Raw genomic sequence first — 72,089 nt, 5'->3', positions numbered from 1 at the left:
AAAGCATGTCCAAAGCCTTGTTTTGAAGCAAGTGTAAACTAGCCCTTAAAGTGTTGCTAAATCCACAACAGTAAAATCGGTCTGTAAATGCAGCAAAGCATGCTTATTATACTCATTGTGGAACCTAAGGGGTTAATCTTCCGCATTGTGTAAAAAGGTTGTTTGATCCTGTCTTCTCTGATCCTCCCCTTATTCCAAAGTCCCCAGTCCACCTGCTGATAGAACAGAGTCTTGGGGGCGCTCTGCATATGCTCAGTTTGATGTGTATTGCTAGAGAGTTTTTTATTTTGGAGGTGGGGGGGTGGGCATTCAGCACTGTCTAGACCAGTGGTTCTCAACCTTACTAGTGCCATGACCCCTGGATAAAATTTCCCAAGTTGTGGGGACCCCTAACAGTAAAATTATTTTCGTAGCGTGGGTGTCAGCACCCAAGGCAAGACAAGTAATTTGCGCCCCTAACCCACGGATATTTAGAGTTCCCTGATTCCCTACCACTCGTACAGTATTAAAACCCCTTATGATACATTTTAGGATGTACCACTCTTTCTCTTTGTTCTCTCCCCCCCCCCCATCTCTCACTCTAGCCTTCTTTCTTGTTCTTTCTCTCCCTTTTTCTTTGTTCCTCACCCTCTTTTCCGCTCCCTTCCATGTATTCTCTATTTTTATTTTTTATTCCTTCTCTTACTCCATGGTGGGGGGAGTTGGGATGAGTAGCAGTGCTGGTGGGCAGTTGGGATGAGTGGCAGTGCTGGTGGGCAGTTGGGATGAGTGGCAGTGCTGGTGGGCAGTTGGGATGAGTGGCAGTGCTGGTGGGCAGTTGGGATGAGTGGCAGTGCTGGTGTGGAGTTGGGATGAGTGGCAGTGCTGGTGGGGGTCGGGATGAGTGGCATTGCTGGTGGGGAATTGGGATGAGTGGCAGTGCTGGTGGGGGTCGGGATGAGTGGCAGTGCTCGGGGGAGTTCTGATCATCCAACTTAGGTGCTCTTGATCAAGGTCATCTACTGATCTGAGAACTGTAGTGGGGACTTTTAATGGCAACTATAATCACAGGTAGTGTTACTCACTGTGTCTCCGACTCTGTGGTGTCTCGCAGCAGTGACAGCTATGCCGAAATCAGGAGATAGGGTCTCCTCCAGCCCCTCTCACTTCACATTCTTCACCAGTCAGCTGACTTCTAGTCTCTGGCCCCCAGCCATGCCGTGAACTGAATGGGTGGCTGTCAAGAGGCTGGGTGGGCGACCACAGGCTCGAGGAACAGCCCAGCTGGGCGGCCGCGAAAAGTCTGGAAGAGTGGTGCAAGCTTCAGGAACAGCCCAGGATTTGGTGACCCCTGGAAAAAAGTGATTCGACCCCCAGGTTGAGAACCACTGGTCTAGACAGAGGGTCAGCAGTCATGCAGCCTCATAGGACAGTCAGAGGAGAAGGAAAACTCCTCCTACAAGCTTTAACCAGTGCTTAGCCAGACACTAATAGAAATCACAAGACTGCTATATACTGCTGATGAGAAAATGTATTTTTCAGTTTCTATTTATTAAAATAATTGCATTTCCATGTTCTGTGTACTGTGGGAGACTAGATATAGTGAATTCAGGATCCTGGATTCAGTAACACTTTAATACTCCAAATATATCTGGATGTCCATTCATTCAAAATTGAGCAACACATTCAGACAAGTTCAGAACAACAAAGCCATTAACATATGTGTAAAATATTTTGGATGTTTGTCACATTAGCGTCATCCACTGAAACATAATGCCCATTCATGAGGAATCATATCTATTATAGCCTAGTGAATTAAGCCAATTATACATATGCAGGAAATGACACTAGATCTAAAGCATATTTGGTTATATGCTAAAAAAAACTAACATTTTGTGAGGTCAGGGTATGCTATCACCAACTGCTCAGGGCAGCACTTCCTAGGCACATAGATAAGATACAAAATGCTAATTTGGCCAAATGCCCAGAATAGGCTGAGGCATATTGCAGCCTAAACACAACTTACAAGGAATATAATTAATATAAATAATATCTCTAAATGCTGAAAATAACACTTTTGAGCATTTCAAGCAAAATGCACCCTAAGTTGCCTAGGATTTATGATTAAATCCAATATCAAATCTGTTATCCCCCATCTGGCTACTGCATAAAGTGAGGAGTACATTGAAGGTGACACATATGGTCTCCCATCCCTACAGAGCCAAATTTTAGAAGTATCATCAAAGTTTTTGTTGTTTCTATCCCATCTTTCAATGACCTCCCGAGAAAACAGAAAATTGTATCAAATACTTACCGTAAATTTCCTTTCCTGACGCTAATCCACGGCAGCATACAAAGTCACATGTATGCTGCCATTTTGGCGTCAGGAAAATGGAAAATTGTATTAAATACTTACCGTAATTTTCTTTTCCGGACGCCAATCCATGGCAGCATAAATGTAACTTTTGGTGTCAGGAAACAGGTCATCTCAGGCTAGTATCACATCTGTGTGTTTCAGAAATGTGTTCAAAATTGCATGCTTTCCTGCAACAAAGAAAATTGTGACGCCCTTTGTTCGTTGGTGTCATTAATTCAAAATGCATGGTAACAAATGCCAAATTGAATATTTACTTTTTTTTTGCTTTTGTTCATGTTCCCCAGAACACTGCCCAGCCCCTATATCATTTGTTGACAATCACTTGCATATTAGCCCGAAAATAGCCAGAAAATATTTTCAACCTTTGGCTCCTATTGACTTGAATGGGGTTTGGATTTGGCACTTGACCTTCTGTTATGTTTACTGAATCTGCATCAAATCCAACTCAGGTACATTTGGCTCATCCCTAATTATTAAAATTAATTACTTCATAAAAATGAATTACTTCATATTCATTCAATCATAAAATAGTATTATACCAATGTCCATGTCCATGAAATATGTTCTCCAATATAAGGCTGATAGGGTGTTGGTCCATCTGGTAACACTTGATGCCTGAAAATATCCATGCTGATGCGCCTTAAGTCTTGAGGTAATGACTTAGCAAAACTCCCCTCATAAATATGTTTACTGAGTTTTAGATTTGTCCAGACTTGTTTCTTACAATATACTGTATGTATTGTCCTAAAATGTAGACATCCTCTAAGACCCCTATCACACTGGGGTGCTTTTCAGGCATTTTAGCTCTAAAAATAGCGCCTGTAAAGTGCCTGAAAAGCACCTCTCATGCCTCCCCAGTGTGAAAGCCCGAGTGCTTTTACACGGGGGCGGTGCACTTGCAGGACAGGAAAAAAAGTCCTACAAGCAGCATCTTTGGGGCGGTGCAGGAGCCATGTATACATCGCTGCCAAGACTCCCTGCCCATTGAAATGAATGGGAAGCACTGCCGAAGCACCTGCAAAGCGCTTCGGCAGCGCCGCAACATGGGGGGTTTTAACCCTTTCTTAATGCTAGCGGGGGTTAAAAGTGCCCCGCTAGCGGCTGAAAAGCACTGCTATAACAGCGGTAAAGCGCCGCTAAAACTAGCGGCGCTTTACCAGACCAGCTAGCTTCTCTGTCCCCCTCCCCCGTCCAGCCCGTGCATGACAAGTGGCATCCAATGCAGAACCTTCCATACCCTCTGCCCGCCCTACCAGAACCGCGAGCACCGGGAGATGCAACCGAAAAGAGTCCCCTGCTCTGCTAGAAGGAAAATTGGAAGCAACACGAATGCCCTGTGAACCCGGAAATGACGTCAGCTGTAACCACAAAGATGAGCCAACACGGAATAGACAGAGGAGGAGGAATAAATACCCCCAGACTCTAAAACTAGCGGCGCTTTACCGCTAACGGTAAAACTACTCTAAAACTAGCGGCGCTTTACCGCTAACGCCGGCACCGCCCCACTGTGAAAGGGGTCTATGGTGGGGAACCTATTATGTGGAATCCAATGAGGTAGCAGTTGACAGAGGAGCAATGCAAGGAGGAGGGTTGGGGTGCAGGTGGTGAGGAGAAAAAGAAGTTTGGGCAAGAGAGGAAACCTACAAATGGAGAGGGGGATTTCTACAGCCAAGTGATGGACAGGCAGTAGCAAAACACGCCCTTCCTTATCTTCCTTCAATGCTCAAACATATCAGGAAAGCAGTTTGGAGAACATCGACTGACTGGAAACTGTTTGTATTCAGTTTGTGGTAGGTATATACAATTTCTTATTTTTAAATTTAAAAATATTTTAAACTTTTATTTAAGTTTTTATTTGTTTTCCTGGTGTGCCTATCCTTGCCCTGGTTGATTGGTCACAGCTGATCACGTTCTAAAGAGCCTCCGTCAGAGGCTCCTTACCATGATCGGAGATGCGGTGTGTCAGAGTGATACACCACTCAAAGTGACGTAACTTAGAAATTATCATTTGTGCATGCATGAGGTGAAGGATTGACAACCCCCCCCCCCCCCCACCCTTGAGCTGGGGGTAACCGGACCTAAGCAATGCGCCCCTATTTCCTCGTGACTATGACCGGCTTGATGAGCAGTACCACAGTAGTATGGAGTTGTGAGCAGCCATGCCCTGAGGAACTACAAGTCCTAGTGCATCACTTTGCAGCTGAGAGGCTATAAGCAACCATGCCCCGTGGAACTATCAGTCCCAGCATAACCTCTCCTGGGCAAAAGGAACTGCAGCCTGCAACCCCCCCCCCCCCCCCCAAAAAAAAACAATGAGGCCTTTAACTGAGCAGAGGTCCTGACAACCCTCAGAGCTACCGATGACACCAGATGCCACCCCAGCATGACAGAAATGACATGACCGCAATGCCATGACCGCATGACATGACAGAGAAACCATAACCGCAATGCCATGACCGCATGACATGACAGAACTGTGATGTAAAGCAGGAATACACCTGTGTATATGGAACTATATCCAAATAGAAAATGGTATAACAACATTATAGAAATATAGAGAAATCACTTATGTTGCGTAGCAAACAATCATGAATAACTTGACCAGTGACTCCCTCCCCCACCCCACACACTATGGATGGTGTGGACAACAGGTGATGGCCCAGCATGGTACCAGCTGAGAGGACCCTGTAGTGCTGCTACAACAGAAGACTTATGAATGATGGATGAGAATGAGGAGTTGTGCAGCCATGCTGTGGAACTACAAGTCCCAGCCCAGCTTTTTGTTTTTCACTCTTTCTTTCAGCCCCTGACAGAATAGAGCCCGACTGCGCTGAGACGCAGTGACCCCAACTTGCTGCTTCCACCCCTGAAACTGCTGCACCCCCTGACATGCGCTTAGTACAGCGCAGGGTGCACAGCATCTGATCTGGGAGCTGAGAAACCACCAGCTGAACCTGGCTACCCCCTGCCTGGGGGCATACAACATCCTCCAGATCCCCTGACTGGAACACCCCATGAACATCGACTGCCAGTATGCGTCTCCCCTCCCCCAGACCTCCAGCGACAGACCAGCTAGCTTCTCTGTCCCCCTCCCCCGTCCAGCCCGTGCATGACAAGTGGCATCCAATGCAGAACCTTCCATACCCTCTGCCCGCCCTACCAGAACCGCGAGCACCGGGAGATGCAACCGAAAAGAGTCCCCTGCTCTGCTAGAAGGAAAATTGGAAGCAACACGAATGCCCTGTGAACCCGGAAATGACGTCAGCTGTAACCACAAAGATGAGCCAACACGGAATAGACAGAGGAGGAGGAATATATACCCCCAGACTCCTCCTACAAATGCAGGCTAGCCTCCGGCTAGCCTTCTAACTTATCTGTAGTGATGGTGACCTTGTACCTTCTTAATTAACCACTTGGCATCCGCGCTATAGCCGAATTATGGCTACAGCACGGACCTGAATTTCCGGGAGGCCGTCATATGATGGCCTCCCCTTTGCACGCTCCCCGCACGCCCCCTGCAGGGCGCGCGTGGCACGCGCTGTGATCACCAAGTCACAGAGTAAGCTATTACACACGTCAGCCAATGATGACGTGTGTAAACAAAAGCTTGGTAATCGTTTTTTTTTCTCCTCACACTGACAGCGTGAGGATAAAAAAAAAGCCAATCACCGGCTTATGTGCAAGGCACATCGGTCCCGAAGAGGAAGGAGGCACATCTGCCTCACCTGTGCCAATCAGTACCCCCTGCCAGTGCCACCTGCCAGTGCCCACCAGTGCCACCTACCAATGCCCATGAGTGCCACCTATCAATGGCCACAAGTGCTATCTATCAATGCCCACCAGTGGTGCCAATCAGTGCCTCATCAGTACCACATAACAGTGCTGCCTATCAGTGTAACCTACCAGTGCCGATCAGTACCCATTATTGCCACCCATCAGTGCCCATCATTGCCACCTATCAGTGTCCATCACTGCCAGCTATCAGTGCCACCTATCAGTGCCACCCAACAGTGCCACCTCTCAGTGCCCACCAGTGCCGCCTATCAGTGCCGCCTATCAGTGCCCACCAGTGCAGCCTTATCGGTGCCCATCAGTGCAGCCCATCGGTGCCCATCAGTGAAGCCCATCAGTGGAGCCTATTGGTGCCCATCAGTGCAGCCTCATCAGTGTACATCAATGAAGGAGAAAAATTACCTGTTTGCTAAATTTTATAACAAAATATAAATATATATATATCTATATATAGATATATATATATCTATCTATATATAGATAGATATATATCTATCTATATATCTATATATAGATATATAGATAGATATATATATATTTTTTTTTTTTTAATTTGGTCTTTTTAAATTTTTGTAACAAAAAATAAAAACCGCAGAGGTGATCAAATACCACCAAATCTATTTGTGTGAACAAAATGATAAAAATTTCATTTGGGTACAGTGTTGAATGACTGCGCAATTGTCATTCAAAGTGTGACAGCGCTGAAAGCTGAAAATTGGTCTGGACAGGAGGGGGGTTTAAGTGCCCAGTAAGCAAGGGGAAGTACAGCCAAGGCTTGTTTGGCTGTACTTCTCCTGTGGATCATAGGAGTCCACTTTCAGCAGACGGCGGGCTGAAGTCACAGAGGCTCAGGCAAGATCACAACACTGGAGTTGGAATCCGCCCACATGTCTGCTGAACTGGCACCCGGCTCAGGCTCTCAGCAAGCCACTGAGAGCCTGAGTCACCCACCCCCTCCTCCACAGCCCAGCGCTCCAGTGAATGAGGAGGGGCAGAGCGGAGGGCTGTGATTGACAATCATCGGGAGCTGTGACAACTGAGTGATCTGTGGTTTTAGATCACACAATTCTCAGTTTTAGATACAGTGGAGGGGACAGATGCAGCATGGGACTGATGCTGCGTCCACATAGTTAAGTATGAATCTGCAAAAACCCCAAACCCCATACTTCTCTCTTCATAAAATCAATGCACATGCGTTTATTTTTTATACGTTTAACTATGAAAATACCAAACACTTTGTGTGTACATGGGGCTATGACAGAAGGTTGCAGTGTTTTGGATGCACAGTGTTTTTTTTTTTTTTTGAAAGCTGCAGTAAGATGCTGTAAAAAAAAAAAAAAAAAAAAAGCTAGCTCTTGAATGGACTGTTAGCAACAACTACTTGATGCGTTCTAATCACCTGAAGCTAAAAAATATAATCCAAAAAAAGGGAAATTGCCTAAATTATTGAGAAAAAAGTAGTTGTGTTGACAATTGAAGAACTAACTTTCAATCAGTTGTTGCAGACAGATCTTGGTCCTAAAGAGATTTTGGAGTTTACAGATCTGTGCATGCAGGCAGGGTGCATACATAAATGTATCCAGCATTGCAATTAAAAACCTAAAGCGGAGTTCCACCCAAAAGTGGAACTTTCGCTTATACGCATCCTTCCCCCCCCCCCCCCCGCCCCGCCAGTGTTTTTGACAGGTCCCCTTCCCCACTTCCAGAGACGGTGCCACGGCCCGATCTCCCGGAAGTTCGCCCCTCCTCCTCCTTCCCCCGATGACAGGCCAATTAGAAAGAGCATGCGCAGTAGGGAACCAGGGAAAAAGTTTCACTACCGGGTTCCCTTACCAGGAATGGCGGGGGCAGCACCCAGGAGTCGATCCAAAGATCAGCTGGGGTGCCGACATCGTGGGCTCTCTAGACAAGTAAGTGCCCTAATAATAAACGCCAGCAGCTACAGGCTGGACCTCCTCTTTAAAGTGTAAGTTCACCTTTACAGAAAAATCTGTAAGGTGAACTTACATAGAACCCCTTGCCTAACCCCCAACCCCCCCGGTCCTGCTGACCTGGACCGTGGCAATCTCCCGTTCTGAGCCCCCGTATATCCGTGTTAGGAGTCCTCAGCTGAATGTCCAAAACGTACCTCGTCAGGAGGGAAGTTTCGGAGCGTTCTAATTGGTCAGCGCCGTCACATGGGCGGCGCCAACTAATCAGAAGCTGCATAGCCCGTCCTGTCAGCTGGGCAGAAGATGCGTGGATGCTGAGGGGATTTCTAAGCCCCGGACTCATGATGCGGACATACTGGAGCTCAGAACAGGAGAATTCCGCAGTCCAGGTCAGCGGGACGGGGGGATAGGGGGTGGTGAGGAGGGGGTCCTGTGTTAGTTCAACTTACAGATTTTTATGTAAAGGTGAACTTACCCTTTAAGCACAGTTTGTCAAAGTAGATGTAAACCAACCACTAATAATGTACTGTATACTATCATGTTCAAGCTTATACGTGATTTTATTTGAAAATAAAAATATATCACTTGGAAAGCCTTTTTTTTTTTTCATCACTAGCTTTCATGAAACTAACAGTTGGGGATACTGAAATAATGGTCTTGTTTGGGCACTTTGTGTTATTGGGTGACCGCTCTCTGCCCCGTCTCCCACAATCGTCTGATTGTAAATCACCATGTCACTTGCTTCCCAAAGGGAACAAAAGTTCCTGTTCTGATGCACATTGACATGACATGTTCCACTGTTTTCACTATTAAAAGTATGTGAAAGAAAAATGCAGCCAGCAATAAAGAGGAATTATGTTATCTGAAAAAACTGATGCAGGCCGTTATCGCTGTAATACATGTAGACAGAGACAGGCGGTAAAGAGACGACAAGCCATCAGCATTAAAGTGGAGCTTTACCCATACAACTTTTCACACACCAACTGAAAATTAGTGCGTGATGTATATCGCCTCCAGCATTGCTCCTGTTTCTTCTTTTTGTCCGGTCCAGAGCCACTGAGCAGCAGTTAATCTTTAGGCTGTCGGAAGGTCGGCCTCTAATTGCTTAGATTTTTGGCACAATGCCAATAATGGAGAGTAACGGAGCATGGTGAGGCAGTGTATTATTGGATTTATACAGTATAGGCACTTATTTTTAATCTTTTACATAGCTATACCTGCAAAATGGGCCAATATAAAGTGATCTAACAGGGCTTAATTTTCTGACTAACGTTCCACTTTAAGATGTAACAAAGAATGATAAAAGGTAAAACCCTTCCCCTCACCTACTTCCACCCCCAAATTCTCCAAGATACACAGATATTGCCACACACGGGACATTGACTAAAGGTTTACATCTACTTTAAGAGACCTACAAGTGGTTACAAGCCCTACACTAATCTCTCCCTATGTACTTTACCATTGTCAGCAACAGCACTTCCTATGCTTTCTCTATCACGGCTAAAGGACATTGTCAATATGGTTGCTGGGCACCCACCTTTTTAGAATGAGAGGGATGGCTTGTCTAAAAGCCCAATAATTGGTCCTCCCAAGCAGGATGACCTAGGTTCAAAGACCAGGCATTGCATTATGGTTACTCTGGCAAAATCTGGCATTAGCTAAAAGGGGGCAGCGAAAAATGGCAGTGTTCAACTCAAACCCATGGTAGACTCGAACCCAGATCTCATCTCCTGCTGGGCTTTCTTTCTAGAAATTTCAAAGTGCTGTGGAAATCTTGTTTTCTGTATTTAAAATATAAACAATAATAGTTTGAGACTCATTCTTGTTTTTTTTTCTCTTATTTAACAGTTTTATCACACAGAAAGGGGCTTGGCGCTGTCCCGGCTCCCTTCTCACTGGCTGTGATTGACAATCGGCAGAGAGTCGGGACAGCAACAGCTCTCATGCACATCTATCACATACCTGGTAGCAGAGCCTGATATGAGGAGGAAGACCTCTCTTACACCTCTGACTTGGGGCCCCTGATAATGTAGATAGGGGATGCAGGATTACAGAGTGACATGAGGTGCCTGTAAGTTTTGCTAGCAGCAGGTGTCCATGCTGGGCAGGAGAAGTTGTCTGATGGCTCCAGTAAGCAGGCGAGCAGGTGGGCAGCTGGTACTGGCAACAGCAGTAGCAGAGTCAGGCAGGCCGGGTCATACACAGACAGGATGGATTGGGTACAGGGCACAAGCAGCAGGAGCATGATCAGGAAACAAGCCAGATCTGGAACCAATCAGTAAAGCAGGAGCCAATGGAATAGACAGAATTGGAGATCAGGGGACAAGTCAAGGTTGGTGCAGGTGGAGTTCAGGGAATAGTCAGGACCTGGGTCAGCAACTGGAAGCAGAATATAGATTCACAGGATCACAGGTTACACAGGAGGATGAAGACAAAGCAGCACTGATCCTGAGCACTAGCCAAGTTTAACCACTAGCCTACCGCCCACTGTCATATGACGGCGTGACGGTAAGGCTCTTGTTCTCGGCGGACGTCATATGATGTGAGCCCGTTTAAACAGGGCATGCGCGTGATCGTGTGCGCGCAGCCCTGTACTGTCGGTGGCGGCGTGTCACCGAGACACCGCTCGTCACCGACAGGGGTGAACAGCCACTGGGCATGGCTGTTTACCACGTGATCGGCCGTGATGAAGTCACGGCCAATCACGAACGGTAACTCCCCGCATTGCATGGCGCATGCACGCTATCGTGAGCACGCTGCACGTGCACATCGGTGGCGGCGTGTTCCCGGGAACACTGCTCGTCACGGACGATAGTACACAGCCATTGGCCAGGGCTGTGTACCATGTGATCGGCTATGATCCATTCACAGCCGATCACTAAATGTAAACAGAGCTGTCACTAACTGTTACCAGCTCTTCTCTCCTCACACACCGTTTCCAATGTGAGGAGAGAAGAGCCAGGAGCAGTGAGTTACAGATCTATGTTTAGTAGTGTCTGCACCAACACCACACCTGTCCCATCGCCCCCCCAATTGTCATCTGTCACCCAACAGTCACCCCATAAAAGTGCACCTGTCACATAAGAGACTGCCATCTGTGACCATCAGCGGTGCAACCGTCACCCATCAGTGACCGTGCCCTGTCACCTGTCACCCATCAGTGACCGTGCCCTGTCACCCATCACCCATCAGTGACCATGCCCTGTCACCCAGCACCCATCAGTGACCATCAGAGGTGCACCCGTCACCCATCAGTGACCGTGGCCTGTCACCCATCACCCGTCACCCATCAGTGACTGTTGCCTGTCAGTGACTGTCGCCTGTCAACCATCTGTGACCATCACCCGTCACTGTTCGTGGCCTGTCACCCATCAGTGACCATCGCCTGTCACCCATCAATGACCGTGCCCCGTTACCCGTCACCCATCAGTGACCGTTGCCTGTCAACCATCTGTGACCATCACCCATCACCGTCTATGGCCTGTCACCCATCAGTGACCATCGCCTGTCACCCATCAGTGACCATCGCCCATCACACCATCATCACCTCTCAGTGAACGTCACCTGCCATCCATCGCATAGCCCATCAGTGACCGTCACCTGCCACCCATCTGTCACCCGTTGCACAGCTAGCCGCCACACAGCCATGTCCAAAAGAGTATATACTAGTGATGAGGCGTTCCAGATCCTCTCCATGACTGATGAGAGCACCGGGGAGTTCTCATTAGATTCCAATTACAATACTGATTCCGAATCAAATTCAGCATTTGAACCGATCGAGAGTAGTAATGATTCGGATGAAGAATGGGTCCCTCCTAAAAGGGCACGACATTCTGGAAACCAGGCAGCCGCCAGCAACCACGATTATATTCCCAGGCCCAGTACCAGCGCTGCCGCCAGCAATAGGCCCCAGGAACAAAGGCCCACTATCAGCGCTGCCGCCAGCAATAGGCCCCAGGAACAAAGGCCCCGTACCAGTGCTGCCGCCAGCGATAGGCCCCACGCACAAATGCCCAGGCCCAGTACCAGTGCTGCCACATCACACCTGAGTACCAGCACAGGAAATTCAACTCCCCCAACTACTGGAGTGTCACGTCCCCCAAGAGCCAGGGCTGCTACATACATGCCAGATGGTCTTGCCAACCCAACATGGCTGCCTTCCAACTCAGGATCACCAATTATTCCCCCTTTCACAGCACAGCAAGGTGTGCAGGCCAACACCCAAAATTTCACAGAGATCGATTGCTGTCACCTGTTTTTGCCTGACACTTTGCTGCAATTCATTGTGGACCAGACAAATTTGTATGCCCAGCAGTATATTGCCAGCAACCCCCAATCATCTTATGCCTGTTCGTTTGAGTGGAGAGGTTTGAATTTGGAGGAGTTCAAATTGTTTTTGGGCCTCACCCTAAACATGGGGCTTACAAAAAAAAATGAAGGACATGCCTATTGATCCACCAACCCCATCCACAATATGCCCATGTATTCTGCCGCAATGCCCAGGTCCCGATATGAGATGATTATGAGATTCTTTCATTTTAACGACAACACCCAGTGCCCTCCCCGCAATCATCCAAATTCTGATAAGTTATATAAGATTCGCCCACTGATAAATTTATTTTCCCAACGATTTGCAGAACTCTATGTCCCCGAGAAACATATATGTGTGGATGAGTCCCTGGTACCATTTTCAGGCTGGCTAGGAATAAAACAATATATTCCTAGCAAAAAGGCCAAATACGGAGTAAAATTTTACAAGCTCTGTGAGAGAGCCATGAGATATCTGTATGCATTGCGCATATATGAAGGAAGAGATTCCCAGCTCCAGCCCCCTGAGTGCCCGGCCTACATGGGCACAACTGGAAAAATCGTATGGGACCTGGCTTACCAACTGAAAAAAGGATATCATATATACCTTGACAACTTTTATACCAGCCTGCCCCTTTTTAGACACCTATATATTGAAAAAACCCTGTCCTGCGGAACCTCAAGAAAAAATAGGAAGGGCTTCCCACAATCCATAGTAAACAAAAAGCTGCAAAGGGGGGAAAGAGCAACACTGAGATGCAATGAAGTGCTGGCCTTGAGGTGGAAGGATAACAGGAACGTGCACATGATGTCCACCATTCACGATGACACTACAGTTGTAGTTCAGCGAAGACGAGGTCCCATTGAAAAACCGACATGTGTCCAAGAATATAAGAAAAATACCCCTAGATATGGGACTTTGGAGGCACTACCATAAACCAAAAATTATGTATAAATCGTTTATTTTAACAATAACATCAAATATAGAAAAATGTAAAAGTGTATGGATGCATTTAAACATGAAATACAAAATGGAAACCAGTCAGATGGTAAATAAACATATCTCCTTGAACCGACGCGTTTCAGAGAAAACAGCTCCTTCGTCAGGGTTCTTTATGGAGAGAAGATATCTGGGGGTACGTAAAGTATCAATGATTAATAATCAGTATAAGTACAAACAATTTCTATCCCAGATCGATTACATCAAAAAAGGTCACTTACATTGTATTCCTTGATAGAACAAATAAGCATCCACAGAGTTAAAAATAGGAGATATGCAGCCTTGCATCCTGCTCCCCACACGCAGTATCCCAATGGTTTAGCCCATAATATATATGTGTAACAAACGAGACATGCCAAGGGGGGACTGAAAGTAGTCCCCAAATAGCATCCAAGGGACGCCGCGTCCTGGCCTTGGCGCAGCTCCTGTATGTGAGCAGGGGTCCAAGGTGCAAACCTAAGAATAGGAACACAAGAAAGTAACAGGGCTAGACACAGGAAAGGAGCAATCTATAATGGATATAAAATGCTGTGCCGAGAATAGAGACCTACCTATAGGTAAGAAAATCTGCATATACCGGCAGGTGGGATGGTCAAAATCAATGGCATGGAAGATGTGAGGGAGACCTCCCTGACAACACTGTGATGTTCACATATTTAAGCAGGGAAGTCACATGAATGCATAAAGAAGAGGAAGGAAAAACAAAACCAAGACCAGTCTATTAGTACATTGGTCAGAAAAATGGCAATCATTGTTTGAGTAAAAAAAGGGAGAAATGTAATTATCTAGACTCCAGCCAAGATTACCTCAGACCATCTTCACCAAAGCCATAGTGGATAATGAAAGACAAGGTTATTTAATGCCCTTCTAGTAAGCCCTGGCTGATTTCACATTGAAATCAGCTGGGAGAGAGTGCGTGCATCAGAGGTTCATGACGGGCCCCCTGAGACTCGGCCACGCCCCGCCTCCACACCGCGCAGACGCCGGAAATGTCGCATGCGCGAAAACCAGATTTGGAACGCACAGGGGAAGAACGTCATCCGGCCGCGCCGCGGAGAGGTGCGCCGCCGACGAGTCCTACCGGCATGGCAACCTGCCCTGGAGACAGTCAAAGGACTGATCCATGGCTAAGGGCTAAGGGGGTGTGGATGCCAGGGAGAAAAGGCAGCCTCTCACCAAACATCCTAAAGAAGGATGTCTTTGCCGTGCCGGGCACACAGACATAAATGGATACTCCATTGGCACGTCTATAGGAGGGAAGGGGAAAAAGATTTTTTTCCTATAGAGAAAGAAAAGGGGGAAAGAATTTTTGGTTATTCAAATGAAGACAGAAATAGCACCGATATAATGCAAATGTCCTCAGAAGAAAAAAGGGGGGGGGGAATACAACAACAAATAATATCCCCCACTATTGGAAGCCCCCTGCTGGATATATATATAGCAACACCCCAATCAAAACGTTCAAAAAATTATATCTCCAAAACTGGGCAGTACATGTAGAAAACAGATGCGAGGAAGCATGTACTTATTGCAAGGCATTGCAATAAGTATGTGACAAATGGAAACACCAAACAAAAAAAGGCCTATATAAATATATGTACACAAATCATACTACCTCATATTGAAGTGAAGGTCTAAGAGAGATAAACAGAACAAAATTAGAAAAAGAAAAAACAAAAAACAAAATGGTATGAGTAGATCCAAAATGATACGAGAAATGATGGAAATTTGGCACTGACCGAACACCAACAAATAAAATAAAAGCAGAGGGGGTAAAACTATTTCTCCATACCTCCTGAATTAAAGCCCTCCAAAAATGGCTTAAAGCAGACTACATCGTTCAGCCCGGGGGATTTTGTAGCTTTTAAATTATAGATCCAAAGCAGTTCGAGCTGGAGGAGACTTTTGTTCCAGTCCCCCCCCTCGAACTCGGGTGTACCCGATCAAGGGTCAGAAATTTGATCCTTGGGAAGATCCCATGGTGTACCAGGGAGGTGTGTCTCCCCAGGGGCAGGTCGGGGTCATATGTCTTCATGCTCCGAATGTGCCAGCATGCTCTATGCCAGAATTCGAGCTTCGTCTTCCCGACATAGAAGCACCCACAGTCACATAGGAGCATGTATAACACCCCTGGGGTTTTACAATTAGCAAAGTGCTTGGCCTTGAAAACACTCCCATCTGGCAAAATAGGGTTTTTATCAGTGTGCATGAACTTGCAGTACCCACATGCTCCACACATTTAGGTACCTTTGTACTTGCAGTGTTCTATGTCTTTGTCCCCCTTAAATTCACTTCTTACTAGTCTAGAAGAGATGGACGTAGCCTTTTTAAAGGTGAAGAGTGGACTCTCAGGGAGAAATCTGCCTAGATTGGGGTCCATAGTTAGTACATGCCAGAATTTTGAAACAATTTGCCTCAACTCTGCATGTTGATTGCAATATTTAGTAACGATCCGAAGAGAGTTTTCTTGACTGGGCGTTTTTTGTGAATAAATAAGCTTGTGACGTGTGAATGATATAGCCCGTTTCAAGGCTTTTTTTAGGGATGTACGCAAGTATCCCCTAAGGAGGAGTCTCTCACGTAAATTGTTGGCCTCAATCTTGAAAGTCTCATCATTGGTACAGTTTCTTCGTACCCTCAGGTACTGACTGTACGGTATAGATCTAATTAGACTCCAGGGGTGGAAACTTGAGGCGTGTAATATGGTGTTCCCCACAGTAGCCTTACGAAAAAGGCCCCTGCAGAGAGCACCATCCCCACCCCTCGAGACCAGCACATCCAGAAAAGAGATCTCCTTGAGATAAAAGGCCATGGTGAAAGTGAGATTAAATTGATTTTTGTTGATATTGGCAAGACATTCATGTAAGAGTTCTAAGGGGCCAACCCAAATGGTGACGATATCATCGATATACCAGAACCATACTAAAAAATGGTCCGTGTAGATCGATAAAGCCTTGTCACTAAAAAGCAGATTTTCTCACTCCCCCAGGTACAGGTTGGCGTAGGATGGGGCACAGCATGTCCCCATTGCCACGCCCTGTACCTGGAGGAAGTGGGAACCATCAAATGTGAAAATATTGTGGTATAGGATATACTCCAATATCGAAAAAATAAACTCATTGTACCCCCAGTCAGCATCCCCTCTCTGATAGATGGCATGTTTTATAGCTGCCAATCCCTTGGTGTGGGGGATGGAGCTATAGAGAGCTTCTACATCTATGGTGACTAAATAAGCATTGGTTGGTATAGTTACTTTTTCAATGATCTTCAAAAAATGAATCGTATCCTTAACATAAGATCGTAGGCAGTTGACGTGAGGTTTCAAATATTCATCAATAAGTCTGCTAGCATTTTCACTAATGGAACCCTTCCCTGATATGATGGGTCTGCCTGTCAGATTAAATTTGTCTTTATGGACTTTTGGTAAGGAGTAGAAGGTTGGAACCACTGGAAATTTGGTTCTAATGTACTCCCAAATTGTATTATTAATGACCTTATTAGCATATGCTGAATCAATTAGCGAATAGTATTCTTGATTGAATCTATTTACGATATCTCTGGTAATCTTCTGATACCAATTTTTGTTTGACAAAATCTTTAAGCACATGGAGGTATATTGGGCATTGTCCATAAAGACAATGTTGCCCCCCTTATCAGCTGGCTCGATGGTTATTGATGTATTCTCGCTAAGCTTTTTCAGCGCCTGTTTTTCAGATGTATTAATATTGGTCAGCTTGGGTGATCGAATGGTGAGTTTGTCGATCTCCGTGTTGACCAATCTCAAAAAGGCAGAGATATTGGGGTCTGACCTGGTAGGTGGAAATGATACCGATTTCTTCTTTAGTTTTGAATTCTTGATAGAACCCTGTGTCTGCCCCTCAGTGACTGGGAGAGAGAGTACGGTGGGGAGATTGATGCGATCTATGATATCAGTACTGTCGCTCTCCTCCAGGAGTGACACCAAATGATCTATGGCTTGGTTTTCCTTGGGCGTAAGTTCGGTGGTCCCCTGAGGTTTCTGGTACATATTTTTCAAAATAAGTCTACGTGCAAATAATTCCAGGTCTTTAAAACCACTTCCAGACCGCTGCACGCCGATGTACGTCCAAACTTTAACGGTGGATATCATTGTTATGGTAGCAGCTAGCTGCCATAACCCCGGTATCCCCGTCTTCATGCGGCAGCCAGCTTTCTGATAAAAGTGGTCCCTGCAGCGGATTCGCCGCGAGATCACTTTTATCGGTGGCGCGAGAGGGCCCCCCTCCCGCTGCGATCCGGTGCCCTCCGCCGCTTACCAGAGCCGTCGGTAGCGGCGGAGGCGATCGCGTCCTACTCCGTGCTGTGCCTGGAGATGAGTTAGGCTAAGATGGCACCCACTTCTCTCCATGACACTGCTGGGCGGAAGCGACAGGAAAACGTCACTTCCGCCCACGCCTCTTAAAGGCATATTTTTTTCAATGTAATTTTTTTAAATGACTTTTTTTTATTGCATTTTAGTGTAAATATGAGATCTGAGGTCTTTTTGACCCCAGATCTCATATTTAAGAGGTCCCGTCATGCTTTTTTCTATGTAAACATCCCTTGTAATAGGAATAAAGGTGACACAATTTTTTTTTTTTTAAAGTGTTAAAATAAATAAAATAATGTAAAATAAATAATAAAAATAAAAAAAAATTTTAAAAACCCCCCGTCCCGACGAGCTTGCGTGCAGAAGCGAACGCATACGCGAGTAGCACCCGCATATGAAAATGGCGGTCAAACCACACATGTGAGGTATCGCCGTGACCAGTAGAGCGAGAGCAATATTTCTAGCTCTAGACCTCCTCTGTAACGTAAAACATGCAACCTGTAGAATTTTTTAAATGTCGCCTATGGAGATTTTTGAGGGTAAAAGTTTGACACCATTCCACGAGCGGGCTCAATTTTGAAGCGTGACATGTTGGGAATCAGTATACTTGACGTAACATTATATTTCATAATATAAAAAACTTGGGCTAACTTTACTGTTGTCTTATTTTTTTATTGAAAAAAGTGAATTTTTTCCAAAAAAAGTGCGCTTATAAGACCGCTGCGCAAATACGGTGCAAAAAAAAGTATTGCAATGACCGCCATTTTATTCTCTAGGGTGTTAGAAAAAAAACATATATAATGTTTGGGGGTTCTAAGTAATTTTCTAGCAAAAAAAACCTGTTTTAAACATGTAAACACCTTAAATCCAAAACGAGGCTGGTCCTTAAGTGGTTAACTATCTCAAATTTGTCCAAATTTTCATTAGGACAGAAGCCCAGGCCCTGAAGAACCCGTGTTTCAGTGTCTGTGAGTATGTAAGAGGAAAGATTAATGATGTTGAGAGATGTATCGGATCCCCCAGCTATGTCTTGAGATTGAGTTTCCCTAGCTTCACTTGGATCTTGTTGGGAGGTTTGTTTAAAATAGCTTCCACTAAAGGGACAGGTTCTAATCTATCTATCCCCTGTGTGGCTCTCGATCTCGTGACTGGAGGAGAACTGCCACAGGCTCCCTGTGATGATGAAGAAGGAGGAACAGTTAAGCCCGTCACCACAACAGGTGCTCTACCTGTAACCAAAGCAGTTGAAGAAGAACACCCCAGTGCATTATCAGTGTTGGTTTTCTGTCCCTGTGGGCGATTGTCACCTCGATTGGGACGTGGAGCCTTTTTGTTCTTAGGTGGAACCTGTGAAGAAACAGATGACAGACTGGAAGAGGAGTTAGATATGGCAGAATAGTGGTCTTTTGCGTTTACCAAAGCCTCTATTTTTTTTATATTGTTGGCCTCCACTCCATTTGTAAACACGATTCTCCTCAAAGGCACTTCTATCTCTACTAAATTTCCCATCTTTCTTAGTTAGAATGTCTCTATTATAGACCTGCAAGTGCTTTTTGAGTTTGATTTCTCTGTCCACAAAAGATTTCTGTGTTTTGAAAGTTTGTAGCCGTAAACATGTTGCCTCTACATCCACATCTAGAGCCCTAGAACGTTTTTCATATTCCACAATCAATTGCATCATGTCTTTGGAACATGTGTGTAAGATTTGTTCCCATGCAATTTTAAAATCTGAATCCAAACCCTCCAAATTAGGGAAAATCTGGACTCTAATGCCCCGTACACACGGTCGGATTTTCCGATGGAAAATGTGTGATAGGACCTTGTTGTAGGAAATTCCGACCGTGTGTAGGCTCCATCACACATTTTCCATCGGATTTTCCGACACACAAAGTTTGAGAGCAGGATATAAAATTTTCCGACAACAAAATCCGTTGTCGGAAATTCCGATCGTGTGTACACAAATCCGACGGACAAAGTGCTACGCATGCTCAGAATAAATAAAGAGATGAAAGCTATTGGCCACTGCCCCGTTTATAGTCCCGACATACGTGTTTTTCGTCACCGCGTTTAGAACGATCGGATTTTCCGACAACTTTGTGTGACCGTGTGTATGCAAGACAAGTTTAAGCCAACATCCGTCGGAAAAAATCCATGGATTTTGTTGTCAGGATGTCCAAACAAAGTCCGACCGTGTGTACGGGGCATAAGTCCCAAAGGATTAATATCCTCTTTGATATAGTCCTGGAAGGACTTGATGTGCCAAAACATGGATGATTTCTTTTCAAGGGCTTTAGTGAGTTTAAGAAACAAAATGTTGACCTCAAAATCTATTTGCTCATTGTTCCCAAAATCTTTGAGATATCCAGACATGAGAATATCCCAGTCACTGCCTGTAAAGTTAGCCATGGCAAAGAACCTGTAGTACCCCCTCGCAAAGAATATATGTGAAATTCTCAGAGGAGAAAGAAAAATGTGACAAAAGAGTAAATAATTTATAAAGTATATAAATGTGTGAATACAAAAAAAGGTTGTTGAATAACTAGATTCCTCTGTCAGAAGAAATGGGAACTAGTATTTGCTACAAAATATAAATAGAAAAAGGAATCTGACAGAGAAACCTAGATAGGGGTGTGCCATATCCCGTAATAGCTAGAACAAAAGAAAAATACCCCTAGATATGGGACTTTTGGAGGCACTTCCACAAACCAAAAATTATGTATAAATCATTTATTTTAACAATAACAATATCAAAGATAGAAAAATGTAAAAGTGTATGGATGCATTTAAACATGAAATACAAAATGGAAACCAGTCAGATGGTAAATAAACATATCTCCTTGAACCGACGCATTTCAGAGAAAACAGTTCCTTCGTCAGGGTTCTTTATGGAGAGAAGATATCTGGGGGTACGTAAAGTATCAATGATTAATAATCAATATAAGTACAATTTCTATCCCAGATCGATTACATCAAAAAAGGTCACTTACATTGTATTCCTTGATAGAACAACTAAGCATCCACAGAGTTAAAAATAGGAGATATGCATCCTCGCATCCAGCTCCCCACATGCAGTACCCCAATGGTTTAGCTCATAATATATATGAGCAACAAACGAGACATGCCAAGGGGGACTGAAGGTAGTCCCCAAATAGCATCCAAGGGACGCCGCGTCCTGGCCTGGGTGCAGCTCCTGTATGTGAGCTGGGGTCCAAGGTGCAAACCTAAGAATAGGAACACAAGAAAGTAACAGGGCTAGGCACAGGAAAGGAGCAATCTATAATGGATATAAAATGCTGTGCAGAGAATAGAGACCTACCTATAGGTAAGAAAATCTGCATATACCGGCAGGTGGGATGGTCAAAATCAATGGCATGGAGGATGTGAGGGAGACCTCCCCAACAACACTGTGATGTTCACATATTTAAGCAGGGAAGTCACATGAATGCATAAAGAAGAGGAAGGAAAAACAAAACCAAGACCAGTCTATTAGTACATTGGTCAGAAAAATGCCCATCATTGTTTGAGTAAAAAAAAAGGGAGAAATGTCATTAACTAAACTCTAGCCAAGATTACCTCAGACCATCTTCACCAAAGCCATAGTGGATAATGAAAAGACAAGGCTATTTAAAGTCCTTCTAGTAAGCCCTGGCTGATTTTACATTGAAATCAGCTGGGAGAGAGTGCCTGGATCAGAGGTTCATGACGGGCCCCCTGAGACTCGGCCTCGCCCCGCCTCCACACCGCGCAGACGCTGGCAACGTCCCACGCATGCGCGAAAACCAGATTGGAACGCACGGGGGAAGAACGTCATCCGGCCGCGCCGCGGAGAGGCGCTCCGCGGACGAGTCCCACCGTCATGGCAACCTACCCTGGAGACAATCAAAGGACTGATCCATGGCTAAGGGGGAATGGATGCCAGGGAGAAAAGGCAGCCTCTCACCAAACATCCTAAAGAAGGATGTCTTTGCCGTGCTGGGCGCACAGACATAAATGGATACTCCATTGGCACGTCTATAGGAGGGAAGGGGAAAAAGATTTTTTTCCTATAGAGAAAGAATAGGGGGAAATAATTTTTGGTTATTCAAATGAAGACATAAATAGATAAATAGCACCGATCTAATGCAAATGTCCTCAGAAGAGAAAAGGGGGGGGGGTACAACAACAAATAATATCCCCCACTATTGGAAGCCCCCTGCTGGATATATATATAGCAACACCCCAACCACGAAGTTCAAAAAATTATATCTCCAAAACTGAGCAGTACGTGTAGAAAACAGATGCGAGGAAGCATGTACAGGGGCAAGGCATGGCAATAAGTATGTGACAAATGGAAACACCAAACAAAAAAAGGCCTATATAAATATATGTACACAAATCATACTACTTCATATTGAAGTGAAGGTCTAAGAGAGATAAACAGAACAAAATTAGAAAAAGAAAAAAAAAAAACACAATGGTATGAGTAGATCCAAAATGATATGAGAAATGATGGAAATTTGGCACTGACCGAACACCAACAAATAAAATAAAAGCAGAGGGGGTAAAACTATTTCTCCATACCTCCTGAATTAAAGCCCTCCAAAAATGGCCTAAAGCAGACTGCATCGTTTAGCCCTGGGGATTTTGTAGCTTTTAAATTATAGATCCAAAGCAGTTCGAGCTGGAGGAGACTTTTGTTCCAGTCCCCCCCCTCGAACTCGGGTGTACCCAATCAAGGATCAGAAATTTGATCCTTGTGAAGATCCCATGGTGTACCAGGGAGGTGTGTCTCCCCAGGGGCAGGTCGGGGTCATATGTCTTCATGCTCCGAATGTGCTGGTATGCTCTATGCCAGAATTCGAGCTTCGTGTTCCCGACATAGAAGCACCCACAGTCACATAGGAGCATGTATAACACCCCTGGGGTTTTACAATTAGCAAAGTGCTTGGCCTTGAAAACACTCCCATCTGGCAAAATAGGGTTTTTATCAGTTTGCATGAACTTGCAGTACCCACATGCTCCACACATGTAGGTACCTTTGTACTTACAGTGTTCTATGTCTTTGTCCCCCTTAAATTCACTTCTTACTAGTCTAGAAGAGATGGACGTAGCCTTTTTAAAGGTGAAGAGTGGACTCTCAGGGAGAAATCTGCCTAGATTGGGGCCCATAGTTAGTACATGCCAGAATTTTGAAACAATTTGCCTCAACTCTGCATGTTGATTGCAATATTTAGTAACGATCTGAAGAGGGTTTTCTTGACTGGGCTGTTTTTGTGAATAAATAAGCTTGTCATATGTGAATGATGTAGCCCGTTTAAAGGCTTTTTTTAGGGATGTATGCGAGTATCCCCTAAGGAGGAGTCTCTCACGTAAAAAATTGTTGGCCTCAATCTTGAAAGTCTCATCATTGGTAGTTTCTTCGTACCCTCAGGTACTGACTGTGCGGTATAGATCTAATTAGACTCCAGGGGTGGAAACTCGAGGCGTGTAATATGGTGTTCCCCGCAGTAGCCTTACGAAAAAGGCCGCTGCAGAGAGCACCATCCCAACCCCTCGAGACCAGCACATACAAAAAGGAGATCTCATTGAGATCAAAGGCCATGGTGAAAGTGAGATTAAATTGATTTTTGTTGATATTCAGCGAAGACGAGGTCCCATTGAAAAACCGACATGTGTCCAAGAAAATAATCTCTACATGGGGGGGGTGGATTTCAATGATCAAATGATTCAGCCCTTTTTGTCAATAAGGAGGTCCCGATTCTGGTACAAGAAGGTAGCAATTTATCTCATCCATTTGGCTGTTTACACTTCCTACATAGTCTACACAAAATCCACAGAAAGCCCCGCCCCCTTCCTAAAATTCATAGAAGTAGTAGTCACGTCCCTCATCTATCAACAAAGACGCCCCTCCCCCAGAAGACCTTTGATCTGATGCTGTTAGCCGACTTCATGAATGCCACTTCCTGTACAACATTCCACCATCGGAAGCAGGCTGAAGATGGCAAAAAAGATGTTACGTGTGCAGCAGAAGAGGTTTTCGAAAAGATACCAGCTTCCATTGTCCCGAGTGTCCCTCCCAACCTGGCCTTTGCATTGGTGAATGCTTCGAACTTTATCATACATCCCTAAAATATTAGCCTATATTTTCCCCATTTTCATCATCTGTGCTGACCATTTTCCATGCTTCCCCAAATAACCATGCCACTGCCTTCCACATGAACTGACCCTGGCCTGTTTTGTGACTATGTCTCTGCCCACCGTTTGGACTTCTTGCACGTGAACTGACTCTGGCCTGTTTTGTGACTATGTCCCTGCCTACCATTTGGACTGCTTCCACTTGAACTGACCCTGGTCTGTTTTGTGACTATGCTTCTGCCTACCGCTTGGACTGCTTGCACGTGAACTGATCCTGGCCTGTTTTATGGACTATGCTTTTGCCTACTGCTTGGACTGATCTGTTGCCCTGCTACTGTAGTACACAGGGGTCTCACATATGTAAGGGGCTCCAGAATAGTTTTTCCGGATGGAGAAAACAATTTTTTTTGTTTTCTCCTGGTATTGTCATTTCCAGACTAGGGTCTGGAGTCCGGAGGCTTCATAGAGATTTGGGTGGGTTGAAGCATATACCCCCTGTGCCCCTGGGCACAGGTCTTACCCGATTGCGGCCCTCAGCCTGCTGCTGACTTACTGCCATCATGCCTTTGCCTGCCGCATGAACGGACCACACCTCTGCCTGCTACCTGGATTGTGCAAATAATTAGCTGTAGCAAGAGGCAGTATGTTTATGAAGGGCTGGAGAGCGGTACAATAATGAGTGTCTGCAGGTAACAGTGTACCAGGACCAATATTATGGCTGTGCTGGCTGTCTCTGCCTGGACAATTCCTATGGACAAATGCTTTGGCTGTGCTGACAATATCCTTGTGCTGACTATAGACAATAGTCCTGCCTGCTGCCTGGATAATTACTATTGCTGTCGCTAAGCACATCCCTGACTATTGCCTGGACCAGTGCTCTCTTCTGTGGACATTACTAAAAGCAGGTAATACTTTTTTTTTACCGTTTCCACAATAGAATTTATTTTGGATTGTAATTCTTGGTATGTACATGCTATGTGCTAGAAATATGAAGGGCCTTCAAAAATGATAGGTTGCTAGGAAATTATCTATGTAATGTATGCTCCTAGAACGCCTGATGGTGCTACTTGGATGTTGGGCCTCTGTATGTGGCCAAGAAGTGTAAAAGTCTCACACATGTGGTACCCCCATACTCAGGAGGAGTAGCAGAATGTATTTTGGGGTGTCATTTTTGCTATGTGTTGGAAATATCTTATAAATGGACAACTTTGTGTAAAAAAAAAATGCGTTATTTTATTTTATTTCCACATTTTCCAAAAACTTCTGGAAAAAAAATAAAGGTTCAAAAGACTCATTATGCCTCATAGATTATACGTTGGGGTGTTTGCTTTCCAAAATGGGGTCATTTTGTGGGCAATTCCATTGTCCTGGTGCTCCAGGGCCTTCAAAAGTGTAATAGGTGGTTGAGAAATGAGATGTGCAATTTATGCTCGTAGATCGCCTGATGGTGCTACTTCAATGTTGGGCCTCTGTATGTGGCCAGGCTGTGTAAAAGTCCCACACATGTGGTATCGCCAAACTCAGAAAGAGTAGCAGAATGTATTTTGGGATTTCATTTTTGCTATGTATTTGCTATGTGTTGGAAATATCTTATAAGTGGACAACTTTGTGTAAAAAAAATGCGTTTTTATTTTATTTCCACATTTTCCAAAAACTTCTGGAAAAAAAATAACGGTTCAAAAGACTCATTATGCCTCATAGATTATACGTTGGGGTGTTTGCTTTCCAAAATAGGGTCGTTTTGTGGCCCTGGTGCTCCAGGGCCTTCAAAATTGTAATAGGTGGTTGGGAAATGAGATGCACAATTTATGCTCGTAGATCGCCTGATGGTGCTACTTCAATGTTGGGCCTTTGTATGTGGCCAGGCTGTGTAAAAGTCCCACACATGTGGTATCCCCATACTCAGGAGGAGTAGCAGAATGTATTTTGGGGTGTAATCTGTTGTATGTACATGCTATGTGAGAGAAATAACCAGTTAATTTGACAAAAAAAAAAAAAAATCTTCCTTTTGCAGAGAAGAATTGTGGGAAAAAATTACAACTTAAAAAAGTCACCATGCTACTTACTTAATACCTTGGAATGTCTACTTTCTAAAAAGGGGTCATTTGGGGGGTATTTGTACATTTCTGACTTGTTAGTACCTCAAGAAATGAGATTCACCTGATGTACTGAAGGCCTGATCAGATGTTTTCAATTTTCAGTGATTGGCACCATAGTTTGTAGACTCTATAACTTTCACAAAGACCAAATAATATACACTAATTTTGGTTATTTTTTACCAAAGATATATAGCAGTATAAATTTTGGCCAAAATTTATGAAGAAAAATTACTAATTTGCTAAATGTTATGATAAAAACAAAGAAAAAGGCAATATTTCACAAAATGTACGTTTTTTTTTTTTATTTATAGCACAAAAAATTAAAAACCCATTAGTGATTAAATACCACCAAAAGAAAGCTCTATTTGTGTGAAAAAAAGGACACAAATTTCATTTGGGTACAGTGTTGCATGACTTTGTAATTGTCATTCAAAGTGTGAGAGCACCGAAAGCTGAAAATTGGTCTGGGCAGGAAGGGGGTTTAAGTGCCCTGTATTGAGGTGGTTAAATAGCCCGTTTGGTGCCAGCATCTGTCACAGGTGCACACAATCCCCGGCCCGCACATGGCACGTATGCGTGAGCGAGTATGCGCATGCACTTATGCATTAGCCAGGCCACTGAGCATGCTGGGAGAGAGTATATATTTGGGGGAAGTCAGGTGATTGGGGTCCTCCCATCCAAACTTTGGTCTGATGTGGATGTGTGAGGAACAGCTACGTTGGGTGAGGCCTGGAGTCTAAGGCCTGGCCATGTGCTTCAGGCTCTACCAGAGAGCGCCTTTTTTCTGCCCGGGGGCATGGGAGAGGCTCTGTCAGAGAGAGAGAGAGAGACACTTTTTTTGCCTGAAGGCATGAGGAAAGAGATGGCATTCTGAGATGAAGTACCAAAGGGTTACTCTTCATGATCCAGAGACTGTGGATAGGCTAGGAAAGTGTCAAGGGGAACTCATCCAAGGAAACCCAGCACTGTATTGTGAGTTTTTGGTTGCTATAGGAGACAGCTGTTGCTATGTAGGTACAGGACGTTGGGTGCAGGCCTAAAGCTCTTTGTCCTGTATTGCTGTCTACCTGGCTGTTTTGTTTATGGAGTCTGCTGATCTGTCTGCCTACTGTCCTAGGGTGTCCTGTGCCCTAACCCTCTCTCCCACATTTTTCTGTTGTGAACAGTAAACTCACTTTTGTTCATCCTAAAAGTGACTGGCGCCCATCTTTTCTGCTACCGTCCACACCCACCATGCCTAAGAACCAATGGGGGTCAGGGTCCAGGGGGCGCTACACATAACATACATGAAGGTAGAAAAAATCCTTTAGGCTTTACAACTACTGAACATTTTGCAACTTCTGAGTACTTTGAGTTATTTTGCAAGATGAAAGACAACAAAGTGCACCTTTCCAGTTGCTAAACCTTGCAATGAAGGCAGAAGGCAGAAGGACATCAGTGCACCTTTCCAGTTGCTAAACCTTGCAATGAAGGCAGAAGGACAATACTCTGCTTGCTTTATTTGCTCAGGAATATGAAAGACATAAAATACAATTTTTATGTTTTATAATAAACAGATTCAATAGAGGATTAGAAAATATGCATGTAAACTAATGAACTGTTTTTAAAGGGAAGGTCTTCTATGGCATTAGGTCTTCATGGTACAGGGTTGACCAATGTCAGACTGACATAGCTAAATGCATACTGCATCTAGCGATGCAAAAATGGATGTTTTTAGGGGCAGTGTACCTTAGTGATGTGGTTCTGTAACCCAGAAAAGGGTAAACACTTCTAATGTTAAATGCAGCTGAATCAAAAACCTCCCCACTTAAAACTTTGGTTCAATATAAAAAAATTATATCTGTCTATGTGAGCCATAAAATATTTTTTCTACCATTTGGTTGTCTTTCTTCTTCAAGTTTCCCAATTTTCCTCATACAAGCTGCTAACAGTTTTCTTTTCCAGTGTTGAGATATATGAAAAAAAAAAAAATTGCAGGGACATCTGGCACACTTCCTTTCCCTCCCATCAGCAAACATTCTCCTGACTGCTTTCTACAATACTTTTCTTAGCAACGCTCTCCAGAAAAGATCTGTGATCGTTCCTTCACTAAAGTTATGGAACCCAGAGATTATGACCCAGAACTTAATTTGCCACCAAGGTACAGCAAAACGGAAAATGGACAACAAGAGATGGAGTTTCTGAATATCCCCAGACAACAGATTCGGTCCACTGTGATAACGATTTCTCCAGCAGCTCCTGAAGATCCCCCTGTAAAAGACCACCTAATCTTGTCACTGTTCAATGCCATATACATGAACTGTTTCTGCCTTGGCTTTCTTGCCCTTGTGTTTTCCATCAAGGTAAGACTTATTGTGCCAGGGATTGCCATCCTGCTAGGCATTAAGGACCTCATATGCAGCTCCTAATTGCTCCACATGGCCCCTTTTTACAGAAGGGCCACGAGAGATGGTTAGGGGGAATTGTAGGTTCAATAGCAGCACTTTTACCTTGATAAAAAAAAACAATGGGAAATGCTGTTTATGGAATATGTTGGAAGAGGAATATACACTATATTGTCAAAAGTATTGGGAAGCCTGCCTTTACACACCCATGAACTTTAATGGCATCCCAGTCTTAGTCCGTAGGGTTCAATGATGATTTGGCCCACCCTTTGCATCTATAACAGCTTCAACTCTGTTTGCAGCATTGAATACCTTTTGGATGAATTAGAGCGGAGACTGCAAGCCAGGCCTTCTCGTCCAACTTCAATGCCTGACCTCACAAATGTGCTTCTGGAAGAAAGGTCAAACATTCCCATAGACACACTCCTAAACCTTGTAGACAGCCTTTCCAGAAGAGTTGAAGCTGTTGTAGCTGCAAAGGGTGGATCAGCCCAACATTGAACCCTACAGATTAAGACTGGGATGCCATTAAAGTTCATGTGCATGTAAAGGCATGCGTCCCAATACTTTTGACAATATAGTGTATTTTGATGAGGAGGCCTTTGATCTTAATGCCATCCAGTGACGCATGGGTGCAACAGGGCAGACATTAGTGGCTGTAACGGTCAGATACAGACAAAGCAGTAATAAAAATTATTTATTAATCTGGTCTTACTTGCCCATAATAGGACACAGGGAAAAGCTGTAGAGCTTTGTGAATCTAAGAGGGCAGCATGTCGTCCCTATTCTACAAAAAGAACATTGATGCTTTATGCTCACACTGTCACGAAACATAATGTATTCTGATAACTGTGATACATGGAGCAATGGTATGCAGTATATGAATTTATTTTCCTATATCACACACCTTTTTGTCTGTTTGTCTCCACATTTACATGCAGACTAGGCTGTCCAACATAAGTGATAAGACAGAGGCTGAGATAAACTACAGCACCGTCAGCTGTGATTATGAGGGTTACCCGTAATTTCCATATTTTCAATTTTCTGTTTAATTACAAAAAGCAAAAGTTACTTAAACAAAATGTCTTATTTTACTACACTTTATTCTCCATTCACACTTGTGCGAATTGTAATGCGACTTTGGACATGACAATTCTCATGACAAGCCGCATCCCATTCTTTTTAATGGCACCCGTTCAGAGCCTTAAAGTTGCAGTGATTTTGAAAAGGTGCCTGCACTTCTTTGAAGCGACTATTGATTATTATCATCATTATTATACAGGATTTATATAGTGCCAACAGTTTTCGCAGAGCTTTACAACATGATAGCAGACAGTACAGTTACAATACAATTCAATACAGGAAGAAACAGAGAGCCCTGCTCGCTAGAGCTTACAATCTAGTTGATGCGACTTAGGTCCAGAGAGTGTAAAGTAGGAACAAAGTCGTGCTGGAAATTGTGAGACTTTGGATTCGCGTACGTGTGAATAGAGCCTTAGAGAGGGTTTAAACCCAAAAGCACAAATGCATTATACTGTAGCCTATTAATTCTTAGATGTTGTGGCTGAATTAGTTCTATTTTTTTTATTTTCACCTAGTGACCCTGCCAGTAAGTCTTTAATTTTTCAATTTCCTTTAAACACCTCAATACTGGGCACTTTCACCCCCTTACTTCTCAGACCAATTTTCAGCTTTCTGTGCTCTTGCACTTTGAATGACAATTACTCAGTCATGATACACTGTACCCAAATGATGTTTTAAGAGAAATCCAATAAAATCAAATTTCATCATAAATTTAGGCCAGAATGTATTCTGCTACATGTCTTTGGTAAAAAACAAATCATAATAAGTGTATAATAGGTTTGTGTGAAAGTTATAGAGTCTACAAGCTATGCTACGTATCATTGAAAATTGATCAATGCGGATGTACTGACTGCCTATCTCATTTCTTGAGGCCCTAAAATGGCAGGACAGTACAAATAACCCCCAAATGACCCCTTTTTGTAAAGATGACAGTCCAAGGTATTTAGTGAGAGGCATAGTGAGTTTTTTGAAGTTGCAATTCTTTGCCCACAATTGTTTGGGAAATGAAAAAAAAAATGTATCCACAAAATTGTCATTTTAACAAGTTATTTCTCACACATGGCATAGATAAACTTGCAATTACACCCCAAAATGTATTCTGCTCCTCCTCCTGGTATGGCGATACCACATGTGTGAGACTTTTCCACAGCCTGGCCACATACAGAGGCCCAACATGCAGGGAGCACTGTCAGGTGTTCTAGGGACATAAATTACACATTTAGTTTTCTGAATACCTATCACATTTTTTAAGGCCCTGGAGCACCAGGACAATGGAATTACCCACAAAATGACCCCATTTTGGAAAGCAAACACAATGTATATTCTAGGAGGCATAGTGAGTGTTTTGAACATGTCATTTTTTTCCACACATTTTTGGAAAATTTTGAAAGAAAATGAAAACGTATTTTTTTTTTACACAAAGTTGTCAATTTATAAGATATTTCTAACACACAGCATGTACATAGCAAAAAGTAAGGCCCCAAAATAAATTCTGCTACTCCTCCTGAGTATGGTGATACCACATGTGTGAGACTTTTACACAGCCTAGCCACATACAGAGGCCCAACATGCAGAGAGCACCATCAGGCATTCTAAAGGCATAAATTACACATTTAACCACTTCAGCCCTGGAAGGTTTTGCCCCCTTAATGACCAGGCCATTTTTTGCGATACAGAACTGTGTCTCTTTAACTGACAATTGCGCAGGCGTGCGATACCTGTCCTTTTTTTCTCCACAAAAAGAGCTTTCTTTTGGTGGTATTTGGTCACCTCTGCGGTTATTATTTTTTGCACTATAAACAAACAGAAAAAAGACTCTATTTTGAAAAAAAAAAAACCAATATTTTTAACTTTCTGCTATAATACACATTCAAAAAAAAAATATAAAAAAACGAATGTATTCATCAGTTTAGGCCAATATGTATTCTGCTACATATTTTTGGTAAAAAAAAAAAAATCGCAATGAGCATATATTGAGTGGTTTGCGCAAAAGTTATAGTGTCTACAAAATAGGGGATAGTTTTTTGGACTTTTATTTATTTATGACGGTGATCTGTTATTTTTTAGCAGGATTGCGACATTGCGGTGGACAAATCGGACGCCAAGTGACACTTTTTGGGGACCAGTGACATTATTACATTGATCAGTGCTATAAAAATGCGCTGATCAATGTATAATTGACACTGGCAGGGAAGGGGTTAACACTAGGGGGCAATCAAGGTTAACTGTGTTCCCTGGGTGTGTTCTTTGGGCTGCCTGGGACAACAAAGAGATTGCTGTTCCTGATCACTAGGAACAGCAGATTTTAGTGCTGTCCCCTGTCAGAAGGAGGATCCGCTTTATTTACATAGGCAGATCCCGTTCTGCCTCTCCTCACCGTGATCGCGGGTGGCTGGCGGACATCGAGTCCACCCGCGGGCGCGCTCCTGCAGCGTGCAGTTTAACATGCACAGACCGACGTATGGGTACGTTGTTTTGCGCAGGAGAGCCGACCTGCCACAGTATATGTACTGTGGCTGGTCGGCAAATGGTTAATTTACTGATGACCTATCACATTTATGAAGACCCTGGAGCACCAGGAAAATGGAATTCCCCTCCAAATGACCCGATTTTATCTGGTTAGCTTCACTCAAAAGGAGGAAATACTACGCTTAGCACGCAACCATGCTTATTTGGAACACGAAGGAGCTTGCATCCAGTTGTTCCAAGACCTATCTGCTATTACCCTGCAGCACAGGAGGGATCTACGCCCACTCCTGCAAGTCCTGCGGGAAAGACATCTCCCTTATATATGGAAATTCCTGTTCTGTCTACAAGCGACTAATGGAAATCGCACAGCGTTACTGCTGACCCCGGCAGACCTCCAACATTTCTGTGACACCCTGGGCATTCCAGTAGTTCCTGTTCCAGACTGGTATGGTGCGTTCCTGCAATCGGAGCCATGGATCTCCACCCACCATGGTGACACCCAGAGGTCGCAAAGAAGCAGACAACGCCGCCGCAGGCCCTCGGCTAACTCTCCACCAAGACGTCGTGGAGATATGGAAACAGATGAAAGCCCATGAGTCTCTTCATCATCTGCTCATCATAAGACTGATCATTGAGCGCGCAGACTTCGGTATGGTGAGCTGACCCTTACACCCATTGAGTTACACTGACTTGAGATATGAATTGGAATGCTACTCCTGATTCCTAGCATGTGGCAAGTGATTGGTAAGGAACTGTTGGGGTTTGACATTTGCACATGATTTTTCCCTTACGCTGATAGGTGCCTCACATTGTGCTGTTACTGGAACTTTGGATGTCCTCCACCATGCTTTGGGGAATGCACTAGATCAGGCATTACTGCACCCTGGGTGTATGACATGTGATCTTGTGTGGAGCCTTGAACCAGTTGAGAACAGAGGTAGGTTCTCATCTCCAAAGACCCTGCAGTCTCTACGTAATGCCCCAGGCTTTTGTCAAATGAGGAAGAGAACACCTTCATACAAGGCTGCAGGTGAGCCTTGGGAAGATGCGTGTTCTCCCCACAACACTACACTGAGACGCGTGGCAACCCTTGGACAGATATTGCACAAACTGGCAAAATGTCCTGCTCTCTTTCATGTTCACGCTTGCCTTTTAATACGTCTGAGTCACTAGTCATCTCTGCAGGGAAACGGGTATGTTAAGCACTCGATAATTGCCATAGTGGCAGTAACGCTGGACATTAAGTTGTACCCCCACCCTCCCTCCACCCCCTCTTTTTTTTTATCCCCCATTGCTGATCCAGAGAAGCCCGGAGTGGGACACAGGCTTAATACAGGGCTGACATGACATGGGAGTCGAGGAAACTGGCAAGGATAGGGGGTTAATAGAATTGGAGGGTGTAGACTATAGGAAAGGGGGGTGGTTAGGTTTAGTGTACCCGGAGGGGGTAGGAGGAGCTAAGGGCCTTTGCTCAGTCTCTTGCCACTGGATGAGGAAGCAGCTGCAGCGTGTGTCTCTCTCCCTTCAGCATGGCAAGCATGGAGGAATTTCTTCTTCAACTGAGGTCCGCAGCTGCTTCTCACGGCCTGAATGGCTCCACAGACAGATCGAGGTGATTACCGAGGAGGATTCACCGGTGGCAGGTACATCTGGGGCATGGCGCGCTCGGAGGTCCAGGCCTCCGGAACGCTTTTCACCCCCCTCCTCCCCCCGAGCTTTGCGCCAATTAGGGAGCCCACCCATGGTGGACCCTCCGGGAGCATCGGCTCTGCCATCCACTCCGGCGGCCGGTGCGAGCACCGGGAGGAATCCCCGACGCCGGCGGAGCTCATCTGGCGGTGGCCGAGGTGCGGTATCTCCGCCAGTCCCGCTAGCCCGCCGCGGGAGATGGGAGCACATGGCCAGCTCACTTAATGTGGCCCCTTCTAGGGAGTTGGCCCAGCGTGGGAAAGGTTGCCATGCGGGGACCGGTCAGACGGTGCGAGCGATCGGTGTCCCCCTGTCCAACATACAAGATGGTCGGTCCCTTAGGTCGGGGAGCGGAGCTAGTCGGGCACCCTCATTATCCCCCTTGGCAGCAGGCCCCAGCAGGAGAAGCGCTGGAAGCGCGGGAGTGAGGCGCAGCGCGGGGGCGGGTTCCAGACCCGTGCCTGTGGCCTCAGCGGTTACGATCCCGGATACAGCGGGTCAACCGAATGCGACTTTCTCCCGGTCAGAGGGGGAGTTGTCTAGCTCCGAGGACGAAAGGCCGGTTCGGGTAGCAGCGGTGGAGACCGGACGCGCGGCTGTGGGACCCCTTCCTGTGCAGCCTGGTGAGTCCAATCTTAACACTCTATCTCCCTTGCAGGTGGTCTTGGGTGGTTTATTGGGTTTGAGGGAGGGGGGCAGTGGGGGGCAGGGTGCATCCCCTCCCCCGCCGGTATTGGCAAGCGCACTCCCTCCTCAGGCAGCAACCCAAGGGGCTGCAGCGTTAGGAGCGGGGTCTGATTTACAAACTCTCCTGTCGGGTTTGCGCTCGCTGGTTCAACGTTTTGATGGGGTTTCAGTTGCCTCTTCTCCTGTGCGGGGGTTCCAGTTCCGGGGACAGGCGAGGGGTTGTCTACTGTGGAGGGAGAAAAGGGTGGGGTGCAGGAGGGGTCAGTGAGTGTTGACAAGCCCGCGATGAGTAAGGAATCAGGTAAAGCAGTTGACACGGTACGTTTGGCGGACGCAGCCAAGTGTGAAGTGTATGTTTACTTCGAAGGTCCTTTGGGGGCCCATCTCAAGACGGAGGTGCGGGAAAAAATCTGGAAAGGTGAGTACGTGGAGATTTTTTCTTTACTGCCGCTTGAAAAATTTAATTTAGACAGGGTTAAGCCGGACGAGTCCAAGAAGGATGAAGAAGAAAAGCGTAGGTATCGCCTTATTCCACGATCCTTTGCCAATTGGCTCCAAGCGTTCGCTATTTTAGCAAGTGTGATTGGAGAAAAACAACCAGAGTGCTGCTCTGCACTTTTTTGTTACTTGGACGCAATTGGCGAAGCTCAAAGGGTGTATGGGGGTCAGGCTTGGCTCCGATATGACGAGCAATTTCATCAGAGGAAGGCGGTTCACCCCCCCATACGCTGGGACCATAAAGACATCAGCTTGTGGATGAAGCTGATGTCTGTGGCTCGGCCTGCTTCTACGTTATTTCCAGGCAGGGTCGGAGGTGCAGATACCCCGAGACAGCCGTCCCCAAAAGTTAAAGGGGTGTGTTGGCAATTTAATGAGGGGGCCTGTAGGTATGGAAGCGGTTGTCGTTTCAAGCATGAATGCTCAGGCTGTGAAGGTGGGAGCATGTTATCCCGATGTTTTGAAGAGGTAAAGGCAAGCTTGGGGATTCTTCAGGAAAGAGGGAGGACTCCGGTGAGGGTGGAAAAGATGCGTCCCTTTCTAAATAGATATCCAGATCGGGCGGCTGCCCGGTTGTTGGAGTCGGGTTTTTCTGAGGGTTTTCATATTCCATGTGCGTTGAAAAATATTCCTCCTGAAGCCAGGAATTTGCGGTCGGCTTTTGAACATCCTGGGGTAGTATTTGAGAAGCTAGCAGAAGAGGTGGCGTTGGGTCGGATGAGCGGCCCTTTTCCATTCCTCCGTAGGGCAGACCTGGTGGTTTCTCCCTTGGGGGTGGTACCCAAGAAGGAGCCGGGTAAATTCAGGTTGATTCATCACTTGTCTTTTCCAAAGGGGGGTCTGTCAATGACGCCATTGATCCTGACGCATGCTCTGTGTCATATACATTGTTCGATGCAGCGGTTAATTGGGTTTGGTGCTATGGCCGGGGGGCCCTCATGGCGAAGATTGATGTTGAGGCGGCTTTTCGGTTACTTCCGGTTTACCCTGACAGTTTTTACCTTTTGGGCTGCCAATGGGAGGAGGAATATTATGTCGATCGGTGCCTGCCAATGGGCTGTTCTATCTCATGCTCACTGTTTGAGACTTTCAGTTCATTTGTGAAATGGGTTGTACGCGATGTGTCGGGAATTAATTCCATCATTCACTCTCGACGATTTTTTGTGTGTCGGGCCTCCTTCGTCTAAGGTGTGCGAGAATTTGCTGGCTACCCTTCAGCACATTTTGGCGCATTTTGGAATACCATTGGCTCCGGATAAAACGGTGAGTCCAGTCACTGAACTCAGTTTCCTAGGTATTGTGATTGATTCCCGGGCCATGGAATGCCGATTACCGGAGGACAAACTGCTGGTCCTTCAGGCGGAGATTCGATGTGTGCTGGGTAAGCGCAAAATTCAGCTGCGTCAGTTGCAATCACTGTTGGGGAAGCTGAATTTTGCTTGCAGGATTTTGCCCATGGGGCGTGTGTCTTGTCGCCGCTTGTCTGCGGCGACGGCAGGTGTCTCATCCCTGATACATTACATCACGCTGAGGCGGGAGCACAGGGAGGACCTGCGCATTTGGCATGCCTTCCTGGATTCCTATAATGGCAGGGCTTTGTGGATGGAGGGCCCCGTTAGTAATTTTTTTGACCTGTAATTCTATACCGATGCGGCTGGGTCATCTGGCTTCGGGGCTTTCCTGGGGGGCTAGTGGTGTGCTGAGCGGTGGCCAGAGGAGTGGCGTAAGGCAGGTTTCCTCAGAAATTTGGTCTTGTTAGAGCTATTTCCAGTTATCGTGGCAGTGGAAATTTGGGGGAGGTTTTCCGGAAACGGAAAATAAGATTGCACTGCGATAACATGGGGGTAGTTCAGGTCATTAATCAAGTGACGGACTTTTCAATGCCAGTGGTGTGTTTGTTGCGGCACCTGGTGTTGCGTTGTTTGCAGTTTAATGTTTTTCTGCACGCCGTGCATATTCCTGGCACATCTAACACTGTTGCTGATGCTTTGTCAGTGGGACAGATTTTGGGCGGTGGCACCTGCAGCAGAGCAGCACGGGAATCCCTGTCCTCCGGAGTTGTGGCAAATACCGTTGGAATCATCACGGATTTGATCAGGAAGTCGGTTTGTGCGAGTACATGGGCAGCATACGCTAAAGTTTGGCGGGAATGGTGTGGGTTGCTGGGACGGGTGGACAGTGGAGTTGGAGTAGGAAGAGTGACAGCCTTATTGTACTTCATTGGGTTGAATTTTGAACGAGGGGTGTCAGCCTCAGCTATGGATCGCAAAGTGGCGGGGTTGGCGTTCTGGTTTAAAATGACGGAGGGACTTCCGGTTCCGGCGCCACATGAGGAGGAGGTGAGCAGCTCCAGCTCCCGCACAGCTCCTCACAAAACCGGCATTTAAGCCAGCCACAGCACCGGGGAAACTCCCCACAGCCTCCGCTCCATCCCTGGCAGGCATGGACCGCTTCGTGGAGCGATCATACGCTCGGGCGCTGTCATCGCCCCCCTCCACAGCTCCGCCGGCGGGAGACACCGCGGCCGAAACAGCCAAGATGGCGGCCGCTCCGGATTTAACAGAGCGGCCTCAGCAGCAGACACAACCTCCCCCTGCCCCAGCTGTGACAGACACCGACCCCACATCCCCTGCCAACATTGCCCAGGCTGTAGTTCAACTACTGGGGCCATCTCTTACAGCCACTGTGGTCGCAGCGGTACACAGAGGGCTGGAACAGCTACATATAGAAATCCAGGCTCAGGCCCAGCGCATCACCCAGGCGGAGGAAAGGATTTCAATATTAGAAGATGATTGCACTGCCTCATCTGCAGCTCTTGCACGCATTAATGCTTCACAGAGAGACATATGGGACAAACTCGACGATTTGGAAAATCGCTCAAGAAGAAACAATCTGCGTATCATTGGCTTACCAGAGTCGATCCCAGCCTCCCACCTTACAAATATCTGTGCGAAAACCATCCCAGAGCAACTTGGCCTCCGCATACCGTGCACGATTGAACGAGCACAACGCATGGGTCAATACTCTGACACACGCGCTAAACCTCGACATGTGATAGTGAAGTACTTAAACTACGCCGACAAAAACGCCATAATGCAAAAATTTCGTCGCACACGCTCACTGGTGGTAGATGGCGCGAAACTGCTACTTTTCGCGGACTATTCCATAGAGGTAATGAAACAACGCAAAGCATTCTCCTCGGTATGCTCCACTCTGCACCACAATCAGATCCGATTCTCCCTAGCATATCCAGCTGTCCTCCGCGTTCAAACGCTTGAAGGGGAGCAACTCACCTTTCGCACACCTGAAGAGGCGGAGACCTACCTAACCAACAGAAGCTCCGAAATGGAACACAGTGCCGCGGCGGAGGGATCACCATCGTCATCCTCACAGCGTCCATATGATCCCCCTAAGCACCCCCGAAGCCCGACTAAACCTCCATATAAACGCAGCCGCTTCACCAACCAAGAAGTTCGCTCTGGGAACCGTTGAAGAAACTGACGGAGGACTCCACAATATCACCCCTTTTCCACATCGCCATCTCAGGACGGGTAGTATCAATCCATCTTTTTTGTTTTATTATTAAGATGAGGATACTTGTGATGTCTCTATAAACCGCCTTACATGCCCGTTATAGAACACTACCCCTTCTAACCTGTAGCTGGAAGCTACGCAGTTAAGAATTCTACAGTTATAATGTTACAGTCATGTTATTAACAACAGCTATAGTCCCTCACTACCTGGGAAACCTTCCTTTTCAAGGACACTTGCAATGTTATGATTACTGGTACTTTCTGTTTTCTGGTATACTTAAAGCCTAATTTTAAGAGGGGGCTCTCCCCTGTGTTTAGCGTACCTCACCATTGATTAATTTAAACATGCACTACCTCCTCAGGGGATCCCCCCCAAACCACCCCCCCTTTCTATCCTGCACCCCCCCCTCCCTACTTCCCTTTCCTCTCCCCTACCTTCCCTATCCCCACCCCCTGTTGCTACCACCCTGCCCCTACGTGAGGAGCTGGCAATCAATGGGAGCTACGCTAACGAGATAGGTGAGACCTCATGTGGAAAAAAGAGAAGTCCACGACTCAAGTTATGTATTTCCTTATACGATATACTGTTTTATTAATGTTTATAATTTATTGTTGCTTAGAAAAGTTTAAGTTCATGTTTGCCATCCTAATTCTTGTGTCTTCAGGGGTTCTGAGGCGCTTTGGCGGCTCCCAGGAGGTAGATAACGCATTCACTCAGGGGTTTCTATGCAAATTCCTGAACCAAACCACTTTCAAACACCAAATATGTCACAGTCTGCACTTGGGAGTCACCTAAAGTTTGTCTCGTGGAATGTCAAGGGACTGCGCTCCCCTAACAAACGTATGTCCATCCTCAGACACCTGCGGCGTCTCCGGGCAGATGTGGCTCTACTTCAGGAGACGCATCTGGCTGCAGACGATATGCAACGTCTTCGCAGATTGTGGGTGGGCTCTGTCTATGGCTCCCCAGCAGTGGGTCGTAAGGCAGGTGTTGTTATCCTTCTACATAAAAATCTACAACACACAGTCAGAGAAGTTAAGGTTGATTCGGAGGGAAGAAAAATGACGCTACATCTGACTATAGATGGCAAACACATAGCACTTACTAACATATATGCTCCCAATTCTCCTGACACCTCCTTCTTCCAGGATTTAGTGAAATGGGTGCTAACTACACCAGAGACGCTACACCTCTTGGGCGGGGACTTTAACTCAGTCATGTCTCCCCTAGCTGATCGCACAGGCCCCCCTCCACATAGAACACACACCCATACCCCCTCATCATCTGCATCCACCCTATTGTCACAAGCCATCGCCTCCATGCAATTTGTGGATGTCTGGCGCTTAATGCACCCGACGGAACGGGAATACTCCTTCTTTTCACCCCCTCATAATACGTTTTCACGTATAGATTATTTTTTTGCCTCCCCAGCCCTAAGCTAACTATAACCAGTACACCAGACATACAAGAGGCAGTAATTTCAGACCACAGCCCAATCGTGATTCATCTCACCCAAACAGCTCGCTCATCTCCCTCCCCTACTTGGCGCTTCCCCTCCTATTTAGCTGATAATGAGGACTTTCAACATACACTATACTGCGCCTGGGAGGAGTACATTTCCACTAATAGAGCCCACATTACAGATCCTAACCTATTCTGGGAAGCAGGCAAGGCCTTCTTAAGAGGTAAAATAATTTCATACACAACCCAGTTTAAAAAAAAAGCCAAACAACAGTATAGTAAATGAAGCGAAACTCTACGCCTGGCTCATGAGCAGCTCACAATAAACCGCACCATAGAAAACATACAAAAATGGAGACAGGCCAAATCCACCTTCGACCTATGGGCAGAACAGCATGAAGCGGCCAAAACATCATACTCTCAGTTACATTTTCATAGATTTGGAAACAAGGCTGGTAGACTACTGGCCAAAATGTGCTCAGGCCCCAGACGTCCCACCCGTATCTCAGCTCTTAGAGCTAAGACAGGCTCTATGATCACCTCCCCAGCTGAAATTAGCAACCTACTCGTAGAATACTATACCAATTTATACAAAGCTGACCCGACTGACTTAACTACCACCGACTTACTGCTCGACAAAATACGTCTACCCAAACTCCACCACACACAATCAGAGTTAATTAACGCCCCCATCACTATTGACGATATTCTATCCACAATCAAAAACATGGCCTCGGCCAAAGCCCCGGGACCCGACGGATACACTGCTGAATTCTATAAAATGACCAAAGAATTCATCCCTGCTACTTTAAAACATGTTTACGCAGCTATGTGGGACGGAGGGCCCTATCTTCCTACGGGAACACAGGCCCACATCAAATTAATCTCTAAGAAAGGGAAAGACCCCCTACTGCCAGGCTCATACCGGCCGATATCATTAATAAATGTTGATGTCAAAATCCTATCCAAAATAATTGCTTCACGGCTAGCTCCTCTACTGACATCCCTATTACACCCAGCCCAATCTGGCTTTGTTCCGGGCAGATCGGCCACCTTAAACATTCGAAAAGTATTAATGGCTCTAGAATACGCCAAAACTCACCCTAACCAAGACATTGCCATCATGTCATTAGACGCGGAAAAGGCCTTTGACAACATCAGTTTCTCCTGGCTCTTTAGAGTGATGACACAATTTGGATTCTCAGGACCGATTATGCGATTTCTGTCCCAAATGTATGCAGCCCCTACTGCACGTCTTGTCACCCCCGATTTTATTTCGGACACGATTCCACTAACAAAAGGAACGAGACAGGGGTGCCCCCTGTCCCCACTCCTGTTCAATCTAGCAATCGAACCCCTGTCCAGAATATTAAACTCAGCTGATGGAATCAGTGGCATCACTCTGGAGAACCACACTCTTCGTTCAGCACTATTCGCAGACGACATACTGCTATTTTCCACCGACCCTATAACAGACTTTGACAGACTCAAACGACTTTTTTCAGACTTCAGACTTTGCTCGGGATTCAGAATTAATTTCGATAAGAGTGAGATCTTACCATTACAACCCCATCTCTCCAGTAAATGGAAACACCTATCCCCCCTGGCCATAGCCAACCAACATATTACATACCTGGGCATTAAAATAGGACGTGAACCATCCTCTCTATATTATTTGAACTACCCCCCTTTGATAACGAAAATTGTGAAGGAGTTGGAGGCTTGGGGATCCCTGCCTCTCTCGCTCTTTGGGAGATGCCATCTTTTCAAAATGGTGTCCTTTGCACGCCTGCTCTACCCAATGCAGACCATACCTCTCCTAATTAAACATTCAGACATCCAGAAACTCCAAAAGGCCCTAACTGTTTTTGTATGGTCTCACAAAAAACCTCGCATAGCGCTACAGAAATTATGTCTCCCGAAGGGCGAGGGTGGGGCGGGACTGCCCAATATGCGTTTTTACAACCTGGCATGTTTACTCAGACAGGGCTTAGACTGGCTAACTGGTAATTCTAAATATTCTAACATACATTTAGAAAAGGCTATGGTACACCCATATACCCTCTCGGCCATCCTCCATTCTAATCCCAATACACTACCCCCCCACCTCAAAACAAGTGTAATAATTAAGGATACGGTCGTTGCATGGAGGGAAGTAAGAAAATTGCTCAAAGTGCCATCCAACATTTCCAAACACCTCAAAATACAAGGCAACCCTATGTTCCTTCCATCTACCATCCACAAAGCTTTTGGCAAATGGAAACTTAAAGGCCTCACAGATGTCTCCTCTGTTTATCTTAATAAGCCGGGCAAATTCAAACCGTTTCATACCCTGATGCGGGAATATTCCCTACCACCAACACATGCTTTCTATTACCATCAACTCATCAATTATCTCAAATCATGCTCTGGTCATAACACTAACCCACTAGAAACATCCTGCATTGATACTCTCATCAAAACCAATAACTACTCCATCTCTAACATTTACTCCTATCTCATACAACATCAAACACAGAAATATGCCCTCAAACCCTTTCAAAAATGGTCACACGTATTAGACGACGAATCCCTGCCAGAAAAAATCCTTGAGGGGTACAAAACAGTCCGCAACCTTACTGCCTCTGAATCCTGGAGGGAAACACAATTTAAGATTATCCACAGAGCTTATTTCCCTTTCCGTTACAACGAGAAGGACCCCACCCAAACCCAATGTCCCTGGTGCAAACTACCTCGCCCCACGCTACTACACAGACTCTGGGACTGTAACAAGATTGATGCATACTGGACTAAGGTGATCTCCTACATCAACGAGGTCCACAAAATTCAGTGCACAAAGGACCGCCTACTATGCCTGTTCAGCATACCCCCTGCACCCTCATCGCCAACGAGGGTCTCACAAAATATTCCACATTGGGCTCACCTCTGCCTTCTAGTGGCTCGCAGAACTATCATGTCTCACTGGATATCAGCTGCTCCTCCTACCCTGACAACGTTTAAAAAAGCCTTGGCATCACTTTTCAATCTAGAAAGACTAGACACTATCACCCTTAATTTCCGGTCAACTTCCCGTTTTTTCAAAAGATGGAGGAAGTACATTGAAGCTACATTCACTCCGCAGTCACTAATCGAAATAATGAACCCATTCCGTTACACGAAATGGTACTTGACAAAAGATGTCACCAATTCTCTAGGCCGACTCAAAATACCCCCCACCCCAGAATCCTTTGTCTTTAACCCACCGTAGGTTATTCATAAACTCATTGTGCCCCTTGGCATTCACCCTCTCAGGTCTTAAGTTTAATCAGACGCTGCCTCCACTCCTGAAGGTATTTAGACGTGAAGATTTTGTATATGTCGAGCAAATTTTCGCCCCATAAGGTCGATGACATGGCAAACATGAACTCCCCCCCATCTTCCCTTCCCCAAATTTTTCTTTTATTTTCTTTTTGTTTATCTCTCTGTTACTTCTCCTTTGATCCAACTGATATGACAAGACTGTATTTCAACTACTTTGAGAAGTCATTCAACTGTATAGATTGTAACGATCAATACTTTGTAACTTTTGTAATACTAAATCTTATACTTTTGTATGCCATAAAACCCAATAAATATTTTTCAAAAAAAAAAAAATGACGGAGGAAGGGGATGCAACAAGAGAGTTTATGGTCAGGCAAGCCTTGGAGGGGTACAGGAGAGGGGCAAGGAGTAGAGACAGCAGGCGCCCGGTCACTTTGTCCATACTGGAGCAGCTGCTGGGGGAGGTAAGTAAAGTGTGTGCTTCAGATTATGAAGCTGTGTTGTTCAAAGTTGCATTTGTTCTGGCTTTTTATGGGGCGTTTAGGTTAGGTGAGCTGGTTAGTCCTTCTAGGCGTGCGCATGGGGGACTTCAGTTTGGGGATGTTCACTGTGGTTCTGCATCTGCTGATCTCATTCTTCGCAGGTCTAAAACAGATCGGGCGGGTAAGGGTAAGTATGTGCATGTGTATCCTAGCCCTGGTGGGGCGTCCTGCCCGGTTGCAGCTATACGGCAGTTCTTGGGTTGCCGCCCGGCGAGCGAAGGTTCCTTTTTGGTTCATCGGGATGGATCTTTGTTATCCCGGTATCAGTTCATTTCCGTTTTTCGTCGTTGTTTATAATCGGCAGGTCATGATCCTTCCGTTTACGCTTCTCACTCCTTCTGCATTGGGGCTGCCACGGAAGCAGCCAGGTGGGGTTTGGACAGTTCAGTCATTAAGCGTATAGGGCGGTGGGAATCAAAGCGGTTTAAACTTTATATACGCCCTCACTTGGTTTAGATGAACTGGGTTAGTCATTTTCCATTGTGTATAAGTTTGGGGGTTTGTTGTTTATTTGTTTCTACATGCTACATAATTTTTTGTTTCAGATGCCGGTGTTGGTCTCGTATGGATTATGGGACATTCATTTGTTTTTTGGAGAGCTCGAAGGGTGGATGTACGCCCAAATGGTCGCCAGTTGGGAGTGCCGAGAGAGGTCGGTTTGGTCGCGGTGGATCGGAGTTCCTGGCATGCTGTGGAGCAGCGTGATACCGGAAATCCACAAATACGCCCGTTTGGATCGCGCCCCGGATGTGTTAGTACTACATGTTAGGGGCAATGATTTGGGGGTTAGATCCATGCGTCACCTTATTAGGGATATAAAATTTGATGTCCTTAGGATCCGTACTGATTTTTCCCAGACTATGGTGGTGTGGTCAGACATTGTGGGCCGTACGTCCTGGCGGTTTGCTAGATCTATAGAAAAACTCAACAAAACACGGATCAAAGTGAATAAAGGAGGTGGGTCGATTTATAGTACGCAATGGAGGTTTAGTGGTTCGACACCGGGAACTGGAGGTGGAGACTTACAGGTACCTAAGGGGAGATGGGGTCCACCTTAATGTGGTAGGCATTGATTTGTGGAGTCTGGGCTTGGAGGATGGGGTACAGCGGGCTCTGCGTTGTGTGGGGCGCCCACTGGTGTGAGGTTTCACACCTGTGGTCTGTGGCGGTTGGGGATCCTTGGAGGCATTGGAAATTAAGAATAAAGTGATGGAAGTGGGAACCATTATCGGTATGGTATACTTTGTTGATGCCAGTTAACTAAGGTTTAGCTGCCATTGGGAGATGGGTATCAGCGGGTAAGTTTGAGTAATGTTGTTTGAGTCGGAGCGGCCGCGACTGGCGGCCGTGTTCGGATACGCTGATACGGTGATATGTGGTCGGTGCCTCCAGGGATCCCTGACAATGGTTTAAAATGTTTCTGATAGTATATGGTGTTTTTTACCTAAGAAAAGTTATGGTTAAAAAATGTTTAATAAAGTGGCCAAGTGTGGCCAATTTACTCCAAATGGGTGGTCTGGTTATTTTAGAGGTTAAGAACGGTATTAGGTATTTATAAGTATTAAGATAGGTTTGGTATAGGCCATACCATAGTCAAGAGAAGCCCGGAGTGGGACGCAGGCTTAATGCAGGGCTGACATGACATGGGAGCCGAGGAAAACCAGCAAGGATAGGGGTTAAAAGAATGGGAGGGGATAGACTATAGGAAAGGGGGGTGGTTAGGTTTAGTGTTCCCGGAGGGGGTAGGAGGAGCTAAGGGCCTTTGCTCAGTCTCTTGCCACTGGATGAGGAAGCAGCTCCCACCCTCCCGCCCTTTCTTTAAGTTTTTGTGTTTGGGGGTTGTTCTTTTATATATGCAATATGTGTGTATGGCGGTTGGGGATCCTTGGAGGCATTGGAAATTAAGAATAAAGTGATGGAAGTGGGAACCATTATAGGTATGGTATCCTTTGTTGATGCCAGTTAACTAAGGTTTAGCTGGCATTGGGAGATGGGTATCAGCGGGTAAGTTAGAATAACGTTGTTTGAGTCGGAGCGGCTGACGGCCGTGTTCGGATACGCTGATGCGGTGATATGTGGTCGGTGCCTCCAGGGATCCCTGACAATGGTTTAAAATGTTTCTAATAGTATATGATGTTTTTTACCTAAGAAAAGTTATGGTTAAAAAATGTTTAATAGAATGGCCAAGTGTGGCCAATTTACTCCAAATGGGTGGTCTGGTTATTTTAGAGGTTAAGTACGGTATTAGGTATTTATAAGTATTAAGATAGGTTTGGTATAGGCCATACCATAGTCAAGGAAATACGCTAGCAGTACAGAGACTCAATAATGTACTCAATAGGTTTTGGAGGGAAAGGTGTTCAGCTTAGCTTGCTGAGAATGTGTACTATTACCTTTCTTATGTTGCTTTTCAATACACTGGTCCTCTCGCTGCTAGGACATCTCAGGGTTCAATATGGGGCTATGGAGCACCAATTCGTGGCTTTCTGGTTCCCTGTGGGTACTAGAGGCTAGTGGATTGGGATAACCTGAAGTCGGACATGGTTCTTACTCTGTTCACACTGGACTGTGGAAGTTCCCCCATGGTTGTGTGGTTTATTGTTATATAATCTTCCATTTATTGTTATATAAGCTTCCTTTTATTAGGTATCTCAGGGAGTATACCCTGGAGGTGAACTGGGTGCTGGGCTCTCGCTCCTGGATATACCTTCACTTTAGGTGATCAGGGGTGCAGAGGTCCTAATCGACTAGTGTGGTACACACATTAGTAGATTCGCTCGTTTATTATTAGTGGTTAATTATTAATTAACAGCCATGCTATATATCGCTAAGTATTACTATATGATGTTATGGAGGTTATTTTTGACCCGTCAGGGAGCTTTAGCTTTGCTGGATGGTGGTTCGCCGACAGGGGCCCTACTCTCCTAATCTCGGTAGGCCTGCTCGGCGTTCCATCATCTATTATGGCCGGGGTTTTTCCTTACTGTCTATGCTTACGTTCTGAGGTTTCTGGATGGTACGATGTATATTATTGTTTTGGTGTTAGGTTTCTTCCCCACCTCAAGGAGGCAGGTTCCCTCTGAAACTAGCCGGAATAATCTTTCTTCTTACTCCATACTATCCCCTTTTAGCTGGACTGGCAGTACCTCCGGTACATTTCTCATGAACCCCATTTCGGGGTTAGATATCCCACAAAGGTGCTAGACCCCTCTTAGGTTGTTGAGGCACCTTAAATGTCTTCCCAGGTCAGATTTACCCTCTACCTCCTTCTCTTCTTATTTCATTCTTCCTTCCCTCTCTTTTTTCCGTCCCCGTTCTTCTCCCCCTTCCCCTTCAGATCTTATCCACCCAACGCCTGAGGGCAGTGCTCACACACACACTCACATCTATTGAACGTGCCTTCTACAGTGCGTTCCTCAGCTCCTCTATCCCTCAAGGTTTATTCATTAAATGCTAAACATCTCAATATTCCAGAAAAACGCAGCAGTGTTCTTGCAGAGGCACATCGACATAGAGCTCAAGTGATATTTCTGCAAGAAACCCACTTTAAACTAGGCTCCATTCCACGCTTATCCAATAGTCGGTTTCCGAAGGTGTATCATGCGACTTGTGCGGATTCCAAAACGAAAGGGGTCTCCATAGCGATAGCTAAGTCGTTTGCGTTTCACCTTACTGACAAGATTCTTGATGAGGAGGGCAGATTCCTTTTTCTGAAAGGGACCTGGAAAGATAGACAGGTGACCTTTTTGAAAGAGGTACTCCTGAAGCTCACATTCCAGGCAGGCCTTCTAATTCTGGGGGGAGACCCCAACATGGCCCTTGACCTGCTTACTGATACTTCCACGGGTACCTCCTCATTTCCATTTTCTGCTTTACTTCACTTGGCCTCTCTTACGCTCCATGACACCTGGCGCACTTTACATCCGCGAGAGAAAGATTACACATTTTTCTTGTCTCCACATAATCACTACTCGAGGCTTGATTACCTATTTATTCATCAAGCAGACTTGTCCTACCTCTATGAGGTGACTATAGAGAACATGGTACTTTCTGACCATCACCTGATCACGGTGACTTTACGCTTCCCCCAGAGGGAGATGTCTACCAGGATCTGGAGAATGGATGGCTCCCTTCTTACTGATCCTGGGGACTTAGCTGACATCCAACAGACCATTAGGGATTACTTTCGACAAAATGATGCATCAGACGTATCCCCCATGACTCAATTGGAGGCACATAAATGTGTTGTACGTGGACACCTGCTGGCTACTGCAGCCAGGAAAAAGAAAGAACACCAAACCTTGATTCGAGACTTGTCTGACAAAATAACCTTGCTGGAAGCGCAACATAAAGGCTCACTGGCAATTAAGGTAGCGAAAGATTTAGCCGACACACGGCCCTCTTACTCGAGGAACTTTTTAAAAGGGCAAGGAAGAGGCAGATGCTATCGCAGAAACTGTTCTATGAGCAAGGCAACAAACCAGGGAAGCTGCTAGCGAGATTCACGCAGAAACGCATCCTTGCATCTAATATCCATCATGTTGTAAACTCCTTCTATAGTAAACTGTATGATCTTAAATCGCACGAACACAGGCCTGTAACAGGGAACGCGTGATTGGATATCATATGGGATTTTCTTGGCAAATACAACCCTCACGCGCTTTCTGCTACAGACTGGCAAGCCTTAGAAGCCCTGCTATCTTCAGAAAAGTGGGAAAAGGCCTTGAAGGCCACAAAGCCGGGTAAGAGTCCAAGGCCGGATGCCTTCTCGGCGCAATAATATAAGCGTTTTGCAGAGCTCTTAGTGCCAGGTTTCCTCAAGACCTTCAACACCCTCTCTCACTCCCCTTGCTCTTCAGGGAACCTATTAGAGGCATATATCTCGGTAATCCACAAAGAGAATAAAGACCCCACTGATGTAGCCAATTACCGACCCATATCTCTCCTAAATGTGGACGTCAAATTGTTTTCCAAGATCTTGGCAACCCGATTGGCCTTTCATGTGCCTGCTTGGGTGGGCCTTGACCAGGTTGGCTTTGTCCCTGGCAGAGAAGCCAGGGACAACACCATCAAGGCCCTCAACCTACGTCACTGGCTCACCTCTACCCAACATAAGGGTTTCTTTCTGACAATGGATGAGGAGAAGGCATTCAACCGAGTGGCCTGGGACTATTTGGACGCAGTTTTGGAGGCTCTGGGACTAGGCAGTTGTATGCGGCCTTTATTGGAGCTTTATACGCCAACCCCAGAGCTAGGGTTTGAGTCAATGCCCACTTGTCGGACACCTTCCCCATCCATAATGGAACCAGATAGGGTTGTCCCCATTCTCCCTTATTATATTATATATCTTTACTCTGGAACCTCTTTTGCGTTGCATCCGAACAAATCTGGATATAAAAGGAATTGAGTTACACCAACTGGAATATAAAATTGCCGCCTTTGCGGATGATATGCTGCTCTTCCTCTCATCTCCGTTGACATCCTTACCCAATTTGATGCCAGTTCTAGAACAGTTCAAAATTATCTCGAACTTTAAAATTAATTTCTCAAAATCTTTTGCACTAAACGTCTCGCTACCCCCTAAACTTGTACAACTCTGCCAGACTAACTTCCCGTTCCGCTGGAAAGCAGATGCCATTACTTATCTAGGAATCCAACTCCCTAGTAAAGTTAAAGATCTCTATGAAAACAACTTCCTGTCCAAATTGAAAAGTATACAGCAAGATCTCCGCAGGTGGGAGGTCCTCACTATGTCCTGGTTTGGGCGGGCCTCAATTCTAAAGATGACGGTACTTTCCCGTCTACTGTATAAACTGCAGACTATCCCGATTCGCTTGCCACCCTCCTTCTTTGCGGTGTACAAAAGAATGTATAGAGCTTTCCTTTGGGGAAACAAAGCAGTACGAATTGGGTGGGCAAAGCTGGTACTACCAAAATCTAGAGGCGGAATTTGCCTTCCTTTCTTTCAGCGGTACTATTGGGCGGTACATCTGACTCTGGTAGTGGACTGGAGATTACACACGATGCAAGGGCTGGGTGCTATTGGAGTAATTGATCTCGGGAGCTGGGCTGAGCTTCGCTCAATCCCCTTGTTCTCGAAGAAACACATATCACCAACCATCCACTCACATCCTCTTATCGGAGCGACCCTTCATGCTTTTGAAAAGGCCTGCAAAGTACATTTGCTTTTGGCTAAAAACTGCTCGATCACACCCATTAAAGGTAACCCAGACTTCCTCCCATACATGGCTGAGGCCTATTTATCAGCAGAGTGGCCATATGCAGAAATGCAAGCTAAGAACTTCTTCTCGAGGGGGAGGTTCCTTCGGCAGGGTGAGCTTGCAGCACTATCCAACACTAAGTCTTTCCCTTTTTGGGCCTGCTTGCAACTAAAACACCACTTGGACGATCCAGCGAGCAGAGAAAACAGCCCCTACTGTGTTTAAATCGCTGTGTTCAAGTTCGACTCCCCAGAATCATTTGATCTCGGTGCTCTATGCTTCAATGTTCAGGGAACCTTATGCTTCTTTGCGCTCGGAGCATGCATTCTGGGAGACTGAGCTGGACATGGTGATAGAAGACACTAGTTGGGACCGCATCCATTTATACAGTGGGGACGGAGAATATTCAGACCCCCTTAAATTTTTCACTCTTTGTTATATTGCAGCCATTTGTTAAAATCATTTAAGTTCATTTTTTTACTCATTAATGTACACACAGCACCCCATATTGACAGAAAAACACAGAATTGTTGACATTTTTGCAGATTTATTAAAAAAGAAAAACTATAAAATATAACAAAGAGTGAAAATTTTAAGGGGGTCTGAATACTTTTTGTCCCCACTGTATATACCCAAGGCTCTTTAAATGTAAACACTCAGGAAAATGGGTATAGAACTAAAACAAGGTGGTATAAGACACCGGAATTACTCCACAAATGTATCTCAACAGTCTCAGATCAGTGCTGGATGTGCGAACAGGACTTGGGTACTCTTCTCCATGTGTGGTGGACGTGTCCACTGATTCAGCCATACTGAAGAAAGGTGCATGAAATGACGACTGAGATCTCTTCACTCCCTCTGGAATTTTCACCAGCACGGTACCTTCTTCATCTCTCCAAAATTCCCCCTAAAAGATACTATAAGTCGGCGGCTATGATTAATGCTGCTAGGTTGTGCTTACCGGTCCATTGGAGGTCCAAGTTGCCCCCTTCAATGAAGGAATGGACATCACAAAATCATGAATTAACCATATAGCAGTGATGGAGGAGCTGATATACACCACCCAGGATAGAATTTCACGTTTTTCAGCTACATGAGAAGCCTGGTTTAAATATCAAAACTCTCAACAATATCAAGAACTGATACAAAGTAACATTTCACTTGTGTCATAGGGTTCTTCACCCTTTTAGTGGTGGCGATCTGAGGGAACCGTGGACTCTATATACCATGACTCCCAATCGGAGGTGAGTGGAGAGGGTAGCAGGTGATCATCCCACCCCCTCTCCATGCACCCCCTCAGTGTTGGCCTCACCCCTCCCCCCTCTTCTCTGATCTTTCTTCTCTTTCCTTGTCCCCCTTATCACAAAAGCCTTACATAAGAAGGACATGGGGCCGTGAACTGACCTGAGTGGTTGGACTCAACTCCCATTCCTCACATATCCTGCAATATAATCAGAAACTGAATTAAGTACATCTTTGAAAGCCCTTGGCCCATAGTTATTGACTTGCTATTAATAATCTGGATTACTATTTCTCTAAACGACTGTACAATGATAACTTCTGGAAGAATCCATGTTGTTTTATGTCAGGTTTAGCCTCTGCAAACTGTACAGGGCAGAAACTGTTGGTTCCGTCATTTACTACTTTCTATGTTCTGTTTCCTCATTGGAATCTTACTCCTCTATATTGATAATGCTTATTTTGGTACTTTTTTATTGTCTGTAAAAATCTTCAATACAAATCTTTTGTGGAAAAAGCAGATTGCAGAATCTGGAAAGCTAGAATGCAAAGACAGACTAAACTACAAAAGGCCAAAAGTGTGAAGGCAGAAACAGATTTTGCTTCAGATAATGACTATGTTTCTCAATACAAAAGTTGCGCCTCATCTTTGCAGGCATGGTGTGTTGATTCAGGAGCTAAGAGTCACATGGCAAATTATAGAAATTTCTTTATTCACCTTGACCAGAGTAAAACAGAAAGAAATCACCAAAGCTAATGGGCAAATACTGGAATCAGAATTAATAGGAGATGGTTTTCTTTACTGTCCTATTTCCCAGAGTGTCACCAGAAAGATACTTGTGAAAAATGTCCTGTGGGTCCCTGCCCTTGAAACTAATCTTTTGTCAGTGAAGAAGCTTGTAAAACAAGCAATGTAGTGACCTTTCATGATGACAGTTGTCCTATCACAAATTGGGATAGCTTACTTGCAAAGGCTAAAATTACAGATTACCTGTATCAGCGGAACTGCAATGAGGTGATTAATACTGGCAAGAAGGAAAAACATTCCACTGCATTCACACATGGCACAGATGACTTGGGCACAGAAGCCCTGACATAATAAAGAAATTACCTGAGAATGACAATGTAAGTGGAATAAAAATTAATCCATGTGATCAAACAATGAATGCACCAGCTATATAAAAGGAAAAACAACAAGAAAAGCCTTTCTAAAGCAGAATAACAGCAGAGCTAGGAAATCCCTGGACTTAATTCATTCAGATCTTTGCTTTCCAATGGAAACATTGACTCCAGGAAATAAGAGGTATTTTCTCACTTTTATAGATGATCACTCCAGGTATACTACACTCTGTTGCACAACAAAGGGAAGTACCAGAGAAACTTAGCTCAAGTAAGCAACAAATTTGGCAAAATGCAGAGTGTATTGAGCACAGACAATGGAACTGAAAATACAGTAGATAACACACAGGCGATTCTCAGAAAGCATGGCATAATATTTCAAACTATTTACCATACAACCCAAAACAAAATGAGTTGCAGAAAGAATAAGCCATACTCTATGTGAGAGTGGAAGAACCATGCTGTTTGAGGTTATGACTGCATGCTATCTCCATAATCCACTACCAGGAAAATCAACTGAAAAAACTCTATATGAACTGTGGAATGGAAAAGTCCTGAATTTGAACCATCCAAAAATTTTTGGAAGCAAAGCTTATGTGCACATTTCCAAAGAAAAACATATGAAATGGATGCTTGCTGAAAGGAAGGTGTACTTGTGGGGTACAGTGAATCTGAGAAGGGATACAGAATTCTATACCAAGACACAAAAAAGGTAACCATCAGTAGAAGTGTAATTGTCGATGAAACTTCAGCGTGTTCAAAATTTCATGAACTAACACAAACATTTCAAACTGAGGGAAATTCCACATCAGTGTCACATGAAGATAAGCAACAAAGTGACACAGAAATAGAAATTAACGCAGACAATCCAAACACTGTAAAAGAAGAAACCAATTACTGGTGAAAATCATAAAAAGTGGCGCCAACCTAAATAATAAACCAAATAAATAAATATATGCACTATGGTGCAGCTGCCCCTTTAAGTGTCAACAACACTTTCAGTAGATAGATTGTAAATGGTAGGCGCTACGCCGCACAAAATAGTAAGCTGTGCAAAATTAAAAAAAAAAAAAACAAAGGTGTTCACAAAAATTCTACTTTAAATATCTGTGAGTCCATTACATAAAAAAATCTTCAGACACTGCAAAAAGTGAAATCAACAAATCAGAAAAACAGCAAATGAAAATATAAATCATGCATCAGGTGACAATAAGTTCATTACATGGTAGGTCCTCCAAACACTGTGCCTTTGAAGAGTACTGTGAGAGGACTTTTCATAAAAATGCTCCACCACCATATGTGGAAAGAATGCTTACTCCCCAAATAAAAGTGACTACTTAAGGTCTCAATCACTCTTCATATGGTTATATGAGGTCTATATTGCACCTAAATTTTTTAAGGTGCTTTGAAAGCACCAACACAAACAGCCTTATGGTATTCTAGTACCGCCGCTCATCTGCAGAACCGGCGTGTGTTCCAAAGAACCGGAAGTGACGTAGGATGTTTACCCGGAAGAAATGTCAGTGGTGGCAGCAGCGCGGCCTCAATGCATTTCACACTCTGTGCGTCCTCTCCTGAATAAGTGGAGGAAGTAGGAAGGAGCCACAGGGAGCTGGCGTGGACCTCAAGCTTGCAGTCCACGTGAGCTCCCCGTGGCTACTTCAAACCGGTGTCCAACCGGTGTCATCCACGGCACATCGGTGCACCTAATCGATACACACGACTGCTTGACGGTCTGAAGGCTGTGATATCTCCATTTCCATATTGGTCCTTCTCACCAGGGAACGAGGTGATCCTCCATCACAGCCCAGAGCACTTGGTTTCTGATACTGCTTGCCAACATTGATTGTTTAATACCTGTAGGCTCCCACAGCTGATCTTTCCCCCATTACTGTGTGGAGGTGGTTAGCTTGGAAGAGGAGCTGCCCTGGTGATGACTGGTGGTGTAATATTTAAGAAGCAGCAGGAATGGTTCAGCAAGCACAGATCCTTGGAAGATTGAAGCAGAAACAGGGAAATCCTTGCATTAGAGGTCCTCAGATACAGCTTAACTTCCAGCAAGAACAGTGAGCAGTACAGGAGCAACATCACCAAATCTCACTCCAAATTTTGTGGGGCAAGCAGTTGAAGCTAGAAGTGTCTTAGATGATCTCACACTGCAGATATGAGGCTTTAGTATAGGCATCGCTCTATTTTTCATCAGGAATTCAAGACAAAGTAAGCTTTTTGTTAGGGTACTGCCTAGGGGGAATTGACACGCATTGATAATTCCTATAAGGTAGCAAATCTACACTTTTTAAGTTTATGCCCATTTCAATAGACCCACTTTTGATTTATTGCAACACATCCACAACAGTTCTGGAATAAAGTTTTCTTGTAAACACATTCTTTTCTAGTAAACACAGCCCTTTGTATCCTGATACACACCAAATGTAACCTTCAGGGCAGTCACAAAGTTTAAACCTGGCAAAGCCTTTAAGCAGTTAACTTTATGTCTTTTTTTAATCAAAATTTCCATTGTTTATATTAAACTTCAACTTTTAGTGATGCAATGCAGCCTGTAGTGTGGGAACCTGAAAGCCTGATTTAGAAGGCAGCCACAGCAAGCAAAACTAAACGACCAACTAGAAATAATACAAACCACCATTAGCATTTTCCATTTTGCATTAAGGATTTATGGTTTCTTTGTGGCTCAGGTACCTAGGTACAAATCTAAATTATGGTTTCTGCTGTCAGCTCACATCATAGGGTCTTTACATCTGGACCAAATAATGATCTAATTTTATGGTAATGTTCTCAGTTATAATCATGCAATAGATGCATTATTCTCTCTCCCCCTGCTGTATTCCAGAGTAGTACAAAGAAAGGACACACATACAGTACATAGTTTGGCAGAAACTGGGTTTGTGGACTGATATTTAGTAAAGCCAGAGCAGGTCCAACTTATATGTTACAGGTAATATGAATCTGGAAGCAATTATGAAAAACAATTATTACAAACTGTATGCATTCAAAATGTAAAGGAACTCTGTAACCTAGAGGAAAGAGGAAATGGGATATATTCATGTTTGGACTGCCAACATCCTAAACATACAAAAGGTTTGTACACCTACACCGTAGTGCAGGTTTGGAGCAGCCCCCTTGGACTTTTTAGGCAGAAATGGTCATAAAGATAATTTTATGGTAAAAGGCTATATAATGCCACTTTTATTAATACAAAACATAAAAACTTGTTTATATATAGACATAGCCAACAAGGCAAATATTGTAAAACACACAGTACAAAATTAGAAAAAATGGTGGTGCATCAAAACATATTTGTCAAACCCAACAAAAGGCAAGTATGCCCTGTGCTGCCAGAGACGAGCTGTGGTCAGTCAATAGGGATTTCTTGCGTATAGCCCAACATGTTTCGGAATAAACAATGTGAAATGTAAACATAGTTGCATGATAATCACACTGTAAAGCACCTTGTGAACATAGCAAGCAATATAAGAGTATAAATTTGATATATAATATACGTGACCATTCTAATACTCACATGATGATCCACAGTAGAATAAACAAAAGAGGAAACACAAGGAATAAAATCAACGGGGACTCCCAATTTTACTGAAGCAATCCGCAGAGCAGCAGATGGGTGGGCGTGCATCCCAGGATGAGCAAGCTGCAAACATCCACAAGAAATGCCTTATAGGCTACACCAGCCAAAAAGTTATCAATATCTAAAGCAAAAAAAGCAATTGGAAGAGGGTATTAACACATACTTCCTAAACTTAAGTATCAGCAGACAGGATGAATGTTGCATAGAAATAAGATAGGGGAATCAGGCAGGGGTGGACTGACAACATCCAGGGCCCCTGGACCAAATTAAGCAAGGGCCCTGCCCATGACACGCCCCTGGCCCTACCATGACCCGCCCCTGGCCCCGCTCCTTCATTTTGCATAAAGTACAACTTCTGCCTTTTTTTTAAAAAAAGAACACCGTTTAACAGAGTGTAATGAGACCTGGAGGGAGGTCTTTCTCTGACAGTGTCCATTGGACAGTCTGTTAGAAAGTGTCCACTCCAGGCCCCATTAGAGACTACAACAGAGTCTAATGGGACCTGGAGGAGGGTCTCTTTCTAACAGTGTGCATTAGAAAGTCTCTGTTAGAGAGAGATCCCCCCTCCAGGACCCATTGGAGACTTCAAAAGAGTCTAATGGGACCTGGAGGGGGGTCTCTCTAACAGAGGCCCTTTCAGTGTCCATTGTAGAATCTATTGGAGTCCCCCCTTCAGGTCCAATTATAGACTGAAAAGGAGTATAATAAGACCTGGAGGGGGCCTCTTTCTAACAGAGTGTACAGTGAAAACCTTTATTCACGGGACCCCCTCCTTGTGCCATGACTCTCACCCTTGCCCATAGGTGTGCGCAGCCTATTGTATTAGGGTGTGCACCTCAAAGCTCCAACACATATGCCTTTGTGACATATTAACCGGCCTCTTCCCCACTCGTCATCCTAAAACAATGTGGGGGGGGAGCAGGTGAGCACACAGGGGGACCTGGGTAGCAGAAAGAGCACCTGTGCATCCTGTTGCAGGTGGCTGGCCTGGCTTCCTGCAGTGGGTCAGTAGGAGGGTGGCTGGCATGGTGCACTCTGCTGCAGGTGGCTGGCCTGGCTCCCTGCTGTGGGTCAGTGGGTGGGTGGGTGGCTGGCATGGTGCACCCTGCTGTGGCTGACAGATAGGGGGACTGACAGAGAGGGGTTGGCTGACAGAGAGGGGGCAGACAGAGGGGGGTGGGCTGACAGAGGGATGGGCGGACAGAGAGGGGGGGCTGACAGAGAGAGGGGACAGAGAGAGGGGCTGACAGAGAGCGGTGGATTGACAGAGAGGGGGGCTAACAGAGAGGGGTGGGCTGACAGAGGAGGGGAGGCTGACAGAGAGGGGTGGACTGACAGAGGAGGGGAGGCTGACAGAGAGGGGTGGACTGACAGAGGAGGGGAGGCTGACAGAGAGGGGTGGACTGACCGAGGAGGGGAGGCTGACAGAGGGGGGGTGGACTGACAGAGGGGGGGTGGACTGACAGAGGGGGGGGACTGACAGAGGGGGCTGACAGAGTGGGGGCTGACAGAGAGGGGTGGGCTGACATAGGGGGGGCTGACAGAGGGGGAGGCGGACAGAGAGAGGAGGGGGACTGACAGAGAGGGGTGGGTTGACAGATGGGGGGGGCTGACAGAGGGGGAGGCGGACAGAGAGAGGGGGGCTGACACAGGAGGGGGACTGATAGAGAAGGGTGGGCTAACGGAGGGGGGTGGGCTTACGGAGAGAGGTGGGCTGACAGAGGGGGGTGGGTTGACAGAGGGGGTGGGCTAACAGAGGAGGGGGGCTGACAGAGAGGGGGGCTAACAGAGAGGGCTGGGCTGACAGAGGGGGGCTGCCAGGGAGGGGCTGCTAACAGAGGGGGTGCAGCTGACAGAGGGGGTAGATGAGAGAGACCTCAGAAAACACACAGCGCACCACACAGAGGCGGGACTCTGGCAGCAAGTGGTCGCGATCACCCACAGACCAGCCCCACCTGGCTGTATCCACACATAATCAGCTCAGAAGAGCCAATTGCAGGGCGTACGCGTGGACTACAAGTCCCAGAATGTCACAGCGTGCAGCCACACATGACCCCGTCCAGCCAATCACATGATGTTTGCATGGACTACAAGTCCCAGAATGCCACCACATGCACCCAGTCGCGGCCGTGCCCCTGGCCGACTTCCTCAAAGAAAAAAAAAATCGGCAGCGGGCTGACTGAGCCTCTCATGGGGCCCCCCTGACTACGGGTCCTCGGTCGATGCCCGAGTGACCGAATGGTCAGTACACCCCTGGAATCAGGTATCTCATCACCTCACCATAGAGTCCATTACCTTTCAACACACCAATGCAGATAACCACACCATGTCAGCAATGCTCAATCAGAGACATGCCTGTCAGGTGTGTCTACTTATATAGGGAGTATTCCTCAGGGAGAACCAAAAAGCCATGGGGAGGAGGTGCTGGAACCCTGACATCAAAGACGCCGCCAATCAGGACAGCTCAAGACAGGGACAAGGCGGTGCTCTGATGCATGGGAGCACGGCATAGCCCCGCCCATCGAACGGGATAACATCATGCGCCAGAGCGTCACCGGCGCAAATAATTCCCCAGCGGCGTCTTATGAGGGGGTGGGTAGGACCTCCCCCCCCCAAAAAAAAGGCTGTGTGGATAGCAGGAAGTGTAAACCCCCAGTGCCGTCCACCTGCCACAATCGGGTGGAGCCTTCCCACCGGGTGGTGTAAGCAGAAGACTCCACAGGGGACACACATCGCCATCTAGCGGATCCGAGGGCCATGACAGTCACAGTGGGCAATAAATGATTTTTGTGGATGTTTGCAGCATGCCTATCCTGGGATACATGCCCACCCATCTGCTGCTCTGCGGATTCCTTCAGTCACTTCAGGAGTCCCCATTGATTTTATTCCCTTGTGTTTCCTTTTTTGTTTATTGTACTGTGGATCATCATGTGAGTATTAGAATGGTCACATATTTTATATGCCAAATTTATACTCTTATATTGCTTTGCTTGCTATGTTCACATCAAGCTTTACAGTGTGATTATCATGCGACTATGTTTACATTCCAGACAATGAGAATTAAAGTCACCCAGACATAATCTTCCCTGATTAAGGAATACACATAGTTAATTCCAAACATATTTGGCTATACGCAAGAAATCCCTATTGACTGACCACAGCTCGTCTCTGGCAGCACAAGGCATACTTGGCTTTTGTTGGGTTTGACAAATATGTTTTGATGTACCACCATTTTTTCTAATTTTGTACTGTGTGTTTCACATTATTTGTCTTGTTGGCTATGTCTATATATAAACAAGTTTTTAGGTTTTGTATTAATAAAAGTGGCATTATATTGCCTTTTACTATAAAATTATCTTTATGACCATTTCTGCCTAAAAAGTCCAAGGGGGCTGCTCCAATAATGCACTATGGTGTAGGTGTACAAACCTTTTGAACTCTGTAACCTATTATTTTTCTGTTCTTATATAGTATAAAATGGTCCTTTCTTTGTAAGTGAAAACAAATACAAATTCTTCCAAATTATAATTATTTCTTTTTCTATCTCACAGTCTCAGGACAGGAAGCAGCAAGGAGATAGGCATGGAGCCCAAAGCTACGGAACCACTGCCCGCTCCCTAAACATCGCCGCCCTTGTCCTGAGCTTCCTGTTTTTTGCCATTGTAATATTTTTTTCCCTTCTTCGGTCAGCCAAAATATTTGCAATGTTACATAATGATCGTGTAAACCAAATATATGGCTAGTGAATGTAATAAGAAAGAAAGCAATAACTATGCATTTTTAGCCCTTTTTTGCCTCTTATTCTGTCTTCTTAAATAGAGGTAGTCTTTGAATAAATATTACCGTACACAACACATAGGGGTATATTTCAAATGTGGACATGATCGGTCTGTTTCTTGGTGGCCACCAGAGCCTTTGAGATCTTTAACTGTACCGTTATAAAGCCCATTCTTCAGATTCTGTTCATCAGATATAATCACAATAAGTACACATCTGAATTTCCCATTTTACAATTTAGATCTGTCCTTAAGGTATAAACCAGAACTTGTTTTAGTAGACTAGGGAATGGTTAAAGCCAAACTCCCATTCCAGTTAAATATTTGCCATTTCCCTGCCGATTGTCATGCAAATAACTGAATCAGCCAACACTTTCTTCCTCTTCTGATGTAAAGATTGAAATTATCTGCTCTGTTGGTTTTCCTCTATCCCTGGATGCCAAGGACATGCCTCCTATATTCTTCTAGAGACTAACTAAAGCCCTTCATCATGCTTGATTCCATCTATGAGGGCTTTTCTTGGAGCAGAACCCAATTTGTGATCATAAATGATTAAAAAGATATTCCTTGCCATGCCTACATGATTGAGTGAATGCTCCCCTAGAACTCTGCTGAAGCCGAGCATTAATGGAGATATAGTCCATGAGCAGCGCACATGTTTCATCACTGTGTCATGTGTATGTGCCACTCTGCTCCTCTACCAGTCCAGACAGATTATGAGGAGGCAGGTCATGTGACTGCTATTTCAAGGATAATAAATATCAAAATATGTATTTTTAGGAGCAAGATGGTATCTATCTGCCTCCCACTCAGTGTTGCCAACTTACCACACTGAAATTCACTGACACGACACTCAAAACTGGCACAGCAAAGTTTTTACTGACATTTTCCAAAAGTTACATAATTACAGTTTTAAGTGCAAATTTCAGCACTTAAGCTATAAATGTGTACAATATGCAATTAGCAATGTGATTTAGGATTGATATTAAGGTAAAAAAAATCATATTTCTTATGTTATTTTTGATATAATAAGGACAGGTTATAACCATTTAGATTTTGTCACCTATGTTCAACTGGAGAGATTTTCCCCTTAATTTCAGTTCCATAGCCACCACAGAAAGTGAGGGGAAATTCCTGGTAGCCACTAGGATCACCTGAATTTATGTCCCCCCGTCTCCATCACTCCATCCCTCTTTCACCTCCTGTCTCCATCCCTCCTTCACCTCCTGTCTCCATCAATCCATCCCTTCACCTCCTGTCTCTTTACCACCTCTTGTCGCCACTTCATCTCTCCTTCACCTCCTGTTATCATCACCTCCTGTCACCACTCCATCTCTCCTTCACCTACTGTCTCCATCACCTCCTGTTGCCACTTCATCCCTCCTGTCTCCATCACTCCATCACCTCCTGACTCCATCACTCCATCCCTCCTTCACCTCTTGACTCCATCACTCCATCCCTCCTTCACATCCTGACTCCATCACCTCCTGTCGCCACTCCATCCATCCCTCCTTCACCTCTTGACTCCATCACTCCATCCCTCCTTCACATCCTGACTCCATCACCTCCTGTCGCCACTCCATCCATCCCTCCTTCACCTCCTGACTCCATCACCTCCTGTCGCCACTCCATCCATCCCTCCTTCACCACCTGTCTCCATCACTCCATCTCTCCTTCACCTCCTGTCTCCATCACTCCATCTCTCCATCACCTCCTGTTGTCACTTCATCCCTCCTGTCTCCATTACTCCATCCCTCCTTCACCTCCTGTCTCCATCACTCCATCCCTCCTTCACCTCCTGACTTCATCACCTCCTGTCTCCAATCCATCCCACCTGTCTCCATTCCTCCTTCACCTCTTGACTCCAGCAACTCCTGTTGCCAATCCATTCCTCCGGTCTCCATCAGTCCATCCCTCCTTAACCTCATGTCTCCATCACTCCATCACCTCCATCCAACCATCCCTCTGTTGTAGGTCCCTCCAACCTCTTCACCCTCCATAACTTTCATCCTTCTGTTACTGTATCCCTCCCTCCATCTTTCCATAACTCAATCACACTATCCTTTTATCTCTTGCTCCATCCCTTCCTCACTTCATTTCTCTGCCCCTTGCTCCATCCCTTCATCATACTGTCCATCCAGCAATCGCTGTGCCCTATATCTCTAAACCTTCTGTTCTAGATCACTTCCACCCCTCTATTATTCTGTCTCTCCCTCTATCTTTCCATCACCCCATTCCTCTATCCTTTGTGCCATCACTCCATTTCTCTGTCTCTCTCACATTCCATGCATGCCTTGCTCCATCCCTTCATCTATTCGTCTCTGTCACCCAATCTATACCTTCATCCTTTACCTACTCCTCACTCTTTCCATCTACCTCCCCTATCACTCCACCACTCTGTCTTTCCATTATAAACACATAAAAATACTCTAGAGCACCGCCACACCAAATATGCTCACTACTTACTCAGATAAAAATATATGAATAAATAAACACCTCAAGACCATCAAGCACAATACATAATCAAATATATTATGACCATACAGTATACACACACTATACAGACACACTGTACAAACACAATATACAGCAGCACTTTTCCTCTGAAAATCAGCCTGATCATATTGCTGCTGTCTTCCCTCTCCTGGCATGCTTGTAGTGCCCCAGACACATGAGGTGGTAATACTGGAAAGGAGGCTGTGCCTGTGTACTGGACTGGTGAGCACTGCAGGTAATAGGTAGAGACTCTAGGGAGGTGTAGAAGAGATTGGGGGAGATCTCAGAAAATGTCCTCCCTTTAGAAGCAGAGCAGATCTCACACACAAAAAAAAACGATCTACTGTACAGAAGCCTGCTACAGAGCCCATCCTCTACCCCCCTCCTCCTGCCCACTAAGACAAGCCACTGACACGACTGCATTTTTCTCAGCTAAGCTAGTTTACCCTCTGCTAGGCTGAAGTCCGTCTGGCTCCACTGCAGGCTATCTCCACTCCTCCCCCTCCCAGCATCTCCTGTGCTGAAGTCAAATAAGGCGTGCTGGGGAAGGGGGGAGGGTATAAGTAGCAGCAGTGTCAGAAAGATCATAAGATGATCAGAGATTCTCAACATGCTTCAGAACTGCACATGCGCAGTTCCGAGCCGGGACCGCCACAGCCTGACAGTATATTTTTACTGGCAAGCTTTTTACCTTACCGGCTATAACGGGCATGAAAAAAATAGCCCAGTTTTTATGGGCTGCCCATATAAACGTGGGCGGTTTGGCAATACTGGTCCCACTGGGAAGATTTTCTTCACTTTCTATCCTAGAGACCGGAAGTGAGAGGAAATCTCTCCAAACTCAAAGGAAACTCCTTTTTGACAGTCATCACTGGAACATGAGGCCTTTTTTGGAAGATTTTCCCCAAAATTTGGATTTGTCATTACTTTTTGTTCTGTGAATTGTCCAGCATGGACATAGACAGCAATACAAATCTGACCAAGGCTTTTAGCACGTCCACACTCTATTTAAAAAGAACATTTAAAAACATTTGACTTTTGATAGACTTTAATATTTGCTGTTTGCAGATAGTAAATCATTGATTTTACCAAGGATTCACCTGTTGTGCTCCCTGCTGTTCTCTCTCCACCAGATATTTTGCTAGGCAGGTAAACATGATGCTTTTTATAAACATTTAACAATGATGTGAAAGTGATGACAGGTTTTTAGAAGCATTAGTGCTTGAAATAATCTCTGCTAAGTGCCTGAAAACCGCCTCCTATTCATTCAAGTGTGACTTTTCACACTGGGGCGGTGCGCTTGCGGGATGTTCCGAAAAGTCCTGCAAGCAGCATCTTTGGAGCAGTTTGGGAGCACTGTATTTAGCGTTCCAAACACGCCCTGCCCATTGGAATGGCTTGTAGTTAAGGCGCAGTCCCATTCATGGAGAGTTTGACAGGTGGAGCCAGCTGTTAAAGTCCCCATGTCGCACTATGGGGAATGGCATCGTCCCGGTGGCAATGTGTAATCACTTGAGAAACACCATGCCTGCTTGTAAGTGGGCAGTATTGGGGTGGTACAAAGGTGGATCAACCACCTGTTTTTACTGGTCCCTGGTCACCCGTGTAGGCCAGTAGCACATTACAGACATCTGCCTACCTATAGCTAACCTAATCCAGGCTTAGTTTACACTTGTGTTTAAGGGGGCAGTAAAATCATGAGGTTGAGCGGCATTTTTACAGCCTCTCAAACATTCCCCTAACCTGCAAATACAGCTGCATAGGGGTATACACATGCTGTGGCCATTATGCTTTTGCAAATCAAAAATGATCCCTGCTGTTGCATTCGGCAGGCAGTAGCATCCGCTGACCGCGACCCATTCAGTTGAATGGGTCTGCACCGCCACCGTGTGCAATGCAGCACGATGCTGCTGGTCTTTAGACGTTAAAACAGGTGGTGAGGAGGTGATAAAATGTTTAGTCACCACCTGTCAAAAGCCCTATGAAAAGTGATCCACCACAGATACACACACAGCAAATGTAAATGAGACCTATGTTGAACCGCTTTTATGCTATGGATTAATGAATACATCTGTTGGCATTGCTTACTCTACTCAAAATGTTATTACTCACATTTCTAGTCAATTCCCTCCATAAACCAGATTTTCACATGCTTTGCGAATTTATTTTTTTTATTATACCCAGAATTTTAAGAATGCGGCCACCACCTATGTAAAATATAAACAGCATGGTGTGCCAAACATACGGTATATTATGCATTGCATAATGATTTTATTAATACAGTTTGTAAACATTTTTGTATCTTTGTAACTTTTGAAAATATGTTATTGTTTTTCTCATAAAGTGTTTACTTTTATGTTTGAGTTCTTATTATGACGTTTGACTGAGTACAAAATTGCTTTCTTCCCAGAACAATAATATTATGAAAAGTGTTAAATGGATGTGGTTAGGTATAGAAGACAGCTGTAGGTATGTTAAGACAACTAAATAAAAAGTTTGGGTAAGCAGCATCCTGTGTGCAATTTATTCTCAGTGTTGATTTCCTAATCGAGCAGAAACATTCAAAAGATGTTTTAAAGGATAAGTTCACCTTTTCTAACATGTTACATGTTACACCCATATTCCAGGTGTAACATGTAACACCCCCCCATCCCCCATTTTGACAGCAAAAGAGGGATCTTCACTCCCCGCTCACTGTCAGAATTTTTTAAAAATGCAGCCGTACAGGGCTCTGCCTGCCCGGCCGCATCATTCAGTCACAGTGTTCTGTGAATGTGAAAACTACAAGTACTGAGAGACTTTGCAGCTGTCAGCTTGTAGTTCTCAATGAACTATCAAAATGCTGTTGAGTGCTCTAGGTAGCTCATTGAGTCTTCTGCCCTGTACACACGATAGGGTTTTCCGACAACAAAACCGTGGATTTTTTTCCGAAGGATGTTGGCTCAAACTTGTCTTGCATACACACGGTCACACAAATGTTGTCGGAAATTCCGAACGTCAAGAACGCGGTGACGTATAACGCGTACGACGATCCGAGAAAAATGAAGTTCAAAAGCCAGTGCAGCTCTTCTGCTTGATTCCAAGCATGCGTGGACTTTTGTGCGTTGGACTTATGCACACACGACTGGAATTTCCGACAACAAGTTTTGTTGTCGGAAAATTTGAGAACCTGCTGTCAAACATTTGTTGGCGGAAATTCTGCCAACAAATGTTCTATGGAGCATACACGCGGTCGGACTTTCGGACAAGCTCACATCCAACATTTGTTGTCGGAAAATCCTATTGTGTGTACAGGGCATAACTGTCAGAGTGTAACTGCAAGAACTCTGCATTGCACCCACGACCTGCTGGTTGCGAGCACAGTGCTTTGCAGGCTCATAGTAAAAAGGATAATAAATGCACATTTTTTTACCTGCAAAAAATAATTCTACCCAAAGGACTTGGTAGTAGTTAGATGCCATGAAAACAGTAAGTAACCTTACTCAATAAATGTGCCTTTAAAATGTTTCCAAAGAAAAAGACCTCTAATCTTATCCATACCCCAAGTTTTATCACCAGGTACAGTGAACAACACAAAAAGGTTTAAGTGGTTGTAAAAGCTAATTCTCTGCCCCTCTAAATACTTACCTGAGCCCAAACTCAGTTCAGTGCTGTGCCTGAGAGCATTTTACCAAATGGAGGTGAGGAAAGGGAGGAGATGCTGCCTTGCTCCTGCAGCACAGTGAAGCACCTGGACAGTTGTTTGTGCTGCGAGTCACACTAGATGACTTGTGAAATAAAGAGTTTATGGAGGGCAGGAGGCGGAGCCTAGCGGAGCAGACATGCATTGTTAGAGCTCCACACCGCTGAGGAGAGAAGAGAAGGACAAAGCGGAGCCTGTAGGCTCAAAAGGTATCCATTTGAACCTTTTTGCCCCAGGGAACAAACTGTGAAAGTTTGGGCAGGAAATATGGTACTGGGAGGAAACCGTGGCAGAAATAAAAATCACCTCACAAAGAGCTCACAGGCACTCACTGCAGCTGAAGCAGCTCCAGTCACCTCACAAGATACAGCATCAGGGCGCTCTCACAGACAGAAAATGTCACAGCAAGACTCTCCATTTGAGTCAGATACAGAACAAATCCTCTCACAAACTTCTCCACAAGCCTCCTCATTATCCCCAGTAATATTATTACAATTTGAAAAGATGCTTCATAAGGCTTTAAAACAAACCTCAGACCAAATAACAAAAAGCCTAACCAAAGAAATAAGAGAGCTGGGAAACCGCACCGCAGCCTTAGAAATAAAAATGGATGAAATTGAAATTACAACCCAAGAAAATATAACAGAATTGGAACAATTAAAAAAAGAGAATTTAATACTTCAAACTAAGCTAGAAGATTACGAAAATAGAGCCAGACGTTCAAACTTGCGCATAAGGGGAATACCTGAAACTGTGACAGACCTGCAATCTACTATTACTGCTCTATTACAAGAACTAAAGCCAGATATCCCTATTGAGCGTTTAGAACTGGACAGAGCACACAGAGCCCTCACAGCCAAAAAGAAAGATGGACCCCCACGTGATATAATCACAAAATTTCATTATTACAGAACGAAAGAACAAATACTAATTGCTGCAAGAGAAAAAAAGGAACTTAATTTTCAAGGACACAATTATCAAATTTTTGCTGACCTATCCCAACTTACTATTACTAAAAGACGATCCATGAAACCCCAACTAATGGAACTGCAACGCCACAACATTATGTATCAATGGGGCTTCCCCTTTTCAGTCAGATTTAACTACCAAGGTACAATTTACAGAAGCAGATCAGCAGATGAACTACAACAAACCCTTTTAAAATTAAATCTGACAGAACCCACAAGCAGCAACACTCCCACACGCAGAAGAATGGCGTCATCTTCACCTTCAGGCAGCACCCAGAAAATTTCAGAACAAAATGGGAATCATCATTCTCACAAAAGAGGCCGTTATGCCACATCATCCATGGACCAAGAAGATTCAATGGACTGACATCCTAATTCCTGATATCTCTTCATTTATTATACTAAGAGATGGTTCTCTATAAAAAACCTGTATTTATAACTGAATGTAACTGCATTCTGATAGTCACACACTGTGTGGGATCATGTTACATTCCAGTTATATTTCTTATTACTTCTGATTCATATAGCCTTAGAATATATAAGTGAAATAAGGAAATTCTTGTTCAGTTATATATTATCAGGTAATAACAATAGATTTATTACTTTTTAGGACAAATATGTTCAATAATCCAGAAGTAATGGAAGCTTTTTCTTTCTTTTCTTAAAACAAATATATTATTACCTAACTAGTTCCTAGAATTATGTTTTTGTTTAGTCTAATCTGAAGCAATACAACTTCAATTTTATGAGTTAACATATCTAAACAGTTACATATGAATAAAATATGTAATTGTTTACTCTAAAAGGGTTAAAATCCCAAAATAATTCAAACTATCTTCATCAATACCAAAGTTATTAACAGTACCTTTCTAACTGAATTATTTAGCCTAGGGCAAGACTAACCATATACAACCACCCTGGAATAAATAATTTCAACAAAAACTATATTCTGCACTCCAATTAATGAAACATCATTTTGATGTCTTTTGACATAGCACTTCTCTCCTGTAAGCGGGAGATCCGTGTACCCCCATTAGCCCTCCTCATTCTCCCAACCATATTATGTGGGAGTGTGACGAAGGCACTTATTCCCCTGAGAGAGATATTTATTCTCTTTCACGGGTAAATTGTGATTACTTGCAAAAAATAATTTATACAATGTATCATCTAATCTCATATGTTTTTTGTTTACTCTTTACTCCAGAATTCACTGGTTTCTTTTCTATCTATTCATCTCTTCAGTCCACACAGGTTGATCTGCGCAGTCGGCTCTGCATAACAAAAAGTAAGTCAAAACTATTTGATCTATTGCCATGGCACCACTGAATATACTTTCCCTGAATGTTCAGGGAATAAATGTCCCTCAAAAAAGGACCAAAGCCTTCCGTACTTTCCATAACAAGAAGGCTCACATAGTAGGCCTCCAAGAAACACACTTCACCAAAGATTCTACTCCAAAATATATTTCTCCTTTTTATCAACAAATTTACACGGCTTCTGCCTGTACCAAGCAAAGGGGAACTCTAATTGCATTTCACCGATCCACACCATTCACCTTATCATCAGAAATTAAAGACCCAGAAGGTAGATACCTGATACTCATGGGTTATATAATGGATACAGCAATCACGGTGATTTCCTACTACGCTCCTAACAAACAACCTACACCATTCCTCTCACATATATTACAAGTGATTAATACACACAAAATAGGAACAGTGATAATGTGTGGGGATTCGAACCAGGTCCTCCTCCCATTTCTAGATAAATCACCTTTTACACCATCCAAAATAACCTCTAGATTACCTTTTTCTCAACTTCTTTCCAAATACAATCTGGTAGATTCATGGAGAGAAAGTAACCCAATGAAAAAGAAATTCACTTATTTCTCGCACCCTCATCAAACCTTCACCAGAATAGATCATATTTTTCTAACAATAGGAATGATACCAGAAATTATTGCATCAGATATAATTCCGATTCCGTGGTCTGACCATAATGCAGTATACACTACTATAGCCTCAGCCATACCAAAAGCGCATGACCCAACGTGGTACTTACCGGACATAATGCTCAAACACCCACTACATCAGATGGCCATTGAACAAGCTTTAAAGGAATACATATCAATTAATAATACAACAGACATCTCCCCAATAACACTGTGGGAAGCTCATAAGCCTGTCTTGCGTGGTACAATACAAAGACAAATGGCACTATTTAAACGGGAACGCAAAAATCTAGCAAAAAAACTAGAACTCAATTTTAATGCAGCCTACATATCATTTCAAGATAATCCATCTCAGAGTACAAAATCTCATCTGGAAAAATCTAGATTGGAATACGATCTATTTCTCACTGAGTCAGTTGATAAATCCCTCAAACGCTCCAAACACAATTTCTACATGAATACAAACAAACCAGGTACATATTTGGCTCGGGCATTAAATTCAACTAACAAATCTTTCAAACCAATACGTTTGAAATTATCAAAAAATGTTTACACTTGTAATCCAGTTAAAATAGTCCATAAATTTCACTCACATCTCGCAACTTTATACAAGACAAACAATGAATTTAATCCTACAGAGGCTGAATCCTTCTTCTCAAAAATAACCTTACCTGAGTTATCTCAGAATCAAAAAAGCAGTTTGGATGAGCCTATAACTATAGATGAAGTTGCTAACGCCATAAAAGACCTAAAACTTAACAAAAGACCAGGCCCAGACGGCTACTCGGCTTTATACTATAAAACATTCTCAGAAATACTCTCTCCCATTCTCACTGAAACTTTTAACAAACTTCTAGATGGACATTCTTTTCGGCAAGAAACACTAATGGCAATTGTTTGTATGATCCCAAAACCCCTTTCTGATGATACTTCCTGTGTGAATTATCGGCCTATCTCTCTGTTAAACCTCGATATTAAATTATTAGCAAAAATAATAGCAAAACGCCTCAATAGCATTATAGGAAAATTAATACATAGAGATCAAATAGGCTTCATGCCAAATAGACAGGCAGGCGATAATATACGCAGGGCAGTGTTATTGGCACATATTGCTAAAAAACGGAAAATCCCTTTATGTTTTCTATCTCTCGATATTAAGAGGGCATTTGACACAGTATCCTGGCAATATATGCAATATTCATTACAAAAATGGGGTTTTGGACCCCACTTTTTAACATGGATCAAAGCATTATATAATAAACCCAAAGCCTATATAAAATATGCTGGATACAAATCTGAAACCTTTAATATCGAAAGAGGTACCCGACAGGGTTGCCTGTTATCTCCCTTATTATTTGCCCTTATACTCGAACCCATGGCCCAATACATCAGAACAAACCAAACTATAACTGGCATTGAAGTAGGAGGTATTACACACAAATTATGTATATTTGCAGACGATATATTACTTTTTCTATCATCACCACAGGTCTCTGGTCCTAACTTAATACCAGCTCTTGATGGATTTGCAGCCCTATCCGGCCTTATGATTAATCCTAAGAAATGCCTAGTGCTTAATATTTCACTCACAAACATGGAATTGATCCCGGCTAGGGCTGCACTCCCATTCACATGGGCAGAAAAATCAATCCCATATCTTGGAATTCATTTAACAGCATCTCATTCTGACTTATTCTCAACCAATTATCCTCCTGTATTAAGACAGATCACAAATCTAATAAAACAATGGTCGCAACTTCCTTTATCCTGGATAGGGAAGATTAATGCAATCAAAATGACTATTCTACCCAAATTGCTTTATCTATTCAGAGTCCTCCCTATTCCAATTCCTTCCTATTTTTTGAGAATAGTACAAAAAAGAGCAACTTCGTTTATATGGGGCTCTTCTAAACCACGTATACCTATACACACACTACATCTTCCCAAAAATAAAGGAGGCCTGGGATACCCTAATTTTACTAACTACTACAGAGCAGCACATTTGGCCAGTCTGTCCAAATACCATGCAAAACAGGAAATCCCATTATGGGTATTTATAGAGGCTTCAGAAAATGACCCTCTATTAATATCAAATTTATTATGGCTTGATCCTAAAGACCGCTTTAAAATTCATAATCCCATAACTAAACACTTCTTATCTCTCTGGGATAAACTAAAAACCAAATATCAGTTACAATCTCCACACAATCCTCTCCTTTCTTTTATCAGAAATCCGGCCTTTTATCCGGCATGGATCTACCCAAATTCTTTTAAAGCTTGGACAACATCAGGCATTCAGACACTAAATGACTTCATAGCATCTAAATCATTCCTTTCATTCCCATCGCTTAGAGAAAAATATGATCTACCAAACTCTGAGATATTTAGATATCTCCAAATCAAAAATTTCTATACACCATTCCTAAAGGGGGATACATCATTATCCCAATTATCCATTTTTGAATCAATCTGTACAAAAGATCCATTTGCTAAAGGTACAATTTCATCACTTTATAATCAATTATATGGAGTAGCAAATCTTAATAGACCCTCTTACGTTCAGAGGTGGGAGGAGGACCTGGGACGACTTTAGAAGACACGGACTGGTCTAACATATGGCTCACATCTAAGTCATCTTCACCCAACATCTTAGCACTGGAGACAAATTATAAAGTCCTAACTCGCTGGTACCTTGTACCCGCTAGAGTGGCAAAATATTCACCTAATACCTCAACTCTTTGTTTTCGAGGATGCCCAGAAATAGGCACATATTTACACATATGGTGGACGTGCCCAGTAATCCAAACCTTCTGGAAGGAAGTCTTCGTGATTGCATCTAAAATATTTTAAAAAATAATACAACCAGATCCATATTTAACTTTACTTAATCTAAAACCGGAATGGTTAACACTCTCTCAATTCAAACTTATGATCCAACTAATAACGGCTGCAAAACAAACAGTGGCCAAGGCATGGAAATCTCCTACATTGGTACTAGCAGAAACAATTCACAGAATGAATAATACAATGTCCCATGCTAAGATGGTAGCCATCGATCAAAATCAAATTCCAAAATTTGAAAAACTTTGGCATCCTTGGATAAAACAACAGTTCCTGTCAAACGTCAATGACTCTGTCCTGTTGCCATGGTAACAGATTAAATGACTTACAGAGACACCCATTCTAAGGCTTCAAAGAGAACTAAAAAGAATAATAAACTGACGAGCGGGACAACCTTGTGGACCATACCTCTACCTTTCAACCCTTTTTCTTCTTTCTCTTTCCTTTTCTCCACCTTACGATTAAAGCTCAGTATCAGAATTTATTTGACCTATATACACTCTACTTGTAAACAATATGTATAGTAGGTATAAATCATTTAAATACCTACAAAAGTAACTAAGGAAATGATATATATCTTTAATTTAGGTTTACGTG

General features: G+C 44.4%; 1 protein-coding gene across 1 annotated transcript; it reads left to right on the top strand.

Moving 5' to 3' along the window:
- Positions 1–27,906: 27,906 nt before the first annotated feature.
- LOC141112158 (dispanin subfamily A member 2b-like) lies at positions 27,907–64,560 on the top strand. The gene is made up of 2 exons (XM_073604678.1): positions 27,907–28,290; positions 59,330–64,560. The coding sequence occupies exons 1-2, from the start codon at positions 28,045–28,047 to the stop codon at positions 59,519–59,521; spliced, it is 438 nt and encodes a 145-aa protein (XP_073460779.1). The 5' UTR covers positions 27,907–28,044; the 3' UTR covers positions 59,522–64,560.
- The last annotated feature ends 7,529 nt before the right edge of the window (positions 64,561–72,089 follow it).

This window comes from Aquarana catesbeiana, linkage group LG11, assembly GCF_042186555.1.
Source record: "Aquarana catesbeiana isolate 2022-GZ linkage group LG11, ASM4218655v1, whole genome shotgun sequence".
Classification (NCBI taxonomy): domain Eukaryota; kingdom Metazoa; phylum Chordata; class Amphibia; order Anura; family Ranidae; genus Aquarana; species Aquarana catesbeiana.
Note: the sequence above shows the minus strand (reverse complement) of the source record. Positions and strands in the feature narration are given on the sequence as shown.

What these genes read in the sequence shown, in the direction of transcription:
- LOC141112158 (XM_073604678.1), top strand. Translation starts at nt 28,045, where the DNA reads ATGGAACCCAGAGATTATGACCCAGAACTTAATTTGCCACCAAGGTAC. An exon ending in CCCTTGTGTTTTCCATCAAG is followed by an intron (nt 28,291 to 59,329) that starts GTAAGACTTATT and finishes TCTATCTCACAG; the next exon opens with TCTCAGGACAGGAAGCAGCA.